We start from the raw sequence: 71472 nt of genomic DNA, 5'->3' as shown, positions 1-71472 counted from the left end.
CCTCAGGACCAGTCCTGGTTGTGAAATCCCCCCTAACAACTGCTGTACCTGGAGGGGACGCCATGTTTACTATTGACCTTAAAACAATGTGTTGCGGCACTTGGTACCTCAGTGGTAAAGTCTTACAGGAAAGCGAGACCTGGATCATCAAGGGAACCCAAACTACTCACAGCCTAATCATAAAGTAGGTCACCAAGAACGATGATGGAGCAGAAGTGAAATTTGTTGCCAAAAATGTTGATGTCAGCAGCAAGATGAGAGTGAGAGGTATTTGCTTTGATCATTCTCCTTTCCTCTTACAGTCAAGGCATAGTTGCTGTGATCTGATTATTAGAACTGGGGCTGCAGGCATTCACGGACTGTACCAAATACCTGAAATTGCATCCCATGGACTGACGTGAGTCCTGGTAATGACCTAAACATGATAGCACTGAGTGTAGGGTAAGCCAATCTACCCAGCTGCTTGGTATCTGAACCAGATTGCTTCATGCCAGCTGATGAATGTCTGCAGTTCACACCTATTGGCCAGTGCGTTCAGTCAGCAAGTTTACCACTGCATCACCATAGAGCAGTACTTTCAGCTCCAGGTTCAGACAGCCTTTCTGATTGCACTGGAATAGTTTAGAAGTAGGGGAGCAATCATTCCAATAATATCTCTATCAATCAGCTTTGCATGACAAAATATTACAAATAAACATTCATTATGGGAGGAGCTGTTTGTCATTGGGTGGAAACCTCTGCAGAAGCATGTTTAGAGCATTATTAATCAGTAGAAGGAGATGTTTGGTTGATTTTTACTTAGTAAATCCAGCAAGAAGACTAAATGAAATATCTTGCTCAGCAGTGACACAATGATGAGTGCAGGAACAGAAGGTGATACTTTTTCAGAGATCTTGCAGCAAATATTGACCACGTTAGCCTGATATAAATTGAAATAACGCGGCCTTTGCTCCTGACAGGTGCTGCAGTGAGATTTACCAAGAAGAGCAAAGATGTAGAAAAGATCTGCGCTCGGCTGCGTGAGGAAGCCAAACTGCAGGCTGAGCTTTCAGACACAGGTGCTACTGTGGAGTGGATGAAGGATGGGAAGGAGCTCAAGGCCAGTGAAAAATAGGAACTGCACATTGTGGGGAAGAAACACACCCTGAAAATTCACAGCGTCTCAATGGATGATGCTGGAAGTTGTCAGTGCATCTGTGAGGGGGATAAAATCCTCTATCAGCTTTCAGTGAAAGGTATGTGACAGTCTGGGCTGTCCTCTTCCGGCCCAGGGCCAGCAGACTGCATTCACCCGACTCCCCAACAGTCCAGCTGTTGTCAGACAGCATCTGGGGTGTTTTCAGTGGCTGTTTTGACTTGAACTGGCCAATCTGCTTTGTAGAGCCATTTGATTTCTGTGTTCTGTCCTGTGATTCGTCCCTAAGATATAGAGGAAATGAAGGGAAAGATAGGAAAAAGAGCATCCCAGCCTTCCTGCTCTTGTGTCAGGGTGGCCACAAGAGATGATGTCAACAGCTCTTTTTGTAGCAGTGATCCAAAATGTAGAAAACACCTGTGAAGAGTCACAGGGACGAAATTGATGGAGAGCAGAACTTCCTGCCAAGGCTTGTCAGCTAGTCTTAATTTTGCTTTTCTTCTCTCTCTTTGTCATGTTAGCATAATATTTCATACTGGCGGGTCTGCCCCCAGAATTAATTGAATTAGCTGATGGACGTTTCCATGTGCTTTGCACTGTAATGTGACTATCAAATGAGTAATCAATGCTGTTATTTTAAAATCTGTGTTGGAAGCTGTAAGACAAACAACTGCTGTTGGTAGCTTGGTTACTGCAGAATCAGCTTTCGTGTATCTCATAGATAGGGAAGAGACCCTTAAGGGTCAGCTAGTTGGACTCCCCCCGCAATGAACAGGGGCACCGCAGCTCCATCAGGTGCTCTGAGCCCTGTCCAGCCTGACTTTGAACATTCTCAGGCTCACCAATCTTATACCCATGCCACACACTCGCAGTATTTCACCATTCAGCATCACCACTTGTATCTTCTCTTCCTGTAAATCAGAGCTAGCTGGTAAATCATCTGCTGTGCGGGTCAGCTGTGTCTCTCCCATGGGCATCACGTGGCTGCTGGGAGGCTCTGAAGAGCTGCAGCCAGAGGTGTGTCACCCGCTGGGCCTCGTGCCCAAAGGAGCCCACAGGAAAGTGTTGTTGCAGTTTGTCATGCACTGCACTGCCATGAGACTTGACGTGCCAGACATCCTCTGACACGTGACCTCCTGCATCCAGGCAGGACATCTGAGACATCTCCTTCAGCCTGACATGGCTGCAGTTTCACACTGGTTTTACTAAGGAAGGAGAAGGCACATGGATGAAACTCTTTTCCTGCTCTTCCTGGCATTAGCTCATAGTACAAGTAAAGCACTGTCAGGTCAAGCCTGGAGGAGTAATGCTTGTCACTGACATGTTCCTGTTCAGGGTGGAGCTGGAGGGTAAAATAACACAAGAAATTGTCATTGAAATTCAATATCTGTGAAATTCTGCTGGCTGCATTCACAGAACCTGGCGTTAAGATCTGTTTTCTGGTTTCTATCTTGAGCCTATTTTCCATAACCCAGTCCTCATTTATGAACTGAAGCTCTACTGAAAGCCTTTTGCTGTGTATGCTCATGCTGCAGTGCAGCGCTTGTGACCTTTAACAGCACATTCACGTTCCTCTGATCACAGGATCCTTAAGGTTGATTAAGACCCTCTAGTCCGACTGCTCACCCATCACCACCATGATGCTCACCATCAGCTAGCTAAAAACTCAGCAGAGATGATAGATCAAGCACAACACTGGATTTGGGATGGCTAGAGAATCCTAAGATATTGAAGGATTTCTTGCAGGTGGTGTTGGCTCAGGTATTCACCCTGCATCCCACCTCCAGTTCTGTGTGGTTGAGAATCATGCATTCTGCAATTTCACTTTGTAATTCAAAGACCCTGGCTTTATCTGTTGAAAAACTGATCTAAAACAAGCCAAGAAGACTCCGTTGGAACTGGTTGATGCAGAACAAAGGCATCCCCAAGGGACAAGTTGCACTGTTTGATGAACATTATTGGATGAGAGCTAAGCTAAGATTTAAAAAGTTCTGGGGCTGTCTCTGAGCATCAAATACAGAGGAAGCCTGCATGATTCCCTGAGAATGGATACCTCCTACTTTGGTGTAGGGTTAAGGGAACACTAGCAGTAACTCCTATCACAAAATGTCACATGGCTCAGACAAAATGCCATCAAGAGGGCTTAATTAGGAGCACCAAATGGTCACAAGATGGTCTTAGGGCAGGGAAGTAATCAATCTACGTGATATTGATTGGTGCTGTTAGTTCTTAACAGCTTGACTCTAGAAGGACTGTTGTTCTTTGGTCACCCAGTTTTAAAAGAATAGATGTCTCCTGTCTATTACAATTTTTAAGGCATTATTTGTTCACTGATGCCATAAATGTGCCTGGCATAGCAATTGGCCTTGGTATATTCAGTGACTGAAAGCAACAGTTGTTGCTCTAAGAAATGCAATACTAAGCTAGGTCTGCCTGTAGCTGACAGCCATCAGCTTGCTCCTCAGGCAGGTTCTGTCTGGATGGAATGAAGGGCATGAAATACTGATGTGCTCATCAAACGCTGCTTGTTAGCTTAGAGACAAGGTGTTGAATAGGTTTGTTCATGTATTGCAAACAGGTTACTTAGCTGCCTTCATTTTAGCTTTAGAAGAACATGTGCAGAATACAGAATTGATTAAAGGAAATAAGAACTGTCTGCATAGAACTTACTCTTTCCTTACACAGGAGAATCAAGCACACGTTTGTATGTGAGTACCTCCAGAGGTGAAGCTCGATCCCCCAGATGTAATGAGCAGAGACATTATAATCAGTTCCAACTGTATCTTAATGCTGTGCTGAATAAGCCTGAGTCAGGATGTAAACCACTTTCTCTTTTTTTCTTCAGATGAAGCCATTAATCTTGTCAGCAAGTCCAAAACGACTCCAGAAATATCAGTCAGTCCTTCTGAAGACCTGGAGCTGGTGTGTGAGGTGTCAGCTGCAAGCAGAGCTGTCGTATGGAAGAAAGATCAAACAGAGGTGAAGCAGGACCAGAGGACAACCATCATGTCCCAGGGGACTCACTGCAAGCTCATGGTCAAAAATGTGACCCTGAAAGACCAAGGGAGCTACAGCTGTGAAACAGAAGATGACAAAGCAACATTCCAAGTGAAAGTCAGAGGTGAGAAAATGCTTGGAATCCCAGAGAGAAAGGAACGCTTCATTTTGTGTGTCTTGCATTTGGAGGATCAACTTTCAGCCTCTCTGGTGCAAAACATTTTGGCTATAGGACTTTCTTTGTCATCTAGTGTCATAGCAACACTTTTCTACATGTGCTTTTCCATCCAGGAATGAATTACTGCAACAAACCATAGGCAAGGAGGGTAACTTGTGCAGCTCTTGTAGTCAGCTGGTGTCTGCAGGGTTACAGTGCAAGAGCACACCAGGCATGCAAGGAGTGAGAAAAGGGGAGGTGTTTGAAGAGATCTGGTTACAAAATTTGAATGACACAATTAGGTGGAAAATGCCACTAATCAGACTCATAAATGGCCTGGGTTGCAAAGGCCCACAGTGCTCATCCAGTTCCAACCCCCTTCTTCCTATGTGCAGGGTTGCCAAGCAGCAGCCCAGGCTGCCCAGAACCACATCCAGCCTGGCCTTGAATGCCTGCAGGGATGGAGCATCCACAGTCTCCTTGGGCAACCTGTTCTAGAGGGCCGTTCCCTTCTGATTTACTGGAAATGTAGAGAGACATCAGAAGAAAAAAAGAGAAGGGAGGAGGTTCAGCAGTGCATGGAGGTGTTCTAAATCTCATGTCCAAATCTCAAATCTGCTATCAGACTGCGAAATGTTTAGCTTTGTGATATGATATGATATGATATGATATGATATGATATGAAAATTAATGAAATGAAATGATATGCCTATCATTTCCCAAGGCAAAATAGAGGGGAATGCATTTTCCTGTCTTAATGAGGCATCACGATGCTCCCTGTGAAGGGCAAGTATAGTGAAAATGGTGAACTGGAGTAATCTCTGCAGCAGACTACAGCAAAACGGTGTGACTGTTGTGATGTCCCTGCAGAGAAAGAAGACGTGTTTACAAACAAGGACAAGGTACAAAAGGAGGTGAAGGCTGTACTGACTCAAAATGCCACGCTGAGCTGCGAGGTGGCCCAGGAGAAGACAGAGGTGAAGTGGTACAAGGAGGGGAAACTGATCACCTCGAGCAAGAAGTTCAAGGTGGAGTCAGAGGGCAAACAGCGTCGGCTGGTGGTGAGCCAGGTGGAGAAGAAAGATGCAGGGGAGTACAGCTGCGAGGCTGCTGGCCAGAAACTCACCTTCAAGATTCATGTCACAGGTGAGAGAAATGTATTCGACTGTATTGAAGCCCCCAACAAAGAAGGAAGGGAAAGTTAAGTGGTTTAACACATTCAACCCCAGCATTCAGTGATGTAGACGGTGCTTAAATTCTGTTTAATTCGTGTACTTTCTGTTTCCTTCTGAAGCTATGAACGCAAAGGACTTGGGTAGCCTCAGCTTAAGACAGGCTGGAAATAATTGGGGAATTTCCCTGGGGATCTCAAGTAGATGCAATGATAGCAAAATGAGAAGTCAATAATTACAGGGGAAATTAAAGAATATTAAAGATATCTTCAGGGCACAAGCACACCCCTGCAAATGCTTCTTCCTAAATAGTCTCAGAGACAGCATTTGGTCACAATGCTAGAAGGCGGCATTGGTGGTTTCTATTAAATTAAAGAAACCTGCAACTAAAAAGGTTTTCCCGTATTTTCGTTTGTTTTCTTCTCTATAGCAGGTACAAAAGAAATGCTTAAAAATAGAAAGGCTTCAAGCTGGTGCTTTTCTTTCCAGAAATTGGGGGAAGACAGGCGTTCTATTTATTAGGAGAGTCTGATAAGAAAGTGGAAAAAGGCTTTTTACCAGGGTCTGTAGCAACATAACAAAGGGCAATGGTTTCAAAAGTGAAGAGGGTAGACTCAGTTTGGACATGAGAAAAGTTCTTTATGATGAGGGTGGTGATACACTGGAACAGATTGTCCAGTGAAGGTTGTGGGTGACTCATCATTGGAGTGTCCAAGGCCAGGCTGGATGGGGACCCTGGCCAGCCTCATTTAGTGAATGATGTCTCTGACCACGGCAAGAGGTTGGACTGGATGATCTTTAAAGCTTCCTTCTATACCCAAATCGTTCTATGATTCCATAGGGGAAACCATTTTATTACTGCATCTGAAAACTCAGGAGATATTAGAACTTTTTTCAGAAATAAGTAGGTGAGAAAAATACATTTCCTCACTATGACTTAATCACAAACAGAATTTAACCTTGACCCTCACCTGGCTTTTGCTGGCAAAGCAACTTACAGCTGTCAGCTTGTTTGGACAATTTAATGCCTGTCCCCTTGTATGAAACAGACTTTTCAATGACTGCGTATGCTGGTGTGCTGCTGGACAGTGGGGAAAGGGGTGTTGTTTTCTTTTTGAAAATTCTGGAACATGATACTGGTGGAAATGAAAACAAGTTTAGGGCTATCTAAGCTGTTTTAGTCTGGCAGGGAGGAAGTTCTTCACTGGCAATTGATATAGTTCAGATGTTGGCATTCAGTTCATAGCACTGTCAGGAAATGTGAGTGGGAAAGCTGTCCTCAACGGTACAGTCCAAAGACTAATTTGGGCATTTGGGGAAGGCTGTGTAGAAAAGATTCATGTCTTAAATGTGCCCGTTTGCCTTAAATTCCAGAAGCAGAAGATGCTTTTATCAACAAGCAGAAGGTGCAGAAGGAGGTGAAGGCTGCACCAACAGAAAATGCCACGCTGAGCTGCAAGGTGGCCCAGGAGAAGACGGAGGTGAAGTGGTACAAGGAGGGGAAACTGATCACCTGGAGCAAGAAGTTCAGGGTGGAGTCAGAGGGCAAACAGCGTCGGCTGGTGGTGAGCGAGGTGGAGAAGAAAGATGCAGGGGAGTACAGCTGCGAGGCTGCTGGCCAGAAACTCACCTTCAAGATTCATGTCACAGGTAAGACAGGTGTTGTCTGAAATACAGCAGAGAACAGTAAAGTAAAATCTAGTTTCTATTATACAGTGATCCAGGTGCAGTAGTCTGTGCTGAGTTTTTTCCCTATACTTGACTGCCTGGGTTTGTAGCAAGTATTTGGATTTAGTATGGCACAAAGACCTGTTTCAGTCTGTCTGTAGAATAATAATTACTGATATATGTACAATGGAAGCAATATTCAAGATATTATTCAAATCTCTCCTGTGCCTGAGATCCCAAACTGTAATTCTTGTTCACCTAAACATTTGACTAAGATAACTATGTGCAGTGAGGCTGGAGTGCATGTTCTACGTGCAGCCTTTCGTGGCAGGAGAAGCAGGAACTTCTCCTAGTAGTACACTGCCTTTTTCCTATGCCTTTATGTTGGAGGCTGCATCTGGATAGGTGAGTCTGCTACTCACAGTAAGAGACCTGGTAGAGCTGACTATTCCCAGAGCTCAAAGTAAGATAGATATCTGCAAATCACACACAAAGAACAAAGGACTGCGTTGGTGAGCATATTTCCTTTGTGCCTTCGACAGTCACAGTTGTGGCAATGGTAGAGGCCATGAGGAGTCTGTTCAGGAAGCCAGGAGTACTGTTCTGGGTCATGAAAAGGCAGCCAGTGGTTTGACTATCGCACGTTTATGTGTTTTGATGTTTCACAGTGGGTCTTAAGTAAAAGGAACTCAGGTTTTGGTTGCCTGCAGGACAGATGTTCTTTTGGGTTCAATATGTTTGCATAGTGACTTGCAACCATGGGGCTGGTGTTCAAGGACCCTCTTGGTTCCTTCAGTTCCTAGGTTCTTTCTTGCCTAGATTTGACACTTTGTTTCAACAGAAGAGCTGATATTCTCTAGTGAAGGCTATTAGTTTGGGCACAAGTGGTAACCTAAACCTGTTCCAACCTGTACATACAAACCTGCAAGATGGTCTCATTTCAGTCCTTCTGTTTTTCTTTTCTTCCCTCAGAGCCAAAACCTGTGTTTATAAACCAGGAGCAGGTGCAGAAAGAGGTGAGTGCTGCCCTGGCAGCAAGTGCCTCCCTCAGCTGTGAAGTAGCACAGGATACAACCAAAGTAAAATGGTACAAGGATGGAAGACTGCTTGCCTCCTCCAGAAAGTTCAGAATGGAATCTGTGGGCAAAACATGGCATCTGGTTGTGGAGCAGCTGGAGAAGAAAGATGCTGGAGAATACATCTGCGAGGCTGCTGGCCAGAAGATGACCTTCGAGCTGGAAACAACTGGTGAGCATTCAGAAATTCTCAGCCAGGATTTTGTAGCCTTGTTGTGAACTGGGTTTTAGGGTGAAATCTCAGTTTTCTTTGCACCTGACAGTGTGAGAATTTGCTCTGGCCCTTTGTGTACCTCCCCGGTGCTCAGCTGTTCCTTCCCTTACTTGGGGATAACATCATTTATTCAAGGTGATGTCCAAACGAGCTTGTTAACAGTCCTCTGCAGTGCTTTAAGCTGTCATATGTCAGCCAGAATTTATGCATGTTCTATAGCCATTCCTACATGTTGAAAACACTGCACTGTGCTTAAGCTTCAGCATATGTTCCAGTAAGTACAGTTTCATTAATTCTAGGGGAGTGGGTGAATTAAGCATAGATCTGAAGGCTGCCTTTGCCCAGTGCAGAGATGGAAGGACTAATGTAGATTTGACTTGATATTTTCCCTTCTAGGATGGGAAGGAGCTCTGTCAAAGTAAAAAAGTGGACATTACTTCCCAGGGAAATAAGAGAAGTCTCATTATTCACAGGCGGTGAACTCTCATTTTCTCTCTCAGTCTGCAACCAGGTTGGGTTGCTGTTTCAGTACTGGCTGTTTTATGCAGGAACTCTGCTCCTGAGGTTAATCCAAGTTGTATCCAGGCCCTTCAGAAGGAAAGGGAAATAGCAGCACAGAAATATGGTCTGATTCTGACATAAATAAGTGCAGACCTGGAGAGTTAAAAGGGATTGTGTGATGTTTAAGGGATTTTGAAGCAAAGATGTCCCCTAGGTAAGATTTGTGGCTGACATTCCCCATACATTGTGGGCACACAAGCTAAGGAGAGACTAGTGATGAGCATGCAGAGAAGCCAATCATTCACACAGGTTTGTAGTGACACGACACTGTGGAGTTCTGTCTAGTTCTCCTTGGCATAGTTTGGAAAATAAAGATGAGGTGATGGTGGTAACCAATATGGCTTCATCAAGGTCAAGCCATGCCTGACAAACTTGGTGGCCTTTCATGACGGAGTAACAGCATCAGTGGATAATGGGAGAGCAACTGACATCATCTACTTGGACTTATGCAGAGCATTTGATCCTGTCCTGCATGACATCCTGGTCACCAAACTGGAGAAAAATGGTTTTGATGGATGGACCAGTTGCAGGATAGGGAACTGTCTGGATGGTCACACTCAGAGAGCTGCAGTCAATAGCTCAGTGTCCAGGTGGAGGGTGGTGTTGGGACCAGTGTTATTTAACATTTTTGTAGGCAACATGGACAGTGGAATCAAATGAACCCTCAGCAAGTTTGCAGATGACACCAAGCTGAGCGGTGCTGTTGATGTGCTAGAGGGAAGGGATGCTACTCAGAGGGACCTGGACAGGCTGGAGAGGTGGGCCCTTGGCAGCCTCATGAACTTGAGTGTGGCCAACTACAAGGCCCTGCACCTGGGTCAGGGCAATCCCAAGCACAGGCACAGGCTTAGAGGAGAATGATTTGAGAGAAGCCTTGACCCTGAGGAGAAGAGTTGGTCTGGAGGGAGGTGTCCCTGCCTATAGCAGGGGGACTGGAACTAAATGACCTTAAAGATTCATTCAGTTCTATTGTTTTTCTATACTTAATTTTGCTTGAAAGGTTTTAGAATAAATGAGATTCTGGTTTCCATGAAAACTGTTTGCAGGGAGCTCCATTGTAGCTAGTAAGTCTATCTTTTAGTTCAATGGCAATAATGCATTGAGTGTGTTGAAAAGGGAAATGACTCAGGAATGGATGATGGTTTAGAATAAAACATAATCCTACTTATTTTCTATGCAAATATGTGTAAGGAAAAGATGCTGCACTCAGTTCTGGAAATATCCTGACAAATATATCTCTACTGTTTCACAGCTGGAGATATCAAGATTGTTAAACCACTGGAAGATGTGGAAGTGAATGAATATGGGAGTGCATCTTTTGTCTGAGATTTCACATGATGAGGTTCAGAGCCAGTGGTACAAAGATGACAACAAGCTGAAGGCTGATGACAACATTAGAATGCAGCAAGATGGTAGGGTGTAAGAGGGGGATCTTTCTCCTGAGTGGGGGGTGGGTTGGAGATCAAGCATATAAGACATCTGAAATGAAGTGAAGAGGGTTCAGAAGCGAGTTCCCCTTTTGTTTTGGGACTGAGGTTTAGGTGGAACAAGTGACATGGTGGGATGCTTAGTGTGGGAAGTGTGATGCTATCCCACCATCCCACACTGCTGGGAGCAGGTAGGAAATGAGTGCAGTTATTTCCAAAGTGGGGGTGAACAGGGCAGTCAGTTCACCTCTCCAAAGAGGTTTTGTCTGACAGTGAGTGTGATCCTTCTGTATCAGGTACTTTGAAGGTGACGACAGCCACATTCGGTCAGTCCTTGTAGAAGCCATGTTTAGATTACGCTTTGGTGGGGATGTGGACATGGGGGAATGGGAGTTTCATTGACATGAGAGAACAGGCAGTGATGCTGTGAAACCAGATGGATGATGCTCAGCCTGGCCATGTGCCTCAGAGCTCTTTGCTCAAGGAAGCCAAGTGTAGTTGTGGGTTTGCTCTCAAGAGCACAGTTTGGTAGGGATGAGTTGGTGGTTGGACTAGATGACCTTAGTGGTCTTTTCCAGCCTTAGTGACTCTGTGGTTCTCTGCTTCAGGAAAGAGCTACTCGCTGACTTACACACGTGTCCAAGTCAAGGATGCAGCAGAAGTAAAATCTGTAGCAGAAAAGGCAGAATCTCGTGCCCATCTTACAGTTAAAGGTAATTATGCTTCTCATGACGATTTTGATTAAATTATCTTATGTTATAAACGAGCTAACATCCTTTGCTTTAATGTCAAGGAAGTTAAACACCACCAGGACCTTTCACAGAAATAAAAACTCCTACCTACCTACCTTTCTGCCCACAAAATATCCAGCTTCTCTTTTGGAATTTACTTTTGCTAAGTAAAACAGATTATTTTCTTAGGAGGTTGATTTTCTACGTTTAGACTTCAGATTTGTGTTTGAACGTTGAGGGATAAAAGACATAGCTTGACTTTTTCTTCATTTTCTCTTGCTGTTTGAAAAGAACACAGGGTTTTGGTTTTTTTTTTTAATATATACAATGTTAGGGTATATATATGATGTTAAGTGTGATAAAGAAAAGGGAGACATTTGAGTTAGCACACTACTCAAGAGTTCAGTCCCCAGCTTTGCCACTGTTACCATTATAAGGGCAAGAACTTCATGGAAAATGAATTTCTCCTAAGTAGAGTCATTACATTTGAGCTACAGAGACCTTTACTAGGTGAAAACTTGTTGTTCAGAGCTAAGTTGCTGTATTTAACCAAAGTAATTATCAATGTCTGTGTTTCATTGAACCTCTATTCCATTTCGTAATGCGAGGAGTTTGATATTGGGATGGGAAGGTCATGGTTTGACTTAGATGTTGGACTGGGAATCAGAAGATCTAGGCTCTTTTCAGGTTGTCAGTCTTATTGTCTGACTTCTTAACAACATTCCTTTCTTTCTATTATTTTTTAATGATGTTTTAAGGCATTTTGAGCTGATAGGTGTAGTGTTCATGTGTAGTAATGCTGACGTGAGTAAGTAGGGTGATAATGTAAGGGTTTTTTACATTCCTTCTAAATCTTTCTCTCCTGCTAACTTTATAAACGTATAATGTTCACTGAGAAGATTACACAAAGATCATCTAGTCCAACCATTCTACCACATCCCAGTATGATTTATAGTAACAGTGGTAACAGTTCACCTTGTTTCCCCACAGCCCGCAATGTAGAAGTAACGAAGCACCTGCAGGATGTAGAAATTGAAGAAGAGAGCTCTGCTGTCTTCTCCTGCGAGCTGTCCCATGATGACGAGGACGTAGAATGGTTCCTGAATGGCAACCTCCTATACACCAACAATTACAATGACATCAAGAACGTTGGCAATTGCTGCACACTGACAATGAAGCAGGTTACGCCTGAGGATGCTGGCACAGTGACAGTGAAGTCAGACAAGGTGTCAGAAAGCGCGCGCCTGAAGGTGATAGGTGGGTCTGATCACAGCCCTCCTGGATGTAAGAGATGCTAAGGAGCTCCAGTTCTTTCTATTGTGCAGCAGTCCTGCTTCTAAAGCTGACCTCTCTGGGGTGACAAGTCATCAGAGGCTTTCTTCCAGTGGAAGGTTCCATTGCAGCAGATATCAACGAAGGAGGATGGATTTGGTGTCCTGCCAAAGCATTCCATTGCTTTTTATTATCATTTTATTTAGCACAAGGAGAGTTACAAGAGCAGTTTCTTTTACTGCTTCAGTAACATGCAGTGTCAATGCTGTTGTCTCCAAGGATTTATGACTGCAGGGAGAGATCATTCAGTGTGTGTTTTGCCTCTGGGATGACTAATGACCAGGCTGTGAGCAAGCTGATCTAGCTGTGAATGTCCCTTTTTATTGCAGGGGAGCTGGGCTAGATGGCCTTTAAGGGTCTCTTCCAATTCTAAGGGTACTGTGATTCTAATCTGCTCTCCCCAGTAATTAAGCTCTTTTACTCTATGCGCTCAGAGTTTGAAGGATTTCCTCTTTCTCCTTTCTTTTGCATTTGGTGGAAGTTTTTTCCCCAGTATAAACATCTGATGTGTGAAATAGAAGATAGATAAAAGGAGTCAATAATACAGGAAAATCAAAAGTGTTCAGCAGCTTATCCTCTTAATCCTGTGGCCTTCTGTATGAGCTCTGCTCCATGTGAGGGCAATGCCAGCTCTCCAGCTTTAGAAGAGCTGCATCCCAATTACTTCATATGATATCAGTCCCACCCACCGGCAATGCAGGCTGTCCCTCCTGTTCCCTGTATTCTCCTACTGATTAGTTCAGAATTCCATAAAGTGCATTCAGTCAACACACATGAAACCGCTTTAGGTTCTATATTGGTGTCGTCAGTGCTGGTAAAGATTTATTTATCCCTCTTTAAAAATCTGAAAGCAACTGGAAATGTATCAACTTCTGTATCACATTGTTCTGTTTTGCCTTTTTAATTGCAGAGAAGCCTGCTGTCTTCATGAAGTCCTTGGATGATGTTTTTGGTGAGGAGCGGGGTGTGATTAAATTGGAATGCGAAGTCTCTAAAGAGAAGGTCAAACCAGTGTGGAAGAAGGACGGTGTTCTGCTCACTTCTGGCAACAAGTATGAGCTGGTACAGTCTGGGAAGACCCTATGTCCCCTTATCCATGACTTCCAGATGTCAGATGCAGGTTTCTATACCTGTGATATTGGCAGTGATGTTGCCAAATCAAAGGTCGGCATTCAGGGTAAGTACTGCGGAAAGGAAAGGAGTGCTGAAAGCACATTCAGTGTGGTCACTATGTCTTACACCTATTACCCCACGAGCCTTAATAGTTTCTACAATAGAAGTGTATTACTGCAATTTAGCACAGTGATGTCTGGAAAATTCCCATTGCTTTTGATGTAAATGTATCTTGTTTTGCCATGAAAATCACCAAACACATCAAGAATGTCCTGGAAATGTTTCCTTTCTAAACATCCCTAAAATGGAGAAATGGTTTGAACACCAGTAGGGGTAGGATGGTAACAAATGAGCTAATAGAAACATTTAATTTCTTGTCATAGGCAAAACCCTTTTTCTCACGCAGCATCCTAGAGTTGTCCTCTCTGTTAGGTTTTTCCCTCTGTAGCTCATTGAATCTTCATTCTGCTCCATGGACTGAGCTGCTCTAATTGTAGCTCTTCCAGAGCAAAGACAAGAGATTCACGTCTCTTTTTTTTTATAGCTTTCTGGTAATTCTGAGTGGAGAATGTCTTAGAGAATACATCAGTAAGGAACGCAGCCATGTTCTGCAAATCCTGAGTTAAAACACCAGTACTGCTACTCACATATGTCACAAATGCCTTTTCTCCATATAAACCTCATACTAACCTATCTCTTACCTTCCAAAGCTGAATATTGGCATTACCAAACGGCTGAAAAACACTGAAATCCAGGAGGGAGAAGATTGTACTTTTGAATGCATTCCGTCCCATGAAAGCATTGATGAGTTCAACTGGACACTGACTGGAAGCAGAGTGGAAAGTGGTGGGCGATTTAAAGCTTCTAACGTGAGTCGGAAATATACTCTCATTATCAAAAGTGTGACTCCTACTGACGCTGGGGAAGTCGTTTTTTACTGCAAGTGGTCTAACCTCCAACGCCTCTCTGTCTGTGAAAGGTAATGAGATGGGAGAGATTCTGGGGTCTGATTCCTTCAACTGTCTTCTGATAAGATTGTCGTGAGAGCTAACTCATAATATGGTTAAAGTGAATAGCAACCTTCTACTTGAACCTCGAAGCACTGAGAATTTCTCTTAAAAATAAGTAAAAGGAGGAAACATTTTACACAAATGTGAGAACTACCCAAAGCACTGGGGTAGTGTTGGAAATGGGCATCTCACTACAGCTTGTTCCATTAACAGTAAATCAGGAATGATCTGTTGAGGGAACTGTGGGAGCAAATATCCTCTAAGTATAAGCTGAAGGGATGGCCTTCACATCATCTAGCTGTACAACAAATTCCTATCTAGAGCATGTGCATCTGAGAGCATCATCCGAGGCTCCCAGTGTGATGAGTGGAGAGAAGAAAGAGGCAGTTTTCAGACATGGTTCATCATCCTCAATTGGGTAGATTTAAGAGAGAATAAATGCTGCCTGGAATTCTATTGTCTGTACTTTGCAGATTACTGCTGGCTGTAGGATGGCGTCTGTTGCAAGTGCCTCTCTAACTTATCTCCAGCATGTAGATGCATGTATTTTGAGAGAGGCATCCTACCCTAAGTGTATGTTACTCAAAAAGCAATGTTTTCTTCCAGGAAAACCTACTGAGGTTTCAAAACAGCTGGAGGATAAGACAGCAGCAGCAGGGCAGGACATCAGCCTGAGCTGTGAGCTGTCAAAACCGGATTTGAACATCAGGTGGTACAAGGATGGCAAAGCAATCAGAAAAAGCCAGAAGTACGACTTGCAGCAGGAGGGAACTGGGGCCATTCTGATCATCCATGACTCTACTGCCAAGGACAGTGGGGAGTACCCCTGTGAGACAGAGGACTCCATAACAAAAGCCAGGGTCACTGTGCAAGGTGAGTTGAAAAGCACACTGGGGATGGCATGTAGAGAAGTCGAGGTAAATATCTGCAGCCTGTGGGTGATGTTTTTCTCTTCTGTTTCCTTGAGCAGGATCAATTCTTAGTTTTCAGAAAATATGATGGATTAAAATCTTTTCCTTAAAATAATCTGGAAACTGAATGATTCTCCAGTGTGATGTGGATCTGGGCAGCCTGGTCTGGTGGTTGGTGACCCCTTGGAGGGGGTTTGAAACTAAATGATCTTTGAGGTCCTTTTCTACTCAGGCCACTCTATGATTCTGTGATCATTCTATGATTCTATGATCTTGGGTGTTAGTGAGCCAAGAAAAGATGGCAATCTGAATTAGTCTATATTGAATATGTGTAATCCAAACTATATGCAGTTGATCAGATGAGATCCTAACAGCGCATGTATAATGGTATTGAACTTTCCAGATATCTACTGGAATGGAATTATCAAACCTATGTAAATGGGTGGACTCTGTGGTCTTCTTAGACTCTTTGCATCTCTATGTGATATTCTGAAATGAGGGCAAAGGAGATTCAGGACACCTCTGTATGCTTGGGACTTGTTGGGGTAACAAATCCCTTTGTCCTACACCCTCATCCTTTTTTTTTTCCTTCCAGAAAAACCTAATTACTTTATCAAGGAACTTTCAGATCTGAAAATTGAAGAAAGTAGAAGTGCACTTTTTACATGTCAGAGCGAGAACGCCGCATCCTTCGTCATATGGAGGAAAGGCATTGCTGAGCTCAGGCCTGGCAGGAAATACAAGAGGGCACAGAAAGGACGAGACCTGCAGCTGTGCATAAAAAATCTGGAGAAAAGTGACAGTGACGTGTACATCTGTGACATTGGTGATGCCCAGTCCAGAGCCAAGCTGGTTGTACAAGGTATGTGTGAGAGCCATATGACTGCGCATCCTGTTTCTCCACTACCAAGCCATTATCCTGGTAGAATTTGTACATTTATGGCAGGTCTTTGGGGCTGCAGCTGTCTGGCCTGAATAGCGGTTCACAAGCCATGCACAGAGCAAGCTGCATAGAAAGAACTACTGACTAGAGCAGTGCCATTGAGAACTTTATGTATCATTTAAAAACCAAAAATGCTGATGTACGGTGAGGCTGGTGACCCAGAAATCAGTGTGAACTTTCTATCTCTGACCTTTCTGAGTTAAAAATAGTCCTCCAGAGTTCTAGGCAAAAATTCCCTTATGCTGCATTCTGGGTAGTTGTCACGGTTTAAACAAAAATCTACCTGTGTCCATGACAGGGGGGCCACAGGCAAGCGAGGTGCTAGAAGGAGCTGAACCTCTGTCCCAGCTACTTCAGAAGCAGCCCAAACCCCCTCGTACATGGCTAAGATCTCCTTCTCAGTTGGAGTGTAGCACTCCTCAGACCTTTTATATGCTCGACTCCAAAGTCCCGGGGGTTGGCCTTGGGTTTCTCCTAAAGCTCTTTGCCACAAACTCCAAGTGGGACCTTTCTCTCCAGCAGCAGTGTAGAGGATGTTCTTTACATCCTGTCCTGTCCGTACTGGCCCCAAGGCCACAGCACGGGCTATCTCTTGTTTTCTCTGCTCAAAAGCCTGCTGCTGCTGAGGACCCATGAGAAATTATTCTTCTTCCGTGTTACCTGATAGAGGGGGCTCACTATGTGGCTGTAGTTTGGGACATGCATTCTCCAAAAGCCCACTACTCCCAGAAAAGATTGGGTCTCTGTCTTGTTGGTGGGAGGAGACATAGCAGTGATTTTTTCAATCACATCTGCTGGGATGTGTCGATGCCCATCTTGCCATTTTACACCTAAGAACTGGATTTCCTGGGCAGGCCCCTTCACCTTGCTGCGCTTAATGGCAAAACCAGCTTGCAAAAGAATTTGGATTATCTGTTTTCTTTTCTTGAAAATCTCTGCTGCTGTATGGCCCCACACGACAATATCATCAATATACTGCAAGTGTTCGGGAGCAGTAAAATTATTCATGCTTTATATGACGTTATGATGTGGAATACTGATAGCAAAATTACAAAATTATTAAACCATGACACCCTGGTATTTTTCTTTTTATTTTCTTAAATATTTTCCTTTTTTTTTTCTTAAATATTTTCCTTTTTACTATTTAAATGTTATGGGCACATCTTATAGAAACACAAGGCTGTTTACAAAGAAGTGCATGCTGTGTTGCTGTATGATGAGCAAGATACATCTATTCTTCATCTAGCAGGAATAGTTGCTGAGCCTTAAGAACAGTTTCAGAAAGCTTTGGGAATTTGGGCGTTTTCCTTGTTTCTGCAACACAAAATGAAAATTTACACTGTATACAAAGAAAAGGGGAGTCCGAACTTGTACGTTAAATTTGAAGGAGAACAATCTGGGGTAATATTAAAAAAAAAAAAAAAAAAAAAAAAAAAAAGGGAGCGTGGTCATCAAATACTATAAAATATATTAGCTGTTACTAGAATGCCACTTATCTTCCCTCCATACGAATCACTGTCATATTGTATGTGAATTTGTGAGGTGGATTTTGAAGCTGAAATTAAAAACTTCTTGTATGGCTGTCTTCATAGTGGCTATCCAGACTATCTGTAGAAATAACAGCTATTATGTAGTCAGCTATTCACCAGTTTTAACTGATTATAAATTACATTTCAGGGTGGAGAACATAGCATAGTGCCTGACACCTGTGTTGATCCTGAGGGCATTCTTGATTCTGTGCATTATGATGTCATGGATATTAAAGAGCAAGCTGAGGCAGCACATAGTTCCATTGTATCCCTGGAGGACCCGAAGGAAGATATTGGCTGGTTTGAAAAGCAGCTGGAGAAAACTAACTTTGAACTGATGGAGACCAAAGAAGAGCTAACAGAGAAAAATAGCAAACTACTTAAAACTGAAGAAGAGCTGATGCAGAAGAACAAAGGTGAGTTATGCGATGTGAAAGGCAGAAGACAGAAATAGTCATTAATCTAAAAGAGAAATAACCAGTTTGAGTAGGAATTAGAGGAGATGTTCTACCTTTGGAACCATAGCCTGTAGATAAGTGATAGTTTGTTCCTTGTGTATATTCAGGTTCAGCAATTCCACGGTTTTTGGTTATTTCTTTTCTTTTTTCCCCCTCTCCTTTAAACTGCAACTAGCAGCTTTACGCTTTCGTAAGTATGGGGTTAAATGTCTATATCTTGATTTTTACTTTTATATTGTAATCTCTACTCTTCTTTATGTCTTGTTGATGCAATGTTTTCGTTCCAAGAAATATAGAAAACTTTTGAATCACTCCAAATAAGTGAAGACCACATGCAAATTAATTAATCTGTTCAAAAGCTACCTAAACATTAGAATATCTGGAAAAATTGATTACTTAATAAACTATCTATTGGTTACTTATGTAATACAACCTTTTCTGTGTGTTACAGACTTTGAAATGCAGATGATTAAATTGGATGAGTCTGTTGAGCAACTTAAAGAAGCAACTGAGGTAACTTTATCAAGAAGATGTTGTGTAAAATTGTTTTAATACCAACTTGTGGTAGCTTGAAATGCTATTCCAGTAGGCTCCATTAATAGATTTCTTACCGAGCTTAGCTTAACTGAATTTGCCTTTAATGCATTGTGTAATTCAGCTACTTAACACTACATTAGAAACTGATGACTGAATTTTTTTTATTTTTTATTTCCAAGAAAATGAATGCACAAAATGAAAGGATTCGAGAGCTAATGGACATCGTGGTGCAGAAAGATGACATTATTACAGAGCTACAAGACTTAAAATCTCATTTAGAAGAAAAAGTAAAAGATTATGTGAGTTTTACACATCTCCGTATCCTTATACAAAAAAAGAAAAACACTAATTCTATGCTTGTAATCAACACATTTTTGGAAAACTGATTTTCTGTATGTAGCTGGTACTCGCTTGAAATTGTAAACAATTCAAATTTATCTGAAGGTAGTTGTTGTTAACACAAACAACAAAAATATCAGTGTGTTCCACTAACTCCTGCCTCACACTCCTACATCAGAGGAAGAGCAACAGTAAAAGTATGTTGAGTAGAGTTGGAAGTACGAGTATGAATGGTCAGGATATCTCCACGTTCTATGCAGTCCATAAAACTTTATCCTGACTAATGTACTGCGAGCTACTGAATATGTGAAGACTAGCTTGATTAAGTATGTGTGCATACCACTTCTGGTGGTTTTTGTTCATTTTTTGATGTTTGGTAGCCTGAAGTAGCTCTGAAAACATTTATAGTTAATTCTGTCACTCAGATCTCTAACCTTGTAAGCTTAGCAACTTGACCCTTCTAAATCTTTGACTGTCTGCATCACTGCAACTTAGTATTTCCATGGTATTAAAGCTGACTGTGATGAGTAGTCATGTCCTCACCTATTACTTCTTCCAAGAACAAGGCTCCAACTCTATCTGTGAGATTGTGTGGCCTGAACACTTCTGAGGCTTTTCTTTTCATAAGCTACTAAAGATGAATAATCAGTCCTTGGCAGTGCCAGCATGGCTTAACAATCGTCATCTTGTAAGTAAGGAAGCTTCGCTTGTGGTCAAGGACACAATCTAAAATATGCGTGACAGAGCTGACTAAGCTTTAAGGTTGGATTATATCTGTCACGATGAAAGTGATTTTAGCAGCTTAGCAGAAGTGTGATGTGATGAACTTGTATGAGAGCTGACCATTTGCTCTTTGACCATGTTTGTAATTTTGTTGACTTCTTGGAAACAGGAAATTCTTTGATAAACTGGTAAACTCTTGATTGTGTGCAAGTCTTTTACTTTGTAACCTGCTAGGCTCCTGCTTTCCCTTGTATACTCTACCGAGTATTGCACTTGTCATTATCTGAAGGTGTACTTGTTCTGTCTGCTATTGAGATTTGTAACTGATGTCTATAGAGTCACCGGGTAAATATTTTAGCTGTATGGCTTTGTGTAAATATTTGCCTACAGAAGATTACTGAGACTTAAGTGCTCCTTTTGTTAAGCTTCAATGTAACTGATCTTATATCAATACAGGAAAAGACTACCTACCATTTAACTGCCATTAAAGCAGAACCGGCAGAAGAGAACACTAATAAAGGAACTGAAAGCAGCCAATTTTCAGTGCTTTCAGTTAAAGCACTGAAACAAGAGAAAACTGAGTTGGAAGTGGGAAGAAAGCACAGTACTGACGAGGATAAGCCTACTGTGGAAGAGCCACCTCCAAAGAAAGGTACAGTTTCTTCCATCGTTGAACAGGGTGTCTTCCAAAACAATAAATTGCTTCCTATTCCGGATCGGAAGCAAAAGGCTGTGAAGCGCGTACCTTATGGTATAAGGAGAAAAGCCACTGTGTTAAACTGTAAATAGAAGTAACTGTTATGTAAATATCCCTTTTTCAGAAGGTCCTATGCTGTTCATTTTTGAATGCTTAAGAATAAAAGTTTTTTGCACTATTTTTTTCCTTTTTGCTGCTTTTTCCTCATCTGTTGATGCACTTGCAGATTTAGTAATAGTTTTAAAGCAGTTTCTGTAGGATTGTTTCAACTGCTGTTGCTGATTTTCTGAGTAGCATCAGCTGCTCAAGTGCTTTTTTTTGTTTGTTTGTTTTGTTTTACCTGAAGCAACTATCAAAATTGTTGACGACCTGCTAATTGCTCGCTCATGGGCAATATTTGAGCAAAATGGTTTGGATAAGCTCTGATGCATTTAACTTCACTTCTGGGCACAGCTGAGCATCAGTGTTCCTAGAATTACGGAAGGCATATACAATGTAGAAGGGAAAATCTAAAACTTAGCTGTATTCCCTTCCTTTCTTGTATTCCTCTTGCAAAATATGTGCAAGGGAGAAAGTCAAGGCCTTCTTTGGATGAGATGCTGTTCTTGGATGATTTGTCCCTGCTGCCTTTATTTGGCATAAATATTGAATCCTAATGTGACCACTGAATGGCATCACATATAAGCATCTTACCAGAGACTGAGGGAGGGATGTGGACTCCTCCATACTCCAAATAGTAATGGGTTTGTTCTAATCATATGACCAAAGCTCTCATTTAAAAATTAATGACAGCAATACTCCACATGGGAATTAAAATGGGTAGCTGATAGTCACAATGTCAGCATGAAGTTTTCTGTTAAGAAGTACTGAGTATTCAATCATGTTAAAATTTTCTTCTATTTGTGAGTATTAATAGCGTCCAATTTCAAAAAACTCTATATTCTTTAGCTATGTTAAATATACACAGTAGAACAATGAGCACAGGTATGTTGTGCTGGTTCTTTTGTAGAATTAGTTATATAAGTAGCACGAGCAAAAGTGTTTTAGGAGATGCTAGGTTATCTCAGCTTCAAGTTCAGGGTATTTACACCATTCTCTGAGCTTTTAGGTCTTGTTTCCTATGCTCTGTAATAATGCTTTTTCCCTACTTCCTGTGTAAGGAGCTTCTAGACTGAACATTACACATCTTCTCCCTAGTCTTATTTATCTTGCTTTAGTGCTTGCTTGTTGTTTTCAGCATAAAGTGTTCAGATTACTTATAAATCATATTCCCCTCACTAGTGTTGCTGGGTGAGCAGTCAAAACCCAAAACCTGGTTTGGGGTGGAATATGCCACTGCTGTTTCTTCAGTATGACTTTTAAATCAGTTGAGGGCTGTATATAAAACTCCTTAGATGAGTTAAGAGGCTGTTTCCATGCAGTACATGTGAATCTGTATGTAATGCAGGCTGCACATGGGCACTATAAAATTCTGCATTGTAGTAATAAAAGGACTGTACAAGAATCACCATTGAATATATTGTTGTGGTGACCCAATCCCTAGTAAGTCTTGACTTATATTTATTTTTTTTAATACTTAAAGTATGCATATTATGGAATGGACATAACTGGATTCTAAAGCAATGATGAAATACAGCAGAAGTTGCTTTTGATAGAAAGAAAATGCATGTGATTTTAGCTAATTGCTCACCTGTTAAAGAAAAAAACAGCCCCAAGCTAATGGAATATTTATGGAAACTTGAATCTGCAAATTTGTACAACTTTATGAGTGAACTTTATATGCAAAAGAGTAAGTGTGGACAGAAGTAGGAATCCTCATATTTTGTTTAGAGATCAACTGAATAAGAGAGACAGATATCAACTCTTAAGTGATCAACTTGTCCAGTTTTATCTTTCTTTTGAAAGTAAGAGGACTGTGAGTTTGAATGAAATTTCTTAGAGAACTGTTTATCTACCATTTAGATGTAGATGGAGTGATTCCTGGCTGCCTTATAGGGATTGCTGAAGCACGGAAGATAGAAAGAATATAGCTGTGAATTATCTATCTCGTTCCCATGTTTCTTAAATCTAATTAGATTTTCTACTGGTGTGGAGTGGAAGGTTTGAGTAGTGCCATGGTAAAAGTGTTCTTCCAGACTGAAAACCTTTTGCTGTTAATTCTGTATAGAAATCTGAGGCACCTGATTACGTGTTCAGAGGACTTTAATTCCTTCACTAGTATCAAATACTATGTGATGTGAGGGTATGGCTTGCATATTTGTGACAGTTTTTCACTTAGAAGTTGCTACTTGGTGTTGTGAACTGCTATGTAATAATGATTTTAATCAATCTGAGCTACATTCCTTTTCCCCTTTTTTTTTTGGTTTGTTTGTTTGTTTGTTTTACAGTAGTTGTAAATGAGAGAAAGAAAAAGAACACTGTAGAGCAAAGGACAATTGAACACATGAAACAAAAGTGCTCCGCGTACCGAAAGGAAGTACTAGCACTGAGGGAAAGAACTGAAATCTTGGAACGTCATTTAACTGTGCTTGAAGAACAATGCAGAAGAGAAAAAAATAAAAAAGAAGATTTCAGTAAGCAGGTAACAAGCCTGCGTATTGAGCTTTCTTTTTCTGAAGAAACAGCTGATGCCCTCTGTGAACAAATTCTGCAGGGTCAAGCTGACTATCGGGAAATTGCTTCTGAACTGGATGAACAGAAATCTATAAATATGACACTTGAAAACAAAAATGCCCAACTAACTAACAACATAGAAGTTGCCAAAGAATATATAATTGATAAAGTGTCACAAGTAAAAGAAATGCGGACCAAATTAGATGAATTATACAAATGTCACTTAGAGTTTCACGCCATCGGTACTGACTTTGTCAGTGTAAAGGATTCCTCAGACTCTGAAAAAGATGAGCCAGGGACATCTCAAATTAGTTCTGCATGCACTCAGTCACAGACTACTTCCATCTCAGATCTTGTGCAGGACCTCTCCTTTAACTATAGTCTTGAAAGGATTTGGGAAGTATGCAGAAGTATTGTTGATGTTTCCTCACAAAAAAGTCAGCACATCAAAGCACTGCTTCAAGACAATGAAAACCTAAAGGCGGGACTGAATAATGCTGAAAATCATAATCGTCAACTTGTAATGAAGCTATGTGAGATTACAACTCACACTAGTCAGGAAGATGATCTTGTGAATCAGTTACATGAGCAAATAGAAAAGAAAACTCAGGACTTTGAAGAAAAGACTGCAGAAGATCAGAGAGTGATTGCACAATTTCAGGAGGAAGTTGCCAACTGTGAGGTAAAAAGAGAGCTTGAATATCGCCTGGAGGCTTCCAAGACAATGGAAGACAATGTGTCAAAACTCAATGAATTACTTAAAGAAAAAGAATCTATTATTGTTAATCTGGAGACAGTTACAGCAACTCTGCAGGAGAAGTCTGCTAATGCAGACAAAAAGGTTGAAGAGTTAAGTAGCAAAGAAACAAATCTGATTCAAGAAGTTATGCAGCTGAAAAACAGCTTGGAGCAGATGAAACATTCTCTTCGGGAAAAGGAAAAGAGTGAAATGGAGAAAGTGCAACGTATAGAATCGTAAGTAACCACTGAGTTAACTTAGAGCCCTTTGAGAATGAACTAGAGTTAAAAATAGTTAATGGGAACATCCCTTCGACTTAATGCATCTGCATGCTTATCAATGGCCAAACTACTACTTTAGGATGCTTTGGTATGCTACTTGAGTTCCAAGGGAAAACAGGAGTGTGCAAGGAAATGAAGAATAATATGGGGATTTCTGGTGGTTTTGTTGTACATCCCTCAGAATAGCATCTGAATAATTTATTGCTTCAGCATCTGATTATGAGAAGCAAGCTGAAATTCAAAAGTAATTGTTTAAATCTTGTCACTGTTCTAGATAGATTTAAGAGTCTATTTACAAATAGAAACCAACAGGCAGGGCATGGATTAAGCTGTAATTGCTGTTTCCATGAGATGTGTAACAGTAATGTTCTTTGTGTCTTTATTTTTAACATAAGGCTAGAAAATATTCTTTCTGAGAGTTCTGCCCTTGTACTGAATCTGAAAAAAGATTTGCAGAGGAAAGAAGAAGAGTATGCAGATCTAAAAGACAAACATTCTGATGCCGAGAAACAAATTCAGCAAGTACAAAGCGAGGTTTGTAGTCAACTGAGATATTTTTTTCTGTAAGATTATGCTTGGCTTTCTGCTGTTAAAACTTCTCAAACTTTAACTATGAAGCTGGAAATTTCACACTAGTGTGGCTAGCAGCAAATCTTAGGTAAAGTTGCCATTGAAGCTCTAGAGGGGACCAGAAGTTAAAACATGGTTTCACATAGATAATGAACAGAGGAAAGTAAAGTTGGTTGGTAGTCTGGAATAAGGTTTGTGAAGAGAATAGCTAATCTGCCTCTGGAGGGGACTTGTTATTATCTCTACGTTACTGGTGACTTGCCATTGGTATCCGTGGTAACTCCAAAGCCTAAAACCTAAGTCTTGTGAAAAAACGCTGATAACTGGGAAGAAGAATGCTATTTACTTGAAGAGAAATAGACTAATTTCCAGAGGCTCTTTAATATAAGCATGTATATTTTTTTTCTTCAATTTCAGCTTCAGTGATGTTAATAGTTAAAATTTAATTATTAAACAAGTAGATATCTTAAAACCCATTTTGCAGGATCTTAGTCTGAAAGTTTATTGGGTGTGCTTGGGGTGGAAAATTGAAGCTTAAAAATGAATTCATGTCTTCCTTGGTAACCTTGCACTTGCTGTCGTTTTCCTACTCAGCACTTGTTTGTGAATTCCTCTTTATTTAACAAAGAAGTATTTGGCCAGGTTGGATTACAGAAGTCTTTTAATGAACCGTGAGCTGTGCTTACATTACAGGTGTCCACGATGCGTTCTGTGGAGGAATCCCTCAGGAACAAGATGGAAGAACTTGAAAGGATTAATAACCAGTTTAAGGATGAGCTGGATTATAAAGACTATTCTATCCAACAACTTAAACAGGTATTTTTCTTGCTCTTAATTTTTATTAAATGAATGATGCAGGTTTTCCAAGCAACAGGAAAAAGGTCAAAAAAAAAAAAAAAAAATTGGAGCAAAATGAAAGTGGCCAACTGAAATTAGTGGTAGACCATGAAAGATATTCAAATAATTAGTCACTACAGAGCACTGGCAGATTGCTTTAAATACAATAATCTGCATAGTAAATACATATGTAATACATGCATGTAACGATATGTTAATTGAAATGTCTTACCATAAACTCTTTTTATCAGCTTGAGTCCTTATTTATGCTATATGAAAAACTTATTAATTCTAGGCTGTCTTAAAGATTCTGCTTGTTTCTACTGTGTATGCTTTTCTTTCATCATGAAATACAGGAGCTGGAGGAAAAGGACCATAATCTTCAAAAGTGGCGTGAGGAGAGAGATCAGTTAGTAGAAGCTTTGGAAGAACAGCTCAAAACTTTGGCTTCTAATGTCATACAAAAAGAGACAGAAATAGCAGAACTGAGACAATCTGCCTTAAAGGATTCAAGCAAGGTCAGCTCTCCTTTCCTCCTACCTGATTAGCTACCCATAAATTCTGTAAGACTCCTGTACCTGCTCTTTGTATTCTGGGTGTGGTTCTGTTCTTGAACACTGTCGTATTGACATCATGTGCAACTAACCAAAAAAAGCACCAGCTTTTATTTTTGTTCTTCAGAAACAGAATTTCTGTTAATTACTAAAATTTCAATTTTTTCAGTAGTTCAGATAAGCAGATGTCAGTTTGATGCTTATGATCCTACAGTCAGACTGGACATCTGTAGCTTTTTCTGATAATTCACAGCATTTCCGGATCCCAAGCTAGACTCAATACTCAGACAGTAGTTCTGTCTCAGGTTTCTTACTTTCTTTGCTTTCTCTGAGGTAGTATCTACAATGGCATGAAAAGACAGAAGGGGATGTGGAGAGAGATTAAGGGAAGCATCAAAAAGCAGAGGGGGGATGATCTCTGGAAGTTGCATTTCTTATTTCAACATCCAGCTTTTAATCAGGATAGCCAATCTAAGCCATAGCGTAGAATTTCAGAAGCTAAACAGAAGACTAAATGAGTTGTGCTCTTTTGAGAATGTTTGGATTCACTTTCTCTGAGAAGAAAGATGTTCTCATAGCAAAACTTCCCCTACAACTGCCGACTTTCTCACAGTACCGAGGATTTGGGAACAAATAAAAGCTCGGGTTATTGTATCTTAAGAGAGATGAAGGCTGAAGCACATAAGTAAAATAGAAGAATCAAAATATATTGTATTACAACTTCCCAGGCAATTCTGTGACTACTGCACTTGTAACAGTGACCGTACAAATCCGTGAAATGTTACTGTTCTTGAATAGTTAAGTGTTCTAGCCTGCACTTCTAAAACTGATGCTACTAAGTAATTGCAATACTGCTTGTGTGTGTTAATTCCTTTTGCCAATCCCACAACTCAGCAGTTTTTACTGTTTATTAGGATAATGCAACTGTGATAGAAGAGTTAAGAAAAGAACTGGCTGACAAAGATGACTTTATAAAGGAATTAAAACAACGCATTAACCACAGTAGCCCTCAGTGTTTGCCAGAAATACCTTTACTTGAAGAAAGACAAAGTAGAAGGAATGACTCTGTAAATGAAAAGGTATGATTATATTTATAGAAAGTCAGTACTTAACATCTTGTTAACCCCTTTTTGTTCTTCTGTTTTCCTAGGAGATACTGGAGCTGGAATCATTTTTCTTAGCATATAGTCCTTTAACTACATATTCAGTGATGAGTACTTGTTGGTTCTTTTTGTCTTCCACTCAAACATGAGCTCTCATCTTCTCAAAACTATTTTATTTACTAGAACACCATCTCTCTGTGTACATTATGGAACTTTTCCATGCAGTTTTCCATGTATTCGTATGTGGATGCTGAAGATTAGGCAGAGGTTTAGCCTTTGGTGTTCTAACATAGCAGCTGTGAGCATGCAGAGTATGGGGGGAATGGATGACAAAACGACCAGCGTTACAGATTTTGTCCCTAAATAATGTCTCGCTTTCTCTCTTTTGGAGGCAGAATACTGCCTGAGACTGTTAGTGAGATCCAGTAGGGTGTATCTGAAGATCACACAATGAATAGATGTTACTACCTTCCCACACTTGTGCTGTGTTTCAGCTTACGTGTTCATGTGGCGTCTGAGCTTGAGGTTTTACACTGTAACTTTAGAAAACTCGAGATATTTTGGAGGTCTAATGCATGGCCTAATCTTTACTCCTTTTAAATATTTACAGCCTAGGAAACAACAAAGCAAAACTAAAACTGGAGAAAGTATTCCATTAAGATGCAAAGCTGAAGACAATTATTTGTCACGTCGATGTACTAGGAGCCTCACTTCATTAAATGAATCTGAGGTTAGTATGAAACTTCAGATCTGAAAATGTTGTGATTGTATTGCTTTTGATAAGGAATGAGTAGGAAAAGATCTCATGTTCTCTAAACAATTCCCAAGTTTTAATTTATTTATCCCTTTCAAGGTGATCAGATCACCTGTTTTTATAGCCTTTGATAGGAATAAAAGCTGTTGAAACAATTGTGTGATGAATTTTTGTCAGGTGCTGTTGAAAACTCTCCTCATGTTAATGCTTATGAAGTGGCTCATGATTAGATAAGTTACTTGGAAAAAATTCATGGAGCCACTGAAACGGGCACAGCAAATTGAACTTATTTTCTTCCTCTGCAGGATTTCTGGATATTGTTTTGTTAGCAGATGATGTTAATCATTCCTATATAAGTTTTTAATTGCTAACTTTCATAAAATAGCAGTTACATATATTTTAAAAACAAAGTATTTATTAACCAGCTTAATTCTTGGAAATACAGTGGGTGGTGATACTCCATTCAGATTCTTAGCAGAGCCTGATAAAGTGGCTCTGACTACTTTTTGTCTTTCTACAATCTTTGGTAACTTTTTGAGAGGAAGAAGACTCCCCTCAGGGGGTTGGAACAGTGTAAGTAGTAAAAGCTGCTAGTCTGTGTTTGGGACACTGGAGTTTGCTAGTTACTAGCAGCAGTAGAAGCAGCCATCTACCATTTTCTGATGCCCCCTGCAGCCTGTCTTCCATGTGTTCAACCAGCATCTGAACTCATTTTTGATATGCTAGCTGAATTCCTGCCATAGAGAAGGAGGAGTCCAGGTGATCTCAGTTCTGACTTTGTTGTTCCTGTTGAGAAAAACAGGATTGGGTGGATTGTGGACAGTAAGTGCTGCTGGGGAAATGCATACTGACATTTCCCTGTCACTTAGCTGTGCATTTGCTGCCATTTGACCATGAGCAGGTACATGATAGCCTTCAGCTTAAGTACGGTGTCATTGCTTGAATGTCTGTATTCTCTCCAGGGAAAAGATAGCAATGGAGTTCTTTAATGACTTGTACTGGGCTTGCACCTTGCCAGCTGGACCTTACTTATGTAAATAACATCTCTAGTGTAGAAGAGGAAGGGCAAATTCCCTAAGATTAAGCTGGAAGTTAATCGAACACTTGAATCAAATGCTCCTGTTCCTGCCCAGTTCTGATGCAGCAGAGTTGAGATGAAGAAAATCGTGTCAGTTCTACCACCATTCTCTATTAAAAAAAAAGTGTAGTTGTCTGTGCCCTTGAGAAAAAATGACTTGTAAAGTATCAGGCTCAGTTTAACATGGAGAACTTTTTTTGTGATCATAGATTGGAAATAATTTTAAATGTAACAAGTTCTAGGAAAGAAGGGTAAAACTCTGCTGTAACTGAAATAGACTCCTTCTGTTACAAGTGTTCTTACAGCAGGAAAATCGAATGCTTACATATCCTTTTCCAGATGCTTTATAGCTTTTTAATCTCATGGCTACCTTAACACTTGCACTTAAAATTCTTCTGTGCTATCAGGAGCATTTGGAAACTGTCCTCGACTCTTCTGGAGTGTCCGCAGAAAATGGCAAAACTAGTCGGTTCCCAAAACCGGAGCTGGAAATCCCACTGACACCTCTGCAACCTGATAAGATGGAGATAAAGCAGCACGGCAGCATGATACCTTTAGGAGTGAAAATGCCTAAGGCAAAAAAGAAAAGAAGTGATGACATGGATGAGGTATGACCTAGACCCAACAGAAAACAAAATATCTGATGCCTTTTTACCATTCTCATTTAAGCATTAAAAAAATGCTATTTCTACCTCAGTAAAGTAGTTGAAGAATTTAATCAATGAACTGCTTTAATGAACAAAACTAATAGCCAAGCTCAGTGATAATGGTTTAAGAGAAGGGAATTTCTCTTAACTCCATTGTGTATTTTCTTTGAAACCTGTAGACATAAATCAGCTTTTTAGACATCATGAGATGTCTAATACTGATATCTTAATGTCCTGTTTTATAATTGAATTCTTATTTATTATTTGATTTACAGTGGAATAGTTACCACTAGCAAATACTTCCCTACTATTAGCAAAAGTGTTTAAAGTGTTCACTTTTGTGACATCAGTCGTTCTTTCCAAAAGAATCATGGCTGAAACTTGTCTTATTTTCCCAGGATTTTGTGAAAAGTGAGAACACGAAAAATACAAAATCTGTCATGGCTTTTAATTCACCCTCTGCAAGTGACGAGAAAATGGTTGGTTTTTGTTCTAGTTTTGAAGCTAGCTTGGGACTTCCTGTAATTGTGTGGTCACACGAAAGAAGCAGTGTCTTATCCTTATGTGTATACCTGAATGGGAATCTTACATGCTTATGAGCTCTTCCTATTAAATTCCATAAGCTAACCAAAGGGCAAGTCAGTCTGTCCCCAGAGCGTGTAATGGCTGTACTGTGTAATGATTTGGAGGGAAGGATATTGCACACTGAATAGTTGGGAAGAGAAGCTTTAGTGTATTATCGTGTGCTTTTGTAAGTGAAGCCCTTGTATTAAACTAAGGTTCATATCATTAATATGCATGGCAGTTATTAAAAGCAGATGTTCACATGTGATAGCAGTATCCTTGGCATGGTCAGAGTATGAGTAGTAGATTTTTCCCATCTGTTGTCTTCTGTTTTGTATGTTTGTTTGTTTTATGTAATTAGAACAGCTTATGTAAGAAACAACTCCACAGCTTGGGAGCTACTTTTAAAGAAACTATTGCCTTATTAAGAAACTTTAAGAAACGTATGCCTTGAAATAGCTGAGATTTTGACAACTCCCTAAAGGGTATAAAATTGTCTACATTACTTGCCGTTGTGGTATCATCAGCATAATGAACAGAGGTGTCAGTAGTAAAGCTCAAAATGTCAACTTAAAATAACGTTGAACTAAAATGAAGTTTAAACAATGCTCTTGTTTCACATGTTCACATCTCTGTTGAACAGAAATCCGGAAAAGACTACTTCCTGAGAAAGCGAGTACATGCTTCAAGACTGACTAAAAAGAAGGATGAAACACTGCAAAAAGTTGGAGATTTTATTCAAAGCTCTCCTTCTATTATGCACTCTAAAGGTTGGTGTAGAATAAGTTTTATTCCATGTTTTCTAGACATTGTAGAATGGCTTGTTTCTGCTGTAGGCTATTAATGTATGTGTTCTTAGAGAACTTGTCTGCCATGTTAAGTTGTCCTTTGATTTATGAAGTAAATGCATTTATTCGTCTCTTCAGAGATTCATTATTACATTTGTGAAAACCTACAAGTATACAGAGAAAGTTGGTTCTGTCTTGTGCTTCTGTCAGCACGAAAGTTAGGCCTGTTGTTTAACTCCTGCTGAAGTTTCTGACTTCCAGCGACTTCTGAGCCATGATTGTCTTTCATACTCCATTTTAATGCGTGCTTTAAGCTGCCGTACCTGAAGCTATAAACTCTTTCAGCTATAGAAGCAATAAAGAGCCTTGATGAACAAATACAATTTCTGAGTATTTTCACTTAAATTTTACGTGTCATTTATAAACCAAGTTTGTTACGAAGCTTTTTTTGCATTCATTGATTTAAAGACTCACAAAACCAGTAAGTTGATTGGTTTATGTATCAAAACAAATTTCTTCTAGCCAAGAAGCTGATGTCAGCAGTAAGTTCTCCTAAATCAAACGCACCTGAAAGTCTCGAAGAAGGAGAGACCAAGCCAAAACAATCCAAAAGGAAGCTGTATTCCACTGTCGTTTCTGGCCCTCTAGATATACCTGCTTCTTCCGTAAGCGATTATACTGTAGTCTTGGCTTAAAATAAACTACTAAGGAGTCCAAACAGACTGGAGGTTTCATCTGTTTGCAGGAGGAGGTTGAAAGTACTGAGGTATTTCTTTATTCTACCAAGTCATTCTTGTTGGTCTTCCTGCTGTTCTGTTTTATTTTGTCCTCAAAGATCTCTGTGTTTGGCTGGCTTACAGTTTACTAAGTAGGTGATGTAGCAATCACGGAGATGTCTTCTAATTTGGAATCATAGATAATTTCAGTGTGTCGAAGTGGGATTATTCTACTACACACTTTTCTAGAGCACAACTTAGACAGCTTTTTAGGTATGCTTAAGCTATGATCTCCTGTCTAAGCCAACTTGCAAAGGATCTGATGTGCCAGTTTCATGACTCTGTCGGCAGCTATTGTGCTAAGAACATTCTTGCTCTGTTGGAACTGCATCTTTTAATTATATTAGAGTCCTTTTTCTGTTCAGCATAGTGATCATTTGCCCATACTGTAATATCCCTCTGAATTTTTTGATGATTTGACGAATGATAGGGGCACAAACCAAAATGTTATTTTTTTTTGTTAGAGGATGAAGAAGATGAGACAATTTCTTCTCTCACTGTAGTTCTGAGAACATGGAACTGAACCGAGAACTGAAATTCTGGGCAAGTCATAGCTACAGGGATTGAGGCTAAAAATGTTTTCTGAACGCTTCATGTTTCACAAAACAAGTATTATAATACTCTTTTGAAAACAAGTATTTCAAAATGAAAGCTGCCTTCAGGCTTTCCTCAGATGTGTGTGCTTTTTTAAGATAAACAGGATTTTGTACATCATTAAAATGATCTCGGTATCCCATAGTTTTCTGAATAAAATATAATAAGCAAATTCCATTCTGAAATCCATTTAGGGGAAGAAATATGTTTGCGTGGGTCAAGAAGAGCTTGTCAGTCTTGTGTGAAAAGATGAGTAACTTTTGAAATGTTTTCTTCAGGAATCTGAGGAACAAAAGAAGGAAAGTGATCATCTGATCATCAAGCGACGGCTGAGATCCAGAACAGCTAAAAAACCTTGAAGAAGCGTGTTTGTTCCCCTTTCTCAGGACATACTTTTATCGTATTATTAAAACTGGTTGTTAATAAACAGTAACAGTTACTCCGTTGTGTTCTTAAATTTGTATATAGGTGTACAGTGTCTCTCTGACAGTTTCAAACTGACTCCATTGAGGCTGAAATAAATACAAGCTTTCTTAAACTGGGTTTGGATTTTATTGTGGTTAAGGGTTTATTTATTTTTGTCTTGCCTCCCCTGTATAGGAACAGTATCTCTAGGACTGATTGCTATTTACCCATTGTGCAGTAATAACTGTACTTGTTCAGGATGGCCTGGCTTGCTTTTTTCACGTGACTGGTGTACTTAGCAGAACTCTGGCAGAGAGAAGAGCATGAATACACATTAATATTTATGTATACTTAATTTTTGGGCCTTTTTAAAGAATTTTCTTTGGAGAGAAGATGGTGCCAATTCCTCAGTGTGGAAGCAAGGTGCTTTCCCTCACTTGTGCAAATTCAGCTTTAAATTAATAAACTTAGAAAAATAAACCCAATACATTTGGGGGGAATTCTAATATCCCAAATACTGTTCTCCCCCTCAGTGAGCTTTGAACCTTTAGATGCTGTTGGATGAATTAGCTGAAAGGTTCTCAGCTGGCAGTATGTCCTTGTGTTGTCTCCAAGTCCAATAGTTCCTATAGATTCAATTGCTCAGGAGGTAAAAACATGGATGAAAGCCGACTTGGGTGAATATTTGAGAGTTTGATGGGAGTGAATTGCCTTAAAAGCAGCTGGTGATAGAACAATATACTGATTGTATTTAAAAAAACCCACAATCGTACTATTTGTTGCTGTGCCGATAAGCTTTCTCCTTGCTTGTAGGCTTGTGAGATCCAGGTTTGCAGAAAACAATCTGTGAAAAATCATGGGAATCATGTGGTTTATTGCTCAGCAATCTCATTAAAAACTTGAACTGACTTTTAGAAGCTTTTCTCCATGGTGTTAGCTGGACAAATCTGCATGTGGATGTCAACATGGAGGCTTTTATTGACCTGGAGTAGAAAACAGCATTCGTACCTACCAGGTGAGATGGGCAGCTACTGCACAGGTACACAGAAGAAACTGATGGAAGCATAAGTACTTGAAATCACCCTCCATCCTATTTATTGACCTATGTATGTGAATGCCGTGCATGAATGCCTCATAGCCAGATGTCAAAATGGAACAATGCTGCCTGAAGTGGTTGGTGACAATATGGAAGACGGTTCTGATTAGCTGCAGTTTGCAAATTACTTGCAAATATTTCATATCCAGAAGACTGCAATTTATCAGCCATGCGATATTGGAGGCAAAGTCATTGCAGGGGATGGGAGTGATCTACTTGTTCCAGAAGCTGTTAACAGAGCTCTCGTTGCTACTGGGTACATCATGATATACACTTAATTACACTACTTTTCAAATGGTATTTTTATTATGAGAACAGCCTCATTGCTGCCTGCTGCTGCATGGGAAAAGTAGTTGCACACTTGGTATAATTATATGTGGTTCTCTGCTGCAAAACTGACCTTTTACAAAATGTCACATGTGGTGTTTGGTGAGTCTCAGGCTTGCCTAATTTCTGTGCATTTTCGTAAGGCACAGCAAGTGCAGAAAACAGGTTGCTTTGTTTAGGGAAAAGAAAAACCAACCACAAATGTTTAGCTGACTTGCGGAATCAAACTCTATAATCCAGAGATTGGTTGTAAAGCAGGTATGTTTATTCCAGCGTTGCGCAGCGCCGGGTGCAAGGGGGATAGCTCCTCCAAACCTGCACACCGACTTGTAAAGCCGTGATACAGAAAGCAGGCAGAAGAAACATCCTTCAAATCCAGAAGGTAAACTCCACCTATTCATTCCTTAACTGGGTTAATAAAGTGCATGGATTTGCCACCACTGAGTGTATGCATTCAACAATTCTATTACTTGCCTTCAAGTGTTGTACCAAACTACAGCACTTGCTATCAAAAATTTTTGCAAAATTGGAGTCCAAACTCCAGAAAGTCTTCTATCCTTCTACAGTTATGTATCCTTATAGGGTACCACTTTACCCTGACTGGGCAATCTCTTGCTTTTAACTTCTATTCAGGGCTTCATGTTTGGCCCTGATGCCCACACCCCTAAGTGCATCATGTTTGATATTGCTGTGACTCCTGGGGTACAATATTGTTTTTCCCCATTTGTGCTAATGTCAGACTTACAGTTTTTAAACAGTCAATATTGTTGGACCCTTAGCTCCAGTTTTATTAAATTTCTTGCCAGAGCAACCTGGCAGGTACAAGAATTTCTGTATTCCTACTTAGTTTATATTTAATTAATCCAAAAAAAAAACGTAAACCTTTTCTTGTTGGGCAGTAGCTTCTATTACTGTTACAAAACCATCTATGAGTAGTAAGAAGCACCCATATCCACCAGAAAATAAATCTCTTTATCCTGCTTTCCTAGATGCAATTTCCCGTTGCAGTTTGCACACTGCTTTCCTTTCAGTGGGGCGGAGCCCTCCCTGGGCACTTCAAGCCCCCACTCCCCCCACCTCTCCCTGAGGGGATCTCTGGGTCCTACGGCCCTATTCTGGCACCACAACAGTAACAGCTGTTATTATCACCAATTCCCTTACTATCTGTCAATCAGTTTTGTTTTGTTTTCATATCGTTCACCTCTTTTCAGTCCTGACATCCCTGTTATACCTTGCCAGTCCTTACTCCTTCAGCCTGTGTCTGTCCCAAACTTTCTCACTTTCCAAACTCTCATCATTACAAAAACTACTAACATCCTATTTCAGTTTCACCTCCTTCTCTCCAGGTGTCCAGTGCTAACACTGGGATTTCAGGTTTCCTACATCTCTGCACATGAAGGCTATTCTCACTTCCATTGCCCCCTCCTCCCCACCTCCCCCTTTTGCTGCTTACAGCAACAGTCTCCGTACCCGGCTCTCTCCCACTCCAAGAGTTATTGCAAGGGGGGGGAAACAATACAGGGGGTTGCTCTCATACCAGCACACATAAACTCACTTTCTCTTTAACTCTTTTTCCTTTGAACACGATTTCACTATTTGTACCTTCAGTTACACTTTGACACACCCTCAGTTATACTTCTGTATACCAATAGCAATTACACTTTCTTATACCATCAAAGCAGTTTGTCCCATTCCCTTCAAAACCCACATATCAAACAGTACAATTTTTCAGTTTCCACAAACTAAAATTCCACAATCTTCCACAAACTAAACAATTACCCTTCAGGTATTGAAAGGCTGCAATGAGGTCACCCCGCAACCTTCTCTTCTCCAGGCTGAACAAACCCAACTCCCTCAGCCTGTCCTCATAGGGGAGGTGCTCCAGCCCCCTGATCATCTTTGTGGCCCTCCTCTGGACCCTTTCCAAAATCTCCATGTCTTTTTTGTACTGAGGGCTCCACACCTGGACACAGTACTCCAGATGGGGCCTCACAAGAGCAGAGTAGAGAGGGACAATCACCTCCCTATCCCTGCTGACCACCCCTCTCCTGATGGAGCCCAGGATCCCATTTGCTTTCCAGGCTGCCAGAGCGCACTGCTGGCTCATGTTAAGTTTCTCATCTATCAGGACCCCCAGGTCTTTCTCTGCCGAGCTGCTCTCAAGGACAACTCCTCCCAGCCTGTACAGGTGCCTGGGGTTCTTCCGGCCCAAGTGCAAAACCTTGCACTTTGCTGTGTTGAACCTCATTAGGTTCACCCGAGCCCAGCTTTCCAGCCTGTCGTGGTCCCTCTGAATGGCATCCCTTCCTTCCACCGTATCAACCGCACCACTCAGATTGGTGTTGTCAGCAAACTTGCTGAGGGTGCACTCCACTCCCTCATCGATGTCATTAATATAGATGTTAAGGAGCACCAGTCCCAAGACAGACCCGTGAGGGACACCGCTAGTTAGGGCCTCCACCTGGACATAGAGCCATTGACCACCACCCTCTGTCTGCGGCCTTTCAACCAATTGCTTATCCATCGAGTTGTCCACCCATCACATCCACTTCCCTCCAATTTGGAGATGAGGATGTGGTGGGAGACCATGTCAAAGGCCTTGCTCAGGTCCAGGTAAATGACATCGGTTGCCTTCCCTTCGTCCACCAACATTGTCACTCTTTCATAGAAGGCCACAATATTAGGTAAGTATGACCTTCCCCTGGTGAAGCCGTGCTGGCTGTCTCAGATCACATGCTCATTCTTTATGTGATTGAGCATGTTGTCCAGCAGGATCTGTTTCATGATCTTCCCAGGCACAGAGGTGAGACTCACCAGCCTGTAGTTCCTTGGGTCCTCCCTGCTCCCCTTCTTATATATGGGAGTGACGTGACCCATCCAGCTGCAGCTCAGCACAATGCTGCCATGCCATGTGCAGGGTGCCTTCCATCCAGCTGCAGCTCAGCCCAGTGCTGCCATGAGTAGTGCAGGGTGCCCTCATTCTGCAGATCAACCCAATGCTGCCTTGCCATTTGCCACGTTCCCACCCTCTACAGCCCAGCCAATGCTGCCATGCCATGTGCAGGGTGCCCCCCATTCAGCTGCATCTAGACCGAATGCAGCCATAACTTGTGCAAGGTGACTTCGGTCTGCAGCTCAGACAAATGCTGCCATACCATATTCAATGTACCACCCAGATGCAGCTGAACCCAGTGCTGCCATGACTTGTGCAGGATGCCCTCCATCCATCTGCATCTCAGTCCAATGCTGTCAAACCATGCGTAGGGCACACTCCAGATGCAGCTCAACTCAATGCTGCCATGCCATGTGCAAGGTGCATTGCAGCTGCAGCTCAACAAAAATGTGCCATGTCATGTGAAGGGTACCCTCCAGATACAGGTCAACCCAATGCTGCCATGCCATGTGTAGGGTGCACTCCAGCTGCAGCTCATACCAATGCTGCCATGCCATTGGCATGGTGACCTCCTTCCAGCTGCAGCTCAGTCCAATGCTGCTATGCCATGTGCAGGGTGCCCTCCATCCAGATGCAGCTCAACCCAATGCTGCCATGCGATGGGCACTGTGCCTTCCAGCTGCAGCTCAACCCAATGCTGCCATGCCATGTGCATGGTAACCTCCATCAACATGCAGCTCAACCCAATGCTGCCATGCCATGTTCAGGGTGCCCTCCTGATGCAGGTCAACCCAATGCTGTCTTGCCTTGTTCAGGGTGTCATCCAGATGCAGCTCAACCCAATGCTGCCATGCCATGTTCAGGGTGCCCTCCAGATTCAGGTCAACACAATGCTGCCATAAATAGTGCAGGGTGCCATGCACATGCAGCTCAATCCAATGCTGCCATGCCATGCGCAGGGTGCCCTCCATCCAGCTGCAGCTCGGCGTAATGCTACCATGCTGTGTGCAGGGTACCCGCCCTTTGCAGCTCAACCCAATGCTGCCGTGCCATGTGTATGGTGCTATCAAGCTGCAGCTCAATCCAATGCTGCTATGCCATGTGCAGGGTGCCCTCCGGATGTTGCTCAACCTACTGTTGCCATGCCATGGACATTATGAACTCCACCCAGATGCAGCTCAAACCAGGGCTTTTATGCCATGTGCAGGGTGCCTTCCATCAAGCTGCAGGTCAGTCCAATGCTGCCATGCCAAGCGAAGGGTGCCCTCCAGATACAGGTCAACACAATGCTGCCATGACTAGAGCAGGGTGCCCTCCCTTTGAAGCTCAATCCAATGCTGCCATAGCATGTGCAGAGTGCCCTACCTCTGCAGATTAACCCAATACTGCCATGGCATGTACAGGGTGCCCTCCATCCAGCTGCAGCTCAACCAAACGCTCCCATGCCATGTGCAGGGAGCCCTCCAGTGGCAGAACAACCCAATGCTGCCATGCCATGTGCAGGGTGCCTTCCATCCAGCTGCAGCTCAATCCAATGCTTCCATGCCACATTCAGGGTACCCTCCCTCCTTCTACAGCTCAACCCAATGCTACCAGGCCATGTGCAGGGTGTCCTCCAGATGCAGCTCAATCAAATGCTGCCATGCCATGGGCAGGGAGCCCTCAATTCAGCTGCAGCTCAACCCAATGCTGCAATGACTTGTGCCAAGTGGCCTCCATCCAGCTGCAGCTCAATCCAATGCTGCCATGCCATGTGAAGTGTGCCCTCAAACCAGCTGATGCTCAACCCAATGCTGCTATGCCATGTGAAGGGTGCCCTCCCATTGTAGCTCAACCCAATGCTGCCATGCCTTGTGCCGGGTGACCTCCATTCATCTGCAGCTCAACCCAATGCTTCCATGCCATGTTCAGGGTGCCCTCCCTCCTTCTACAGCTCAACCCAATGCTACCAGGCCATGTGCAGGGTGTCCTCCAGATGCAGCTCAATCAAATGCTGCCATGCCATGTGCAGGGTGCCCTCCCTTTCCAGCTCAGACAAATTCTGCCATGCCATGTGCAGGGCACCCTCCATCCAACTGCAGCTCAATCCAATGCTGCCATGCCGTGGGCAGGGAGCCCTCAATCCAGATGCAGTTCTAACCAATGTTGCCATGCCATGTGCCGAGTGCCCTCCATCCAGCTACAGCTCAACCCAATGATGGAATGCCATGTCTAGGGTGCCCTCCATCGAGATGCAGATCAAACCAATGCTGCCATGCCATGCGTAGGGTGCACTCCAGCTGCAGCTCAACCCAATGCTGCCATGCAATGGGCAGGTAGCCCTCAATTCAGGTTCAGCCCAACCCAATGCTGCCATGCCATGTGCAGTGTGCCCTCCAGGTGCAGCTCTTACCAGTGATGCCATTCCATGTTCAGGATGCCCTCCATCCAGCAGTTCTTCATAAAGCTGCCATGCCATGTTCAGGGTGCCATAGATCCAGCTGATGCTCGACCCAATGCTGTCATGCCATGTGCAGGGTGCCCTCCAGCTGCAGCTCCACCCAATGCTGCTTTGCCATATGCAAGGTGCCACACCCAGGTGCATCTCATCCCAATGCTGCCATGCCATGTGCGGGGTGCCCTCCATCCAGCTTCAGCTCAGCCTAAGGCTGCCATGCCATGTGCACTGTGCCCTCCAGTTGCAGCTCAACCCAATGCTGCCATTTCTTGTGTAGGATTCCCTCCATCAACATGCAGCTCAACCCAATGCTGCCATGCCATGTGCAGGGTGACCTCCAGATGCAGCTCAACCCAATGCTGCCATGCCATGTGCAGGGTGACCTCCCTTTGGAGCTCAACCCAATGCTACTATGCCATGTGCAGGGTGAACTCCATGCAGCTGCTGCTCAGCCTAATACTGCTATGCCATTTGCAGGGTGCCTTCCAGTTGCAGCTCTGCCCAATGATGCCATGCCATGTGCAGGGTGCCCTACCTCTGCACCTCAACCCAATGCTGCCGTGCCATGTGCAGGGTGCTCTCCAGATGCTGCTCAACCTACTGTTTCCATTCCATGGTCATTGTGAACTGCATCCAGATGCAGCTCAAACCAAGGCTATTATGCCATGTGCAAGTTGCCCTCCATCCAGCAGTTCTTCCTAAAGCTGCCGTGCCATGTTCAGGGTGCCATCGATGCAGCTCAAGCTCAACCCAATGCTGCCATGTGATGGGCAGGGTGCCCTCCAGGTGCAGCTCAGTCCAATGCTGCTATGCCATGTGCAGGGTGCCCTCCATCCAGATGCAGCTCAACCCAATGCTGCCATGCGATGGGCACTGTGCCTTCCAGCTGCAGCTCAACCCAATGCTGCCATGCCATGTGCATGGTAACCTCCATCAACATGCAGCTCAACCCAATGCTGCCATGCCATTTTCAGGGTGCCCTCCAGATGCAGGTCAACCCAATGCTGCCATAACTAGTGCAGGATGTCATGCACATGCAGCTCAATCCAATGCTGCCATGCCATTGGTAGGGTGCCATCCTTCGAGTGGCAACTCAGCCTAATACTGCCATGCCATGGGCAGGGTGCCCTCCCATTGCAGCTCAACCCAATGCTGCCATGCCATGTGCAGGGTACCCTCCATCCAGCTGCAGCTCGTCATAATGCTGCCATGCCGTGTGCAGGGTGCCTGCCTTCTGCACCTCAACCCAGTGCTGTCATGCCATGTGCAGGTTGCCGTCCATCAACATGCAGCTCAACCCAAAGCTGCCATGCCATGTGCAGGGTGCCCTCCAGATGCTGCTCAACCTACTGTTGCCATGCCATGGACATCATGAACTTCATCCAGATGCAGCTCAAACCAAGGCTTTTATGCCATGTGCAGGGTGCCTTCCATCAAGCTGCAGGTCAGTCTAATGCTGCCATACCATGTGCAGTGTGCCCTCCCTTCTGCAGCTCAACTCAATGTTGCCATGCCATATTCAGGGTGCTTTCCAGCTGCAGCTCAACTCAAAACTGCCATGCTGTGGGTAGGCTGCCCTCCTGAAGCTCAACAAAATGCTGCCATGCCATGTGCAGGGTGCCCTCCATCCAGCTACATCTCAGCCCCATGATGCTGTTACAGTGTGCTTTAAATAGTAGTAGCTATCTAGTACAAAGACTACTTTGGTCTCGTGTGTGTGTGATAAAAGCAGAGATGAGACAAACGTCCCATTTCTTCTGCAAAGGCTCAAGATAGAAAGGGATAAAAAAAAAATTGTATAAAAATATAACTGCAGATTTCCCCTTCTTAGAAGGACCTCCCACTGACTATATCATTATCCGTCTCATGTAGGATATCGGATTCAGGATCTATAGCAGTGAGCTGTGTTAGTATTGAATCTCATTTGATGTAATAAACCTTCCTTCTCCCTTACCCGCTTGGTCTTTCCAGTCCTTTTCATATGGTTGTAGCCCCCCCATAGTTCTGACCATAGAAGGATGCATAATTCTCTGCCCTCTCTGTGGCAACATGGGGACCTACATGTGCTATAGGAAATGCAGATGTTTGTTTTGCAAATACAGCTCCTTCTTCCCCCCCATTATGCACGTATGTCATATGGCCCATTTTATATGTTTGCTATTTGCTTGCTGTTGTTCTCCATAGGTGGACCCATTTACAGTGAACTTTTTCATCAATAAATATTTCTATTGAGCAGACTTAAGATCTGGAATTATTTCAGGGTTTTTTTTAGTGTACGAAATACAGGTTTGGAAATAAGCTCTCTCAAAATGGGAGGGAAGAAAACGGGGGAAAGGATTTAATCTGTAGTGGAAAAGTGCATCACGAATGGTTGTCAGTGGACATTTTCAAGGCTGTAGGAAAAGGAGGACGTTAAAGCAGAGAGTAGAGTTTCAAATCTTGCAGAATTAACTGTGTAGCAAAATCAGTGCTTCAGGAAGAGGGAGCTTTCAGAACCTGTCTTTAATTTTCACATGGGAGCTTTTCTTGCAGGATGCGATGAGGGCTGGCGTGTCTCTTGGAATGTATATGGATAGCAAACTCAGTGTCTATGGGCTCCAATTTCCCCAAAAGAATTTAAATAAACCTTTCTCAAGCCAATCCAAGCTAACAGTACAGTAAGAAAATGTGCTCTGTGTCTATATGGAGCTTGGAAAAAATGGAATTTTTCTCTGATGTGTCAGGCAAAGCTGGCTTCAGTGAGTGTGCAGATGTGAGATTTTGCTTCAAGAACTGGAAAAGACTGAGGCTTGACTGCAGGCAGTAGGCAAACCAGCAACCCTTTTCAGTTTGTTTTAAGCATATGATGTGTGTAGGTCTGAAGGATATTAAGTTGATAAGAATTTTATGGCAATGGGGTGCCTGGTGAGTTCTGGGTTCTAGCTGCAGAAAGAGCTGTACTGTGAATGCAACTCCCGGTTTTACAGCAGAGGCTCCATGAGATCAAGCCAAAAGTAATGTCCTCACCAGAAGCCAATTAAAGCCTGTTGTAACGAGGAGATCCAAAGATATTATATTAATCTGTAAAGTATGGTAACTAATGGAGCAACTTGAAGATAATATGCCGTGGCCATGGGAATTAGGGTAGCCAAATCCTCTACATCAATGCCATCAATGTACACCAAGAGAGGTTCTAAAATTCACCTGCCTCTGCTGTAGGTTACCGACTCAGAGGAAGCAATGAAAACTTGGATCCCAGTAATTTCCAGCACAGTTTTTCAGACCATTGAAGTACTATTATTCCTACTCGAGGAGATTTGTGGACAAAAGCACCAAATCCCATCCCCAAACACAGTAATTGTATTTTGAGTGCCTCCTTCAGTCTCTTATCAATCCCTTTGCCTTCATAAGGGGTGTGCATTTCTTGATCCTGAAAGATGCAGAGTCTCCTAAAGCACTGCCCAGCTGTGCCAGGCAGTGGGAAAGGTGAGAACTGTTGTTTTGAATTGTAAAATCATCCTATTCATAATGCATGAAAGGACCTGTGCCACCGCATAGTGTTTCAGTCCTCCTGCAGCTCTGGAAAATTGGACAACTTCATAGTCTTTTATGAAAATATAATGTATCTTTGCTGCCTTTTGAGTAGTAAATTATGAATTTGAAAGTGACAAATATTAGCAAGCTGCCTTTATTGCTAACAAAACCAAAAGAGAAAAGGAGTCTGCAGAGCCTTTGGCAGAATGTTTAATAACTTTTGTGATTACTGTTTCCCAGAGGTGATGTGTATAATATGTACTTTTCCTCTTTCATTTTATCAAAACACTTATGCTGGAGACCACTGTTGTGTCTCTGCATTCCTGAACTTCTTTGTCAATTAGGGGTTATAGAGGTTTGAGCAAGCACAGTAAAAGCAAAGCTGTGAAGGCTTCAGCATCCTTTAAAAGAGAATTGCACTACTTCAGCTTGGCCCAGAATTATGTAAATAAGCAGTAAGGTGCTGAAAGTCTGCAGTAGTAGAGCAGCTGTGACAGAAACATTTTGCAGATGGATGGTGAATAATAGTAGATCATGCCAAAACAGACTCCATCTTCGGGGTATTCGGGTAGAAGAAAATTCATTTTCGCTGAGGGCTTTGGTATCTTGACATAGAGACATTCATAGGATTTTATATACAAATTGATTGTTGAATAAAATTTCAAGAGATAGCATTCTTAACTTCAAGTATAAAAGCAATATTTTTGGACTTAGCACACAGAGTGCAGTTGTAGTTGATGTGAAGGAAGAACAGAGGATGGGCAGCAGCATGTGTGCTCCTGGGACAAGCACTCAAGGAGCTCGCCAAGGCTGTGGTTCTCAAGTCAGTGATAACAGGATGAGGTTGCAAGATACATTTAGGATGATATCATGCAAACAAGGAACATTTCTTTTGAATGAAAACACCAGAGCTGGAGTGAAAGCTGAGTTCCCACTGAACTAAGGAATGGGTCCCACAGCTTCTAGACTGAATTGCATCTATTTCTTTGCATCTGTTTTTGTAAATGCAGAAAGAACTGCTCAGAATGGTTTAACATCAAGGAACCAGTGCTGCAGACTGTTATCCATGCTTGGATGAATGCTGGTCAAGGATGCGGATCAAATCACCAGCAACCATCTACTCTGCAAGGCCAAAGCCAACCATAAAGAACAGCTGCGCTATGGAGAAAAGGAGGAGTTTTCATCCTTTCATCAAGCTATCAGTTACAGAACACAAATGCAATTAAAGTAAGTATTAAAAGAGTGATCCTAACTTTTGGCATTGGTAAATAGCTCAGCTAAAGCAGTGCACATTTGCTGTTATTACGTAGGTTTGCCGCGAGGTGGGTTCTAGACAGCATCTGGATCCAAAACTGGTTGGTTCCTTGTAACAAAGCTCAAGCTACAGTCAGACAAACGTATTGAAACCTAGTATGAGCTTTGCTGCCTGCAGTTTGGGGTGGGCTGTCTCCAGTTTCACTTCTCTTTAATATATGGAAAAGTATTCAAACTCTGAGTGTTGCTTTGAGGGTAATCTTCACCATTCCTAAAGACATCTCAAGTGCATTGAAGCACCTACACTTCCTGGTCTCCAGCTTGCTCCCTCTTTACTCTCATCCTGGCTTCTCTCCAGTCATGCCTTTGTACTGCACTTCATAGCACCTCTGAGTGAGAAAATGTATTCTAGCTTCCATCCTAAATCTGACTTCATCACCCTTTTTTTCCCCCTAAACTTCAGTTTTTTTCTGTTTTGGTTCTTGGGTTCCCTTAAACATATAGGAAGATAAGTGGAACATGTTGTCAGTCTAAAGGTTTTCTGCTCTTGGGTAAGGTGATACAGTTTTGCCCACTGACAACTTGTCTTATTGGTAACCTCATAGTTTGTGTAATCAGAAAGCATAGTATTAGCTTCACAGACTCAAAGCAGAGAACAGATGCCTGAGAAAGGGAGGTGGAAAGTCACTTGAACTGTTTTTATTACCGGCTGTAGAAAGCCCAGGAAGGTTCCAAATTTGGAGATGGGAAGTAAGACATGATGCTATTTTTATTTGCCTGCTGTCCTGAGAATAGAACAACCAGTGGAATGATGCCCCAAAGTCATTTCTGGTACAGATGTACTTATGTTGTTAAGATCTACTAAAAGCCTGGATTTTCAGTGCTTAAATTCAATTGAAAATATGCCTAGGGACTCAAACTGCACAGACTTGCTGAGAAGTTTGTTTTGAGGGAACTTCTTCGTGGGATGCTCTCTCATGGAGCAACCCCCAAAATATCTCATAATTTTAGGGCAAGGAATTGCTCTAAGTCATCACAGAAGTTCTTCGGCAGCACAGTTTGGTGCTGGTGATAAAATACACGTAGCTTTTTCATCTTGAAATATTTGGTATTTTAAAAAAGAAGACAGTGTTATTTACTTCCTCCTTTGTTCCCCCCAATGGATGATGTTGCTTATGTGCTGTTGGCAGATGGGATGTGGATCATTTTAATTAGATTTTATTGGACTGTTATACGGCCCATAATTGTGATCATTACTCATTTTCACTGTGGTTCAGACATATCCTCTATTTAGACATGATGATATTTTGATGAGACAAGCCCCATGTAACTTGTTATGTTCGGGACCAGTAGCCAAAGCAGTGGAATTGGGTGTTTTCACACCATAAAAATTAGAGTAGATTAATAAAGGACATAATGGTCAATTTGTGTTTCTAATTGTGCTCAGACTGCGTATGCTATGAGCAGAGTGTCTCCTTGGGCTGCTGGGTTCTGCTGCAGGCTTTTGCAGCCAAAGGAAGGGAGATGTGGCAAGGGGACAGGGGTTAGAAGCAAGGTCTGAGCTGCGAATGGATCCATGATCCAACAGATGCTTTTGTGAGGCTGTGTCCTTTTCTCAGATAGGACTGTCTGCTTACCTCCACCCCATGGTCTCCTTATTGCTTGGTGATCAGAATCAGCTTTCATCTCCTGGCTATCCAGAAGCACAACTGGCATTTTGGATGTAATACTTCTGGAGTATGGAGCTGCCTCTCCTTTTGTGCCCTAAGGAACGCTGGTCATACATTGACAGGGATCATGGTTCAAGGATGTTGCCAGAAATACTTGGAAGAAAGATGTAGGTTTTGACATCTTCTGACCTCAACTACACTGTGTTTGCAGATGTTTGTGTTGGAGAGTTGAAAGTATTGGGGACTGTGGGCTTTGGGGTGCAATATTAGCAGCTGCTGATGCACAGATGTTAACTGAACTGCAAATATCTCCATCCCAGTAACAAAATGGTGAATATAGTTCAGTAAAGCAATCAGCCACCTCCCTCCAGCTGCCTGGTTTGTGTGTAGAGCCTTTCTCTACTTTTACTTTATCTGTCTCCTCCTCCTTTTAAACAGGGGATGAAACAAAGCAGAATATTCCAACAAATGGATACAGCTGACTTAAAGATCACTTTATTAGCCATTATGCTCTTGTTTATGGTCAATGATTGTCTTACGCTTGAAAAATAAGTAGTGCTCCAAATAAAATGCTTCCTGTGAAGAATCAGTTAGAAACTCAGTCGCTTCGTTCTGCCTAGTGGTAAATATTCTAATTTATTAATAAAATGCCTTTTATTTCCTTCTTGGAATTGGATGAGCTCACCTAAGAACACTGTTTTTCTCTTTCGTTTAGTTCTAATAGACTCCAAATCAATGTTACTGCATAGGATGAGAGAACCTTTCCTAACAAGAGAATAATAGTCACTAAATTCTGGTGTGAATTTTCACAGAATGAAAGCGTACTAAAATGGATGAAACATCATGTTTCATTTTCTCATGCTGATTTTTCAAGTGAATAATTGCGAGCCATGATTAATGTCACCCTAGAAATCTGGCATGCTTATTTGTGAACATATTAATGAGTCTAGTTTTATTATTATTCAACCAACTCTAATGCCTCAGTGTGAGCCTTACATTTCCCAGTGTTTCTATCCTTATCCTTACAGAACTTTTTTTCTTCTCATTGGTTTTGCAATCCAGATTTTAAAGGCAGTAACTTTTGGTTTTTCAGGACTTTTAACAGTCCCCTTTGTGCTGATGGTGCTATGGCAGAAACTGCTTTCCTTGTGCCATTTAATCTTAATGTAGATATGTGGGATAGGCAAAATAATTACACTAAGAGCGCTGGATGAATCTTTTATTTGGTTCTTAAATGCTCAGATAAAGAACATTACTCATTAAAACTGAATCTGTTGGGTGGAAAATTCATGCACATTTTCGCTGCAAACCAACCAGGAAGCCTTTCCGAGTTGAATGTTTTAGGGGAGTGAAACATGCATTGGTTTTGCCCTTTGGTGTGCATACAGTTTGAATAGACAGTGATGTTTTTGTCCTCTTATCTCAAATACATGTTGGGAATCGGAAAGGTAGAGCAAAGGGGAACAAAGGTGATGTAAAAATACAAAATAATTAGTCACACTCTATGGAGATGCGAACTTTGGATTCTTCAGCTTGGAAAAGGAATCTCTGCTGGGATAGAAGTGAATAAAAGCCTGAGCTGCCAGGAGGAAACACGTAGGGAGAACCTGATCATTGCGTTTCTCACAAGAGAAAATGAAAGACATCACAATGATTTATCAGGTTGCAAATTTAATATACACAAAAGATGATACTTTTTCATATGACATATGGTTACATTAAGGAGCTGTTTGCCATGCAGTAATGGGAGATGGAAGTTTGCCTGGGTTCCGGTATCCTGATACATGGGAATAATGTTATCACTAGATACTGAATATGTTGTTACGTATCTTGCTAAGGCTGCTTGACTTGCTCCTACTTTTTGTTTTTCCCAGGCTGGCTGCTGGTTGGAGGAAGGTCACAGAATCAGATGGGCTTTTAGCTGCCCCATTTCTGTCATTAATTGTAATGATTTCAGGAGGGATGTGAAAAGGATCCCCCAAGGCCTGACATCTCATTGATTTCCCCATCAGTGTACCAAAGGGCCCAAGAAGCAGTTATCTTGGAGGTTAACACCTTCAGGACTGCACTTGCTGCCACCTGGATGAGTTTGTTCCAGCAAAGCCCCGCTGAGGTCTTTGAGAAATACTTGCATGCAAGTCGCTGCAAAATCTGAGTTCATTTCTGCATTGCCAAGGATGAAAAGGGGAGCATGTCTCAGAATGGCAGAGAGGAAGGTAAGGAAGAGGGGACTGTCAGCAGCAAGAAAAGTCCTGCTTTACCTACCGAGAACAAATCGGACTAGGAAATATCTGGCAGAGTTCACAATAATTCAGACATTGTCCCAGACCTTAATTGCTGGCACAGGCAACCGTGTCCCTGGTAGGAGGGAGGTGGATCATGTCTGTGTGCTCCATCTGCTGCCTGCAGAGACGGGAACATTCCAGGCCAGGTGTTGCTGAGCATTGCTCTTGTCTAGCAGCAAGATAAGTTTAATTAAAGGGCTAATTATTCCCATTCTGGAACGGACCTATTCATTGTACTTGCAATTGCTTTCTAACTCTCTTCCTCTGGTGTTCATGAATTATACATTTATCTTCCATTGTCACATTACTGACTTGTTTTGCTTAAGTCTTTGGTGTGTGTGAAAATTGGAAACAAAGGGAATTGGCGAGACTTGAGTTTAGGTGATACTTCATTGTAATGGCATTTGTCAGCACAAAAAGGCACTTCATGCTGGCTTTCTAACTTTCTTGTGCAATAGGTATTTTACAGTTGTGGTAACGAAGGGCTCCTATCAGTGGGGAATTGGACCCAGATGTTTGTGTTCTGCTACAACTGTTAAGAGCATCAGGCAAAACTTTTCTTCCAGTTCAACAAGGAGTAACCCACTGATGTCCAAAGAGCTGCTGGATTTACTTCAGGAAGGCAGTCCACTGGAATATGTCTGATTTGAAGTGTTATTCTTTTACATTCAGTTTAAAGTCTTTAATGTAACCTATGCTTGCTTTCTTTGGCTCCGCGGGTCATGCAGAGCTTTGAATCTTTGCACTACTAGTAGCAGATGATAGTTTTCTCTGCCAAAATGTTACAGACTTGCTCATTAAGATGCTGTGTTCTTGTGGGTTACCTTCCTTTTGACATTTTTGGACCTTACTCAAAAACAGCCAGTCTGGGTGAAACATTGGTTTAGAGCCATACCTTCCTCCTCACTCTTTGGAAACCTGCTGTCCTTTTGTAGGGTCCACAGAAAGGATGGTCATAGATCACCCTGTTGACAGTGCAGAGCTATTTGTTGGAAACAGGAGTAATTCAAGTCAAATCTATTCTGAAAAATGAGCAGCTTAATTGCATTTTCACTCTTCTCTTTTCTACCATACAGTGAGGACTTTGGTTTCTGCACATGTCCTGGAGGACTGGAAAGAGAGAGGGAATCTTCCTGTGCCTAGTTTTGTACCTATGACATCTTACATTAAACATAAATGACTACTTTTATCTAGAGCAGGAATTTAATTTCATGTCTTTTTAGGCCTTTTGTCAGTTAAAGCTTTGAACCAGGTCAAACCTACATGTGAGATTTTTCTCCCTCCACGTAGCCAAACTTCAAAAGACATGTTACTCACCCCATTTTAGTGTTCAAGGCTTGCATTAATTAACCACGAAAGGCATCTTCCATTCCTTTTCCTTTCTTTCTTTTCCCTGGAAGCAGTTTTTATCTTAATCATGGAGCCAGGAGAACCATCACTAGGATGGATAAGGATATACACACAGTGTCGGTAACCTGAATATAATCTCGGAATATTCCATGACTCTGTAATGTCTGTCATGCTGGGATTGAGCCCTGGTGCTGATGAACTGCCTGGGGCACTGTGTTGCAAATGCATTCTTTCACAAGCTAAAGCAAAGCAGAGAAAACCATATAATGAATTCCAGTCATGTAACATTATGGACTAAGCAGAAGTGCCACTCCTTTACTAGGATAGTTGTAAGAAGACATTTTTGAAACCACATAGCTCAAATGATAGCAGCCACCAGCCAAAACCCCAAAATATTTCTGCATATGAAACAGGCGCATGTGGAATACATGGAAAAGCTACAGACTGGTTTATAAACTATATTTGTAGAAAGACCATGAAATTGGAAAGTGATAGCATTGCAAAATATACTGCGAATATAGTTTTGTCAGAAAAACTAGAGGGAGGATTTGGATCTGAGTGTTGATCAGAAGAGCCACAGTGTGGGCAATTCTGCACAGCAATCTCTTCTCATATTTAATGCCATGGAAGGGAACAAGGGACATTCAGTGTCCTTTGTGAACAGACAGGATCTGCTCATTGACTCTGCTGTTTGTCCTTTTCCCCTTACACAAGAGGAAAACTTGCAAGTACCCAAATTTTTTGCTAACTACTGAGGACAAAAGGGGATAAAAATAATCTGCAATCTCTTGAAACCTATGCAAGCTATCTAGGATATACAGCACTGTGACAGGCCATAACTAAGCTCTGAGATCTCCTATCTAAGTTTTCAATGTAAATACGTCTAACATGCATCCCATAAGTACAATTGAAGGCTGGAGAGAGATAAAACCCCAAACCACAATTAAACATTTTTGCACCACGGGAAGACTGGAAGATGTAAAATGGTGGCAGTGGGGCTCAGACTTGGCAGTATTTATGTGAGGAGACATTGATTTGTTTCAGCTTGTGTTTTGAAAATACGGTGTTTCAGCAGAGGTTTATTGTTGATGCATTTGTTGTGAAACCAAAGAAAACGTACATGAAGTTCTTGTCAAAACCATCATGGGAAGGAAAAGGGCAGCCAAAAGTGGAGGAATGGGCGTTCAGGGGCTTGTCGGAGAAGTCAGATGTATTTGAATGTATGGGTCCGAGAGAATCCACCCAAAGGTGAATTTCAGACCCGTGGGTTTGAAGGAACAAGGTGAGAATCTGAAAAATCAGCATGGGTTTATGAAGGGCAAATCATGCTTGAGCAGCACAGCTGCCTTTGGTTAAGAAATAACTGAATGGGTATAGCACAGGACAAAGCGGCACATCTTATTTATGGAACTAAAACCATAGCCTAGTGCTGGCAACAGTATGGAGCAGCAGGTGGGATCAGACGGCCCTTCCAACCATCATTTCCTAGATTTTGTGGGTTGCTGAGCTGAAGCAAACGAGGAGCTGTGAAAACATTTGTATGACTTGGTATGGTACTCAGCTATTCAGTGCCATGAGGAGCTATTAGTTTTGGGAAGAGTTCTAGTATATACATTTCTGTAAGAAGAGAGGTTTGTTCCAAACGTTCATAGGAAAAACCAACCTTCTTTACTTGAATGCGGTCAGAGAAAGAGTTTATAATCAGGAAAGAAACCTGGCCTGTCATGGGTCAGCAAGGACCAAAAGCTAGGAACCCAGATTATTTATATTACCAGTGTCTTAAAATAATTTAAACTTCAGTCAGTTTTCAAAGCTTCCAAAAACATTAATCCACAACAATGTAGAACTCAGAGATCTCCAGCTTTCATTTCCACAGCCTGTGCCACTCAGGCTGAGCTGGGTGCAGAGAGGCCAGGGTGTGAGCAGGATGGATAAATGCTGCCCTTATCCACGCATCAGATCCTGCATGTAGAAATCCTTTGTATTCGTTATTCATGAATGCAATATGGCATGAGGATCCATGATCTTTATGGACAATGAATTCTGAACTCCCTGGGAGAGGAGAATATTTGCCTGTAGAAACCCGAGTCCAAGAACTGAACGTGCCCAGCTGGGGAAAGCACACACAGAAATAGTCTCTTGTTTCTGGCTGCAGCTCATACAGGCAGATCGCTTATTTACCTCATCTAAATATTTGACCTTTATGCTTTTTGGAAATTGTATTTTTTTTCTTTTTCTTCTTAATTATGTGGAAGGAGCACCTCCTTTCAGTGCTCTGATGGACTTCTCTATAAATAGCCCCTCACATCCCAGAACTTCACAATGAAACCTGCAGCAAAGTCAGCATCCTGAGGACTTTTTAAGCCTGAGATGGGAACCACGTGGAGTTTAATCATTAATCACCAGCCTTTAATTAACAGCTCTGGGCTTTGAACAAAAGGTGCTTGCTGCAAGGCTGCTGAGGGGCCCTGAGCTCTTCTGTGCGCTTTCATTTGAGGGACCCAGTGGCATTCCTAAAGGGGGCTGTTGGAGTAACCTTCTCCTTGTGGGAAGGGGTCACGCTTCCCAAGAAGAGCAGATGTTTGTGGCCCAATCTCCATTTTCACAACTGCCCTGCTGGCAGGCTGGAGGTCTGAGATGGCTCAGTGCAGGGATGCTACCAGTTCCCTAAGCCCTACTTTGCTCTGGAAAGGACTTGAGCATCTCCAGAGCCTTGTTGCCTCCATCAGGTGAGGTGGGCTTTAACCAAAGGAAAGAGGAAAGTTGCTCCAGGCTTGGAAAATTTTATAGGGGAGTGTTCAAAATTGAGCACTTGGGAGAGAAAGAAAACATTGCTATAAAAGTTGACTCAGCCAATATTTTCTACATTCTTGCTGCTGTGATTGAAGATATTTGTTTTTAATATAGGTTTCTCCCATTTGTAGTCTGGCTTTCCTGTAGTAAAAACTAAAGGGCAGATCCTCAGCTGATATAAATTGGCTCCACTGAAGTTAATGGAGCCATGCTGGTTTGTACCAGCTGAGGGATCTGGCTTGTGCTGCAGTGCTCCATACCCCCATTATCCTGCCATGATTACGATACTAATTCAGTAAAATGGCTTCGCAGTGTAATAAAACCAACCCAGAGCATGGAAGATGAAAGGACTCCCTTCTCCATTTGACCTGGTATTTTTCAACAGAATGTTTTCCCTTATTTTCTCTTTTGTTAGGAAATGCTCTAAACTTTTTTCTTGCTTTCTTGCTTTTTGGCTTCAGCACGAAGGCTGTGTGTGTGCAGAAAGCGTGTGGCACATGCAGTGGTGTGGTGGGTCAGGGCACAGTGAGCCTCGTGCAAGGGAACGAATTGGTTCTTCAAAGGGCAGGGCTGATCCTGCAGAGCAGCTAAAGCCCTGAGCTAACCTTGACTCCTGAAAAATGGGAGTTATCATACTCCAGGGCAGAGCATTGATCATTTTACTCATTCTCTGCCCTGTGTAGTTTTTCTTGATCTGCCTGTGGTGGAAGACGCAGCCCAAGAAGCTCAATAAAGCTGCATCCACTTCAGTCACAGGGGAAAAAGACATGTTGGTGGCTTTCCTCCTTGTGATCAGCTCTTCAGCCATAGCAGAAAGGTGAGCAGTGGGGAGCAGGACGAGCTGTGCTATCTGGTTGCTTGGAGCTGTTGAAAACCGAAGGGAATAAAGAGACACAGAGATGTGAATAAAGGCAGACAGATGCATGGCTGGATCCCTAGGATGAAATGTTTTGTTTGCCACAGCGCAGCTGAACTGCACAGAGGTTTTGTTCTGAACCAGGAGGGAGTTTCACAGGGATGTTGCTAAATGGAGGCAGTAAATTTAACTTTAAAGGGCCGTGAATGGAGGCTTTTGGCTAAAAGCTGAAGTGCTGTTACTTTTTACTGGGCCTGTTTAACTCCACTTGGAACAGGACAGTGTGTTTGACTTATAAGGCTCCTGGAAGGCTTGGCCTGTGGGTCCTGCTCCTGGCAGAGTAGCAACGAGCCATAAAGGTGAGTGTGTGCCAGCCTGGCCCTTCTGTGCTAAAGGAAATACAAACAGATCTCACCTGTGGCTTAGGGAGAGCTGTGGGTGTAAGTGCTGGGAGCAGGGCTGTGCCATGGCAGCACAGTTTTAACTGTCAGAATAGCTAAAGGGTTCAAAGGCAGTCAAAATGTCCAATGTCCAGAATTGGCAGGTTTGCTTGAATCCTGCTCCCAGACCTGTGCTAATCCTCTAATATCATCGTAGTAATCCTGATTCAAAGAAGGGTTTTCTTACCAGCTCATCATTTCAAAACAGTCTGAGCCTTCTTGTAGTATTATCCAATTTAAAACTGTTTAAACCTTCTGCTTCTTTTAGGAAAAAACACGTGTTTTGCACCAAAGTCTGCTCAGAAGCAGCAAAACCTCTCATGCTCATATCTACTAGTGTCTCGTTGCAAGCAATTTTAAAACATGCCCTGTGTTTGGATTGTGTTTGAGACTCGGTTATTTGTTGTGGGTTTAGCAGACTGCAATCACCCACTTAAGGTGGAACTTGGCCACCTTCATTCCTTTCCTCCCAATGCTAAGGAAGCATCCAAAATTCTTGTATTTGGCACAGGTTGGCAGTGGATGCTGTCCCAGACTGAGAGGACCATTCCTCATGTTGTGCGGTTGTGGTCTGAGTGTCTTGGCAGTGGGAAGCTCTGTTTACCAAGAAAGATGGACCCAAGCTGCCTGGCTGAGGGGACAGGAGCATGCACACAGGCCTTACCTGTGGAGTAAGTGCACCCTTTTCTTGCATTAATTGGAGAAAAGAATTAATGATCTGGAAAGCTCTGCAGAACACAGGTGTCTGTGTCCTTAACCAAGCATTGGTGGCCAAGTGATGGCTGTGCAGAGCCCAGGGAGCCTCTGTGCCCCCAGTGATTGAGCACTGTTCCTGAGAAGGGGAGGCAGAGCTGGAGCAGTGGGTGCGGGCAGCCATCACTAGACCTAATCAGGCAAGGAAAAGCTTTGGAGCATATGGACCCCAATGTGTGGTCCAAGTACAACAGCTTGGTGAGTGTCCTGCAGGGAGACTTTTACTAGTGCTGCAACAATAATTCATCACTGCCTGAAGGCTTGATGGGTCTGGTACTCCTTGTCTTAATTGACCTCGGCTGGAGACCTGCGTTTCAGTCCAGCTTAGTCACAAAGGACTTGGTCTGTACCTGGGCCTTAAAGAGGATATTTATCAGAAAAATCATATGATTAATGGAACTGAGTGATGTTCGCTTGAGAGTGGATGGGAATTGAATTAACAGAGTAGGGATTTTGGCAGGTGTGAAGTGCTGAGACCGATGATGTCTGGGGGACAGAGCACCCCAAGCCCCACTGTTGTGCAGCCATAGGCTGGGAGCTCAGGGTGGGGGGCTGAGAGAAACACAGTGCCAGAGTCTGGGCTTGTATGTGGGTAACACATGGTGTGCAGCTTGTTAAGCCCTCACACCACAGTGCCCAAATTGCCATTGCTGCCAGCCCTCTCAGAAAGGGCAAGGATAAAAAGGAAGCTGATACTCCCAAGTAAATGGTGATGGAGGGGGAAGAACAAGTGAAGAAATAATCAGAAAACTCCCAAAGCTTACTTTCTTGCCTGCTTCTTTTTCCCCACTCTTCTTTCTTTTTCCCTCCATGTCAACACCAAACAAGACAGGACTAAAATTAATGGGGAAAGCAGCAATTAGCAAATTAGGTTAGCGGTGTGTTGCAGTGTGCCATGGCTGCCAGGTGTGAGGGGCTCTGGCAGTATATTTATTAATGGCTGTCAGAAAAGTGACACTTTGATGAATGAAGCTGGGTAATCGGCACCCTCCGACAGCGAGCACTGAGAGGCCTCAACATGCTAAACTGCAAAATCAAACCTTTTTTAACCCCCATACAAAAATACAACAACAGAAATCGCTGCAAGAGGAGTGTGTTTTTCCATCAGGGGCTGGAATTCATGTTCTCCCCTAAATACCTCCTTTCTGTAACTTGCTGGGAGGAGTTGTCAGCATGGAAGGTTTTCCCTTTCCTTCAAATATGGGCCTCAAGAGTTTATAAATGCAGGCAGCTTAAAAGTATGTTTTGTTTTGGGTATATATGGCAACCCTATTAAAGGCAAGGGTCCTGTGCTCGTGCTTTTTGGCCTTTGCCCTTTAAACATGATGGTATCAGTAATCTACAGACTGAGATGGTGTGTTAGGTATCGTTTTCTCTTGACTGGTGGTCAGCACTTCTCCTCATTAGTGCCACTGATGTGTGATGTCCAGGAGCCCACGCTGCCTACAGGAAGAGAGAAAATGCAACAATATGTAAGGTTAAATGTGTCTGATGAAACTTCACCAGCAGCACTGTTGCATACTGAAGTTTCCACTCTTGATAACCTCAGCTGTACTGAAGTTTCCACTCTTGATAACCTCAGCTGTGGGCATCTCCCTTCTGATGAATGTGTGTGTGCTGTGGGACATCAGCTGCCATGCTCCCAAGTGAGCGTGGCTATATGGTATAATGGCAGGGTGCATTGCTGGTCACTTGGTGAATGGGAATTCAGAATTACTGGCCAACAAGATGTGAGTTTAGAAGTTCTCTTCGGGAAAAAAAGACCACAACAGAACTGTACTGAAGTTGTTGAGGAGATCAGCCCAGCTGCTGGGATAGCATCTGGATTAAAGATTGCTCTGCAAAATGCTGCACTATGTGAAATATTTCTTCCAAGTTTTCAGGCTTTGCATTGCACGCCGGAGGTAAGTTCTGTGCACTGCTTTGATAGCTCAGCACGGGGTTGCTCAAATCCCCCAATTCCATAGAGAAATTGAATACCTTTCTACAAAATCTTGGTTCTGAGTTTGGCCAGCTAAAAGGACTGTGTAAGTTTTGATTAAAAACATGAGAATCAATGTAAGTCATATCCCAGGCATTCATCTGGTCTTCTAGTTTGAAATGAAGCTGAGTGATCTGTGTGGAGTTACTTGCCAGGATCTGTGGGCTTGTTAAGTTTGAATTGGCACTTGTAGCAGATCTGAAATTATTCTCTTATGCTTTAATAATTGTATTTAGTTTCCTAATTTGGCCGCTGAGTTTATCAGAAGATAATTGAACTTTTAAAAACATAATCTGATCGGGCTGTAGGAAATACTTTAAAATAAACTTCTTCTGAGACTTTGATCTGTTTTCACGCCCTCTCTCACGAAAGCAGCCTGTCTGCAGGGCTCCAACCTGCTGAGGTGCGTGTTCCTAAACCAGGCAGTTCTTGAGCAGAACCGGGTTGCTCCCTGTATGCAAAGGAAGCCAGCAGCTCCCTGCCAAGACAAACTCTGGCTGCATGGACTGCTCCTGGGTGCAGCCCCCTGCCTGCATGCTCTGCCTGGGTGCAAAAATCCCCTTGTGAATGATTCCAGGGAGCAAGAGAAATGGCTCTCAAGTCACTTCAGTTTTTTGATACAACTAAAATTGTTACTTAAAGGTCAGAGTATTGTTTTCTTGTGCACTGAGAAGGGGATCAGTTGCCTTGCATGGAGCTGTGGGCTCAGTTCTCCTGGGCAGTTTGGGTTCCTTGCGAGCTGTGGTTTCAAGTGATGTGAGCTTTCCTGCCTTCTGCTGTTGGCTTCCGTCGAACAGGCATGTCTTCCCTTTTTGGTGAGATTTAACCCAATTCCTGAAGTTCTTATAAGCAGTGCCTGAGTTTTGGGGGTAATGGAGTGTGGTTCTCCAGTTTCAGTGATAGCATGTACAAGTTTATGGGCCCACTGCAGGCCTGTAAACTCAGGTTTTCCAGGTCCTACATTAGCACATTAACTACTGGGCTGTTTTTCCTGCTCACCTACCTGACTTCCTTCCTGTTTTAAAAAGGATTTGCTGCTTTTCATGTTCTCCATTTTATGAATTTGCAAAGACTTCTGTCATTGTATAAGCATGCACCAAACAGTTTATTTTCACTTACTTCAGTGCTTATGGTTTATATTTACTTCCCATTGACTTGCTCAGGACTCAGCCCAGGGAAGACCTCTGACTTTCCTCTTGGTCTGTGACATGGCTGGGAGGCTCCCAGCCCAGCAAGCAATCACTGCACCAAAGCTCAAGGAGTAAGCAAATAGGAATGATTGTCCAGGCTGAGCTTGTCTTGGTTTTTAAAGGGGAAACACTGCTTGAAGTTCCCTCTGTGAGTGCCAGGAGGGTGAAATCACCCACTGCTCACTGTGGCTCTGCTGCACAAATGGTCTCTGGGCACCTGCAGTGCTGCCCCTCACAGCTCTGTCCATCCCCTCCATATAGACACGAAGGTTTGTCCATGACTTGTTCCACCTGCACAAGCTATTTTCTGATTCCTTGTCACTGTCAGCTCAGTAGCGCTGTCATTTTCCAGATACGTGGTGTGTAATTAATGAGAATGTCATTTCCAGATTGTTTCAAAAACTAGATTGAGCATCTGAGAAATTATTTCACTCAGTGCCTTAAGATAGCTCGTTCATTCAGAAAGCTATCTTGGCTGCTTGATTTGAGGGGAGTTGTGGAGGGAAGCAGCTGTGCTTATATTATTAAGGACTGCCAGCCTTGAACTCTTCATGCAGATGCAAAGCATGGGTTCACGTGCTGCCAACCAGGCAGCTGTGTGACAGGGCAGGGGAGGGATGTGCCCAAATTGCATCAGCCCTGGCCATGACAGCCTCACGTCTGTGTGTTGTGAGGATGGTCTCCTTGTGGTGGTCTCTGGGGGCAGCAGTTGCATGCTGCAGGGCTGGAGGGATAGGAGGACACATTGTAAGTTGGCTTTGTCCACTCGCTGCCCCTGGGGGCTCACCAGGCTGGGCAGAGATGTTGGCCGGGATATAAGTATTTTATTAGATCTATTATTTCTTTCATGGGGGCAATAAGTCTGCTTTATGTGAGACCTCGAGTGACTCTGTATGGAGCACAGAGATTGGTTTTAGCCACCTTTGCTCCCCAGGACATTGCTGTCCAAAGCACTGGAAGACTGTGCCCAGGTGCAGGCTCCAGTGATGCATGGCATATAGCCATGGCAAGGGCATCTCCCTTGGGTTCTTACTAAGAGCTGTGTTTGGGGCTCATTTAGGGTTATTCTCTGCCATTTTTCTCCTGAGCAAACATCTCCAACTGTCTCCACTGAGGCTTATATTGCTCTATACTTTAATTTTATTTTGCTGTTTGTAAAATGAGGGGTGAAGGGAAGGACTTTGTCAGCAAATGCTTCTTTGCCTCCTTCCTGCCTCAGTGGGTTAAAGCAGCATTCCCCCAGTTGATAATGCCTTCAGGCATTCCAGCAATGCTTTGCTATGAGCTCTGCAATGCCCCTCATGTCCTACAGGCTGGCCAAGGCTTTGCCTCCGTGTGCTGGGGTGGGTTTGTGTTTCTACGTTTTATATGTTTAATTTTTATATATTTGAAAGTAATTATTGGAAAACAATGAAGTGGTTGCTTCCATCAATTTTCTGTGGTTATTTTATTCCCAATAATCTTCAGGTGCCTCTTGAATGGGTGAGATTTGCACAGAGCTAAGCGTGTGCATGTGTCCGTGTCTTCTGTGATATACGGAGCTCTGGTGCTGCAGCTGCCATTAGTGTTAATGGGCTAAAAACCCCCCACATCAAGCTGAGAATACACCCCTGCTAATTGTGTACCAGCAGTCCCCTGAGACCTCTGTGAGAATGATGCATCCGAGGATAGGCGCTTCCAATGGTAGGTTGCTTTGGGATAAATAAATAAGGGGCTAAAGTTAGACGCTGGGTCAGTGCCAGCATTATAACACAGGGAAATCGGCTAACGGCCATGCCAACCTTTATCCTCTTGGTCCTGGCCTGGTCCACTGCTGCACGGTACCATCTTCTGAGCCATACATCACTACTCAGCCTCACCTTGATGTATGATGCCCATAGATCCTTATAGCGGGAGTGCACTCTGATGTATTGCGCCAATACATCATGGACAGGGATCGCCCAGGTGATGTATTAGTGCCCTGAGAATGTATTACTCAAACGCTAGTATTGTTCAGGGATAAAGCCAAGCCAAGGAGTGGATTCAATTTAATTACAGCGCAGATGGTAGTCCAGAGCCAGCAGCACTTTGATGCTGAGATGCTGGGACCCTGTGGAAATATAAGTTGCGACTCTGGTGCTGTTGAGTCACATCACAGTGTGCCATGAGAGGAGGTGCCGTATTTTAAGGGAATGGTCATTTTTCAGAGAAATACAGGAGGACCATTTCAAGAACTCCATGGAGAGCAATGTGGCTGTGTGTAAGAACTCCTGAGCAGCAGAGGAGGGACGTGGTGGTGCAGGTGAGACATGGGGACCTTTCTGGAAGGCTCTGAATCCAACCTGCTTGCAAATATTTCTGTTGTTTTTGGCAGAATGACATGATGAGAAATTTGGAGAGATGATTCTGTAGTTTCCTTGGATTGTCTTATATAGATGCCATAAAAAAAACACCAGGAGAAAAAACACTCAGGCCATTAAAAGCAGCCCTGATTATTAAGGGTGGGAAAACCACCTAATGATGCAGTCAAAAAAAGATGGAGAGCCAGGAGGAGCAAGATGGCAGCAGTATTTGGCTCATGTTCATCGTTCTATATCTATAAATGAGTGCATTTTCTAACAAAGGTAAATATAGTTTTGCAGATGAGACGCTTTCAGCACAAACAGATGAAGTGACTTGTGCAAGGTCACATAGTGAGCTGGTGGCAGGGCCTGGAAGAGAATCCAACTGATCTGACTCAGTTCTCCTCCGACATCCCTAATTTTGGATGCAGAATGGAGAAGGCTTAGTCTGCTGCACAGGAACAGTGGATGCTCCCAAGAAAGTGAGTTCCTTGCAGAGCTCCTCAGTTGTCCTTCCCTGCCATAGCCATACCTGCAGGTAAAGCAGCACAAATAGTTTTCTGTTAGTTGGCTGCTTAAAATACAAGAGAGAGGCAGTATTATTCAGGAATTCATACTCCTTCTTGCAGCTCCTGAGCTTTCTGAATTTGGAGAAGAGCATGTGGTGATTCTGAGTGTGTTCACAGAATCACAGAATGGGCTGGGGTTGAAAAGGCCCAAAATGCTCATCTAGTTTTAACCCCCCTGCTATGTGCAGGGTCGCCAAGCACCAGACCAGGCTGCCCAGAGCCACATCCAGCCTGGCCTTGATTGCCACAACCTCCTTGGGTTCCTTCAGGGCTCATCCTTATCGTGCTCCAGGACACACACCAATGTCCCTATCTATGTGTGACCTAGGAAGCTGTTGATTCCTTCTCTGTTGTGTGGCCTCCTCCTGTGACTGGTTCATCACCACTTGTCAGCACAGCCCGTGGTTCACAGTCATCCCTATCGCCCTGTGATAACCATAGTAAACATTTCTATAAACAGAATTTTCTCCTGTCCAAGTCATCTTGCTTACTCAGCTGTTTTATTTTTAATAGAAAGGCATGTTGATGCTAAGCAGATTTTTTTTTCTTCTTCTTCAAATCTCTATTAAACATAAAAAGATGCTGTGTCTGAATAAAAAGAAAAGGTGCCCATTAGATATTTTTAAAGCTTCCAAAAATAGTCTCAAGTCTGCGACAAAGATTATTGAGTGGGAATATTGCAGACAGTGGTTCTGCAATGGAGACAGTCATGGCTCCATGCGCTTTTGGCTGGGAGCTACAAGGAGGGAGACTCGTAGGACAAAGACCTCAAAAGGAATGAGTTTACTGAGGGGCTGCTCTTTAGATGGTGAAACCACAGCACTGCACAAGTAGTTCTGCTGGTGATCTCATGTCTCTTTTCCCTTCTGGGTTTGCAACTGCCCTTTGAGGCTGGCATCTCATTGCTGGAATTCAGTCTTTGCTGGAGACCTGCAGCCCCACTGCGAGAAGCACCGCTGTGCAGTACAGGGGTGACAAGGGAAGGCAGTGAGTTCTCTGTCTGGAATTTCTGAGTATAAAGGCAGAAGGAAAATGGACTGCTGATTTTTGCCTTGTAAGCACAATTGATGTTTGACTTGAAAAAAAGTATAACTTGGGTTATTGTTTCTGCCGCTGCACCCTCGGGTCAGAGCACTGCCATATAAGCAGTTGGTTCAGAGCAAGAGGGGAGGCTGAAACTTGGAGGGGAAAGAAGCACATGGGAGTGGAGCTGTCCCAGCAGGGTTCCCAATGCTTTCTTTCTCTCCCATCGTGAAGGCTTTTGTTTCCTTACTTGTGGCAAATGCCAAATCTACCGCTTGTGCTTTAATGCCTGGTGAGAGGGGAGAGGTCTCCAGAGAAACCATGAAAATGGGGAAAGATAAACTGGTGATTATTGAAATTACAAAATATTGCATTGGTGAATGCTGAATGGCTTATATGGAGAAGAGAGCGTTGCAGAATGGAGGGAGCTCTTCTATTGTTTGCACTTAGGAAAAAAAAAATAAAGGGATAGTAAATATTCGCCTGCATTGATAACACAGTGAGTAGTTTGCTGTGCCAAAGCAGCCTGCATCAGTGCTCAGGGTTAGTGCTTATTGCAGGTGAACTGCCCATGCAAATGGTGGGTAGTTTGGAGGAGCACAGGTAGTTTTCATCCTGTATGGGCAGACACGAAGGTTGGTTCTGGTGGGCTTTGTTGGCCCTCAAAGCAGAAAAGGAAAAAAATGGGACTGAGCAGTGGATAAGGATTTGAGGCTCAGTTCTTATTTCTCCTGTAAATACCCTGTATCCCCTCAATAAAACTGATTTATGGCTTTTAGCCATGGTTCCTCACCTGTAAAATTGGGAAAAATACTTCCTTTGTGCCCCATTTATTTACATGGTCATCTCATCCTATCTAACACCGCGCTTGGTGCAGCGGGGCCTCCTTCCTTTCTCAGCACTCCATGCAGAATTTATATTGCAGCGATCCTTGTAACTATCAGCAAAAGAAAATTACTGCAGACAGGCCTGAGGTCCCAGTGCTTCAGCTCTGCTCTGATAGTGCTGCTGGCTGTGGTTTGGTGGCTGTCCCCTGCCCGTGGCTCTCAGCGTGTACCCACAGCTGTTAGTGTGAATGACAGATTAACAAATGCACAGTGGCTTTGTTCCTCACTGTGCTGCCCCAGTGCCACGCTGGGTCTGCAGTGCAGAGGGATGCATGGCATTGTCTCACCCACTAACACTCTGTCTGGTAACTGGCAAAAGCAATGCTTTTCACCCGTTGCAATGGGTGTGCTCTAGAAAATGAAGACCGTAGGGATGTGAGGGTCTTGTTTAATTTGTTTTATTTCTTAATCCAAGAGTAAGAGAATGCAAAACTTCCAAGCTGAAAGGCTTTGTGCTCTGCTTGCTCCAGGAGATATTAGTGAGGGATCAGCTGGGTTCACCAGACTCCACAAGGTACCTTTGTTTATGGATGAGGCCATGCAGTTGGGGATCAGAGGTTGTGCATAGCTGCTGTAGAGCACGCTGGGCTGCAAAAAGTCGGGCACCAGAGATTAATTTCTTGGTTTCTTAGAGCCAAGGTTTAATAGCAGACCTGGGGAGGACAGTGATTGAGCTCACAACCAGCAGAATCTATAGTTCAGGTCAAGTGAAAGGAAGGAGCTAAGGGACTCAGCATGCTGCTTGCAGGAGGAATTCTAATGGCTTCATGGTATGGGGTCTGCACAAGGCATACAGGAGCTAGTGCCCGGGCTGCCCCATGAAGCCTGCACAGCCCCGACCCCCTGCTCACTGCCCTGCTCACAGCTGGGCATGGCAAGAATAAATCTGGAAGGGAACAAGAGAAAACAGAAAACGCTGGCAGTTTTTCAGTAGGGAGAATGGTGTGTTTGAGCTGCAGTGGAGAGGGACAGCTTTTGGTTCTAACTTTTTGAGTTGCATACTTCAACAAACAGTGTAAATTTGGCAGGATGAAGGCTGGGTGACCTATTCTGGCTGGATCGAGGACTGATTCTGAAGCTGGGATTTAACTCAGCTCTGACATTTCATGCTGCTATTCCATTCCACTTCAGTTTCAAAGTTTTCAGACTTTTTTTTTTTAAAGATGTGCCCTTTTTGTAACTCATTTAATTGTGTCTAACTACACGGTGATTTTTTTCCCCTCCCTACCTTCACAAATGCGATTGGATATACATGTAGATCTTAACTTATAGCATATATTACAGTAGGGGCAAGAGAATCTGCCTTGAGCTTTCATATTTATCCTGAATAAGGCTGTACCAACTGGTTCTGCCTTAAATTCTCTACCTCAAAGTCTCCTGGTGTTCTGTTTTCTCAGGAAGGAAACAGGTTGCACTGAACGCAAACTGCGCGGCATGGATTTACTCGTTAGACACAGATGGGATTCCTCTATCAAAGTACTCTTGTGTTGTCTGCATTCATTACACTCACTAGAAAAGCTATTGACATGACAGCATTCTCCTGTTAGGTTTTTTTCTGCTCTTTTAGAAGTGCCTGTTGGGTTGCAGTGGCCTGAAAATGCAGTGACCAAGATTAGAGGTTTGGACCTTGAGAGCCACAGGAGAGGAGCTTTCAATGTCTCCTGTATTTGTTATGATCAATTCATAGTGACTTGAGTCTGCAAATGAAGACGTTCTTATGAAATGTTTTTGATTTTATGCATTTTGAATCTGGTATTAAGTAGTGTGAGAAAAGCAAATCAGTCTTTTTGTTTGGCTGCTGGTTTAACGTCCAGTTCACATTAGCAGGATGCAAGGAATCTGGATACTTGTTTGGAAGCCACTTATGAGATGTTCGATTTCCTTCTATGGAAGGAAATACTGGAGAAGACTTCTAATCTTATGATTCAAAGCATGAATCAGTCCCCAGATTGGATCTGTGCCTGCAGCAGTAAAAGGGGCAGATTGTCACAGGGTTGCTGCTTTGTTCTTCTCTGGAGCACCCTGTACAGCTGCTATCAAAGGCAGAAGAGCAGCATCAGTGGAACCTGCTCTGCTCAATCCAAGCTCTGAGTCTGGTGATTTTCAGCAGCATGTCATCTTAAATATATATGTTTTTTCTTTTCTCTTTCTTTATTAGTTTCATGTTCCAGCTGACTTCCTCCAAGAGAGGAACATGCTTTCCCATCAGAACTACGTGAAACACCTGAGTTCATTGGGACTGGAAGAAAACTGTCTCAGAGACAAAGATACACAGCTTCCCTGGATTGCTGGCTACATGCCTGATCTGAGGTCTGTGGTCATTTACTTTGCAATGGATTTTTCACTTTTCATTTGCCTTGTATAGGTATCACCAAATGGTTTATGCTTTCTGCTTTGCACTGTCTTTTTTGGGGGGAAAAACTACACAACAGCTCTGCACACTCCTTGTGCTGATAATCCCTGATGTGGCTGAACTGAAACAACACCCAGCCTGTGCCACTTAGCTGCTGCTGGACAGGACAATGCAGTGATGGTGGTATTTGAGGGAATGATATTCTATCACAAAGGGAATTTGTTACAACCATAATTTTACCAACACAAACGCAGAGAACAGCACTGATCTGAAAAGCCAGAGCCCTGCCTGTGAGTGAGCACAATCTGCAGATGGAGAGAAGCAACTTTCTGATTTCACTGCTAAACTTCCCCTCCTCAAACCAAAACAGTTTAATCAGTCAGATTCCTGTTTAATGAGTTGCACTGCTGCCTCTAACCAGGAACGTATCTTAGATGATGGAAATAATGGTTTCAGTAAGACTTACTGTGATCTCATTACCCCATAGATGGCCTGTGTACATTCTTCCCCTGCCTCTACCACTCACCTTCACAAGCAGGACCCCAAGTTTGAGACTGAACCCCTCTGGCTGTGTGAGCTGCCACATGAAGGTGCTTTCCTGCACACTGTCCTCTAGTTGCTGCCATCGAGCAGTTGGTAAAGTCTGCAGCTTGCGGACAACTTTTCTTGCCAACCATGCATTACAGAGGGCTAATTGTAAAAGTGGTGCACCTGCTGGCTCCCTTGGTGGCTGGAGCCAACAGGAAAAAAAAAAAAAAAAAAAAAAAAAGTAATAGTAATTTATTAATGATCAAGTCACAAATAGTAATGAAAACAATAGGAGCATCTGAAGGAAGCGCTGCCTTTACAACCCTTATCAATTTCCTACTGCTTTCTGTGTACCCCCTGCCCCTTTGCAAATGTTTTGCCTGCACAACAGGCTCAGCATTTCTTGTTGTAGGTGATAAAATAGCTGTCACCCTGTGGAGGGAGAAAGGAGGCAAATAAAATAAAATAAAATAAAATAAAATAAAATAAAATAAAATAAAATAAAATAAAATAAAATAAAAATGATAGGTCCAGGGAAACAAAGCAGAGGAAGCAAAATATTTCGGAGCAAACAAATGAGTTCTAAGGGAGACGCTGAGTCGGCACAGGGAGAGCGATGATGGGAGCTGAGCTGAGGAATGGGGAAAGATTGGGGATAGCAAGAGCTGGAGGGCGAGGGTGGCTCTGCTGAAAGTGAGGCAGGGCTTTGTGCATGGCCCTGGGTTTCAAAGGAGACTGTATGTACAGCCAGCGCCATCCATGAGGAGTTTGGGATCTGAAAATCCCAGCCGTAGTCTGAATAACTGCACTGCATTGGCAAGGTGAGAATTTGTTTAAGTAAGGAGAACAGAAGGCATATGAGCAACACCAGTTCAGGTGACATCCCCATACCAAGTGTCTTAAGTAGACATGGTAGAGATTAAGTAGACATTAAGTAAAGATGGTCGTGCTGTATCTCAAAATACAGTTTCTATATCCATATCAGAAGCCATGCTAGAGCTGATAGAAGGCAGATAGAGCAGACACCAACCAGCCCAGTGTTGTTCTTTGAGCTGTAGGTAGGGTCTGCAGTGCTCCTTAGGGGTACATCTGCTAATTTAATATAGCAGTTTAATTCAGCTTGCAACAAAATAAAGCTGAACTAAGTGGAAAACTCTAGAGCTGCGATGGCTTAATTGCTCATACATGAGTCTTTACTATGCAATTTGGAAACTTTAGGCCGTGGGAACTTGCTTCTGTGTTCTTGAGCCCATGAACTGCCTTAGTCTGTGGGTCTAACAACAATCAGCTCATAAAATGCTGTGAGTGCAGATTTCAGAGGTCAGCCTGAGTCCGTAACCAATCCATGTGGCTCCTGTGCCCTGCATTCGGCGCTCCAACGAGGTCAGTGAGCTGTCGAGCACACAGTCAGTGCTCTTTAAGCTACTGTGAATCTACCCCTGCTTTCTCTTTTCCCTTTTCTCATTCTCTCCTTGCTCTCACACACCCCCAAATCACAAACCCTCACACCAATGCCAGAAGCCTCTGAGGCTGTCGTAAGCCTGCAGTTATCTGCATTAGGAACAAAGCTGCCATTTTTAAAGCTTTTATACTTTTTATTCTTAACTCCACAGGACCCAGGAATCTTTTCCTGAAGTTAATGTGAATTCAGGGGGTGCGTGTTTTAAGAACTGAGCTGGGTCCTGTAAAAGAGGTAAGAACCAGCAGTTGGCAATGCTAATTATTGCCCGGTGATTTGAGGGGACCTGCACAACGTGCTAATGTGCCTATGATGACACGCAGCATGATACATGGGGAAAGGTGAAGGCAAGGCTCGTATATCCCCATAACACTGAAGGCATATTTCCCTCTCTAATAACTTACAAACAGTCACCATTTGCTGTCTGCAAAATTAACCTCTCATCTCCTCCAGCCTGCTGATCTGGTGCATAGATATAGGATTTTAAGCTTCTCTATTGAAAAATGTCCCTGCAAAGCTGTCCATCAGAACTCCCGCTGCTTTCCAGAGAGTATTATTAATAAGTTCTTCCTATCAGAAATGGGACCCTTTTAGAGCTCAGATAAGGTTTTTTCCCTGTTAACCAGCTGGGCTGCTTGGCTGTGGACAAATGCCATGATGAATGACGGGTCAAGGATGGAGCAGGCTGATTTCTCTCCGAGCCTGACCTTGTCTCTGGTGTGACATCTGAAATGACAGGTGTGTTAAAAAGTTATTTATGTAGGGGAGCTGCGATGCATTGTACCCTTTGCAAGGTAGCACACAGTTTTGCAAGAGTATTAGAATAAAGGCTGCCTCTGTGTCTGTTGCCTCTTGTACTGCTGGCTTTCTGTAAGCAGCTGCTGTGAAAGCAAGAGGAGAAGCACGGAGCGTTTTTTAGTGCACAGAGGATGCTCTGGAAACTGAAAGGCAAAAAAGGGAGCAGGGTCTGAGAGCAGCAGCAGCAGACAGCTTCCCAGCAAATCACCTGCGTGTCTGCAGATTACTTGCTTGGAACAGCAGTAATCAGCTCTGGAAATGCACCTGAAGGGTTCTGGGCTGTTGAAGGGCCAATGTTGTGGATAAAATGCAGCACTGAGGATTAAATGATTTCTACTGTTCAGCTCTTTATGGCCTCAGTGCACTTGTAAGACTTTCTCTGTTGAATCTCAGACTCTTTGTGAGTAGTTGTGCTGTGGCTCCCTTCTGTCTTTACTGTTGCTGAAATTAAAGGGACACTTCTGGCTTTGTCCTTCTTCCTGTAGGACGCATAAGTGGAACTGTAACCATCCTGTGAACAGTCACTTCATTCTGGGAGATGAATAGTTGCTGAATGGCAAGAAATCGCAGCCTAAATCTCCAGAAAAATGCATGCAAACCCTATCAGGTTTCTATTGTCATCTGCCTGACATTGTGCTCCAAGTAGGAAATAGGAAAGGCAATAGGAAAGCTGCCTGTGTTTTGAAATCCAGAACTTTCTCTGGACAAATAACACACTTGCTGTTGCATGGCCAAATGAGGACACAACATCCTATGGCACAGATTAAGTTGTAGAGCAGGGTTCATGGAAGAGCCCATGTGCAGTGATTTCTGCATCCTTCTGAGTGCTGATCAGATTAATGAGGACCACAGAAACATTGGAAAACTGTCGTAGTGACACATCAGTATCCTGTTAGCTTCAACAGAATTACAGCATTTGATATCAGCTCTTCCTTCCTTGCTGTTTCTCCACCCCTCCAAAACACCCCCTGAAACACTTGCAGGAGAAATTGTAAAACACATGTAACAGCTTATTTTGTATGATGGGACTGTTAGAAGAGCTGCATGCTGGTGTGCGTCCAACTCACATTAACTTCAGTTTTGGGCTGCAGCCATACTCGAGTGACTTTGCAAGTCTTTTCTGACTGTCCAATTAAAGTTGATGCGTGCAGTAAATCTGCAGTATCCAAACAGTATTTGATATCTCCATTTTGGATCAGTGGTTGGGTCTGGGAAGTGGATAAAGCTTGCCTGAAGGCAGCATCTGCAAGTTGTTTTTTTTTATCAGAAAAATGAATGGTCTGGTATAATGAATGATTTTGTATAATATCAAAGAAAGAGAGTATCAGCTGTGCACTTCATACACAGTATTGATTGCAAGTACGCTCATTAATTTGTGTGGTACAGGAAATTCCAGCCAAGGTTAGGAGAGCTTTGCTCTGTAGTGGAGCTGTGACTCCTATTGCCTTCAAAGAGGTTTGAATCAGGTTGCAAACAACCAAAATTCATACTTCAGTTATTTCGCTATAGAAGTGTGTTGTCACAGACGACTTTGTAGACTTCTGGTAGAACAGCAAGGAAAAATGGAAATGTCCTGTCCCTGTTTGAGCCTGCTTAAGGGTTTGATCTGTACAGTTTGGGTGCTCTGGGCAAATGTAGGATGCACGGTGGAACTCTGTTCTCATTGTAGCACAACAAAAGAGAGGAGCTGGGGAGGGGAGGGAGAAGGTATGTTTTCCACCATGGCCTGTTTAAAACATTATGAGCTACCTCTCTTCCATCATGAGTCGTGGTTTAAAGCTACTGCCCAGGGGCATAAAAATCAACTCCTAACAACTTCCAGTGGGACCACTATTCCATCAGTGCTCCCATCAAATGTTGACTCCATGATTAATATTCACCCTCTTTCTTCGTTAATCATCAGTCTTCATTCATTTCTTTGTAACTTCCTGCTGACAGGGGCACTGTTCATACAGCAGCTGGTAGGGAAAACAGAACGAGCTGAACTGCTGCACGCAAGCTGTGAAGGGAAAAAGCCACAACAGTGCATTGTGTCAGCTCAAAATGATTCCTATGGATGCAGCTTTTTCTTTTCTCCTTGCCCTATATGCTCAATTTTCAATAGACGTTGTGAGGCAGGACCTTCAAACAATCCGTGGTTACTATCGCACTGCTTTACCTTGAGTGCCATTGGCACTTGGTAATTTAGAGCAGGAACTCTGCTGATGAAGAGTGAACTGTCAGAATTTGGCTTGTCAAATAAAATCTGTGTACAATCCTAAAATAGACAGTTTTGCAATTAACGCTTGCACTGTGATTTGCCAACAGGAAGCCCACTCCCAGCTTTGCCACAGCCCTCCTGAAGACCTTGTGTGTGAGACCAAACCTCTTCCCCATTGCCCAGCCTATGAGCTGAGAAGAGCTGCTGATTTCTCTATCATTCTGACTCTTTGGGCAGCTAATATTGCCCTTCTGCAGCGCAGGGATCCTGTCCAAGATGCTCAAGGGGTACAAGCTCTGCACCAAGGCAATACTATTCTGCTCAGCCAAGGAAGTTACTTCTTCCTCCCACTAATTTATTCCCCAAAAAGCTGCAGTAGATGCTGTCACGTTTACAAGTACACAGATATTTGCTCTCAGTGCCAGTCAATGAATGCTGCAGCTATGCAGTGTAACTGGAACACCATTGAAGATAATTCCATTTACTTGTGTGAGGGGCCCAATAATTAAATTTGGACATTATTCCTTTAATTACTACAATTTCGGATCACGGTTAGTATTCTTCTAAACTGATGTGATTTCATGCTAAATGTAGGATACAAGTCTGTCCTTGCTCAGACCCCTCAGCATTCTGAAGTAAGATCCTGCACTGTTGGTTTTTGCAGACCTACAATATGACGTAGCTCCTGGTGCAGGAAAAAAGCATTGGATGGTTCAAGCCTTGTGATATTTCACTGACAAGCTGTGCTGTTTTTTTAAGCCCTGTGCTATGCTTGTTCTTCATGCTAAATGGTGTTTTGATCATTTGTATTATAATAATTCATACTAATTAATTTGTAATTCCTAAATTAGGTGCACATGGGTTTCAAGCAGAGAGGTTACACTCAGGTTAACTATTGATTTTGGTCTTTGCTGTGAAGAAATTTAGATCTCGTGTCTGTCAGATTTAAGACAGCCATCTTGACATCTATTAAGAGAGAGATACAGTTAAGAATCAGATTTTGTGCCTGAAAATATGCTTGCCTGGTGACTTTTGGGATCTGTTCTGCACACAGTACTGCATTCCTTAAGGCACCAACTGCTATACGTGCTGCAATGCCACTCAGCAGTGAATTGGTGCTCTTGCAGATGCTGATATTATTAATGTCTTCTCAAAGAAACTGTGATTTTAAGAAAATCCAAGTTGAGTAGAGTCTCTGTGAAATAAACAGCTGTTTTAAATACATATGATGCTTTTGCACCCTGCGGAGTAATGCTTTAAACAACCACTCCCAAACTGCAAAGGAAAATAAGGTGTTTGATTTGTTTTCACTTCTTTCCAGCCCATTTTCTTTCAATGAATAGATAGAGATTTTAACAACTTAATCATTCTGGTGGACTTGGAAGGAATTTGGCTGGATGCTACTGGCAAACTCCTCAAACCTGAGGCTGGAGGTGCCACAGTCCGTGTGTTCTGGATCGAAG

The 71472-nt window shown here is 42.8% G+C and overlaps 2 protein-coding genes and 1 long non-coding RNA gene across 3 annotated transcripts; all 3 read left to right on the top strand.

Annotated features, from left to right (window-relative positions):
- Positions 1-19064: 19064 nt before the first annotated feature.
- LOC146760428 (kinesin-like protein KIF20B) lies at positions 19065-24930 on the top strand. The gene is made up of 4 exons (XM_085551436.1): positions 19065-19270; positions 20490-20685; positions 23118-24318; positions 24759-24930. The coding sequence occupies exons 1-4, from the start codon at positions 19118-19120 to the stop codon at positions 24928-24930; spliced, it is 1722 nt and encodes a 573-aa protein (XP_085407562.1). The 5' UTR covers positions 19065-19117.
- A 6151-nt stretch (positions 24931-31081) lies between these two features.
- On the top strand, positions 31082-33166 carry LOC146760427 (kinesin-like protein KIF20B). The gene is made up of 3 exons (XM_085551594.1): positions 31082-31240; positions 31781-31923; positions 32907-33166. Exons 1-3 carry the CDS (start codon positions 31228-31230, stop codon positions 32985-32987), a joined length of 237 nt encoding a protein of 78 aa, XP_085407720.1. The 5' UTR covers positions 31082-31227; the 3' UTR covers positions 32988-33166.
- Positions 33167-64833: 31667 nt separating this feature from the next.
- LOC146760426 (uncharacterized) lies at positions 64834-70251 on the top strand. The gene is made up of 3 exons (XR_014947644.1): positions 64834-64981; positions 67166-67245; positions 70117-70251. It is a non-coding gene; the product is annotated as an uncharacterized LOC146760426 (long non-coding RNA).
- Positions 70252-71472: the final 1221 nt, after the last annotated feature.

Source organism: Coturnix japonica, chromosome 6, assembly GCF_054131305.1.
Source record: "Coturnix japonica strain WE chromosome 6, WE-NBRP24, whole genome shotgun sequence".
Lineage (NCBI taxonomy): Eukaryota > Metazoa > Chordata > Aves > Galliformes > Phasianidae > Coturnix > Coturnix japonica.
The sequence above is the reverse complement of the archived record's forward strand: the minus strand, read 5'-3'. Positions and strand labels throughout refer to the sequence as shown.

What these genes read in the sequence shown, in the direction of transcription:
- LOC146760428 (XM_085551436.1), top strand. Translation starts at nt 19,118, where the DNA reads ATGACTGAATTTTTTTTATTTTTTATTTCCAAGAAAATGAATGCACAA. An exon ending in AGAGCCACCTCCAAAGAAAG is followed by an intron (nt 20,686 to 23,117) that starts GTACAGTTTCTT and finishes TTTGTTTTACAG; the next exon opens with TAGTTGTAAATGAGAGAAAG. An exon ending in AAAGTGCAACGTATAGAATC is followed by an intron (nt 24,319 to 24,758) that starts GTAAGTAACCAC and finishes TTTTAACATAAG; the next exon opens with GCTAGAAAATATTCTTTCTG.
- LOC146760427 (XM_085551594.1), top strand. An exon ending in TAGATATACCTGCTTCTTCC is followed by an intron (nt 31,924 to 32,906) that starts GTAAGCGATTAT and finishes TGTTTTCTTCAG; the next exon opens with GAATCTGAGGAACAAAAGAA.